This window comes from Euprymna scolopes, chromosome 12 (genome assembly GCF_053919585.1).
Source record: "Euprymna scolopes isolate OS-2025 chromosome 12, ASM5391958v1, whole genome shotgun sequence".
Taxonomy (NCBI): Eukaryota; Metazoa; Mollusca; class Cephalopoda; order Sepiida; family Sepiolidae; genus Euprymna; species Euprymna scolopes.
Genome location: NC_136493.1, coordinates 148,836,362 through 148,908,450, shown reverse-complemented (window position 1 = coordinate 148,908,450; position 72,089 = coordinate 148,836,362).

The window sequence follows — 72,089 nt, the reverse complement described above, 5'->3', positions numbered from 1 at the left end:
TTGTGGACCACGCGCGGGAACGCAGACCCCACAATTTTAATGAACCACCGTTCTGCCAGATCAAACAACCCCATTCCTGTGTCTCGATACATCTTTTATCATTATATGTAATCAGTTTTTTAAAACAGTCAACCATATAGGAGCCTATTCGTGACCAGACACACGCGCGTGCGCACACACACATTCAGCTTTATATATATATATATGTATATATATATATATATATATATATATATATATATATATATATATATATATATATATTAAATAAGATACGTATTATACACGTTTGAAGCCAGACCCAACGCATTATAACATAATGTTTATTTTGTTAGAAATTTATGTTAAGTCCATAAATATATTTCGACGGACACCTTCATATTCAGCATGTCGTTTTTTGTTTTGTTGTTGTTTTTTGCCATGTTGTTGTTGGAGCAAAGAATTACCCGTTTGTTGTTTCTACGGTAGCTTTTTAAATCTCGGAACGGTGCGTTTGGTCACGTGAGATTCACGTTAAGATTTTGGTTCTTAGAAACGCAGATTGAGTTTGATAAGATACGTATTATATACGTTTGAAGCCACACACACACACACACACACACACACACACATATACATATATATATATATATATATATATATATATATATATATATATATATATATATTATTTGTAAAGATAATAGTAAGTATAAAATAGTGTTTCAATATCAAGAAAAAAAAACATTGTATTATTGATAGAAACTTTTTTTAAGTTTCTTCTCCAGAATATTTGCTCATTAAAGGAGATTGATTTTTCAAATTAATATCTTTTCGTATCCATATATATGTGTGCGCTTTATCTTCATTACGAATCATGATTCCAATCCCAGTAACTATTCACTGTCAGGATCTGATATCCTAATCATCATCATCATCCTCATCATCATCGTCTCTCGTTCTCTCTTTCTCTTTCTTTCTCTCTCTCTCTCTATCCCCCCTCTCTCTCTCTCTCTCTCTCTCTCTCTCTTTCTTCTAAACAATTTAAATATATATTTAAAGAGAGACAGAGAGAAAGACCGACACACAGAGGGGATGATATATATATATATATATATATATATATATATATATATATATATATATATATATATATATATATATACATATATATATATATATATTAAAAAAATCAACGTTTCGTCCTTATTTCAGAGGACATCTTCAGGATAATTGAAATAAAAAATAAAAATGTAAGAAAAGAAAAAGTCATAGATCGTGCGAAAAAGACAGTTCTTGAATCCTACCCATGTCGGGAAGGACAAACATGTGTGCGTATGGGAAGGTTGGGTTGTTCGATGTCTATATATACACTTTTAAAAATGCGTTAAAATAAATATGTACATTTTTTTTTCTTCTGTAAACTTATTCATTTTGTTGAAATATTTAAGGAAAAACGGTTTAGCCAGGATCTGTTTTGATATTTTGTTCTTTGATTATTATTTTCCCTATGTTAGGGGTTAAATGGTAGAAGCCTTTTCTTTGCGTAATAGTATTAGTATTCAATATTAGTGCTGATTCTAAAAGTCTTCTTTTAGCTCTATCTATCACGTATTTAATAATTTTCGCTTGATCTAAATTAAATGAGTGATCGTGTTCTGCACAATGGCAAAAGAGTGCATTTAGGGCGTTTCCATTCCTTATATCTCTTCTGTGCTCGTTAAGTCTTGATTTCAATTTTCGCTGTGTTTCACCTATGTACGCTTGTTGACAGTTGTTACATGGGATGGAATATATATCGGCATCAGATGTGAGGGTTTTGGGAGAGTGCTTGGTAGTTTTTAATGTCTGTTTTATGGTTGAGGAAGTTGTTTGTAACAAGTGAAAACCAAGTCTATTAAGAGTGTCGTAGATTTTTGTATTTTTGGTGTGGGTGGGGATGAAAAGATTTCTGTTTAATAGTGAAGTATTTGTTTTATTTTTCTGTGTGTTTATGTTATAGTGTATTTTCGTAGCTTTTTTCTTTGCGTAAGAAATGAAATAGGATGGATACTGTAGTTTTCCTAAAACATTCGTAATATATTGAAATTCATCATTAAGATATTGGGGACTGCATATTCTAAAGGCACGCAAGAAAAAACCAATATATATATATATATATATATATATATATATATATATATATATATATGTATGTATATGTGTGTGTGTGTGTGTGTGTGTGTGTGTGTGTGTGTGTGTGTGTGTGTGTGTGTGTGTGTGTGTGTGTGTGTGTGTGTTTGTGTTTGCGATTTGAGTGACTACTTCATCATCTTGTTTCCGGTCGAATTTATTGCGGTATTCGAAGCCAGTAAGTCAAAATATGTCCTTTTTTAATGTCGGATTTATAAGCCCCCGTTATCTCTTTACTCTTAAAATATAAACTTGTCATGTTTCGACTTTAACCGTTTGAGTTTCAAAAAAAACATAATAATAATAATATGATTTCTATTAGTTTATTTGTCAATTTGACGTTCGTTCTTCGTTTTATTTGATTTATTCGCGGTGTTTATTTATTGCGTGATCGTTTTGCGTGCGGACAGATTGTTGTTTTGTTTTGTATTCGGTTTCATTCATAATGGCATTCGTTATAAAATCTCTGTTCCTTGGGTCTCTTAGCGCCACAATGATGGAAGAGATGGAGTGAGAGTGAGAGATGGAGAGAGAGAGAGAGAGAGAGAGAGAGAGACAGACATACAGATAGACAAACAGTAAGAAAAGAAGTGAAAGGAATAGGGAGAGTGGTGTGTGTGTGTGTGTGTGTGTGTGTGTGTGTGTGTGTGTGTGTGTGTGTGTGTGTGTGTGTGTGTGTGTGTGTGTTATAGAGTATTTATGAAAGAAAGAAAATACAAAAATTAAAGGAAAAAAAAGAAACAACTGATTGTGAAATAAATAAAAGAACTGTTGGAGAAAGAAATGCTACACAGAATGAACGAAGGCATACGTGCAATCGAAACGAGAACTGTAAAAAGAACCCCGAAATTGAGAAAGAAGTGTAAAAGGAAGAAATTAAAAAAAAAGATACTTGCAAAGGAAGATGTTCTAAAAATATCACGAGTAAAAGAAAAAAGTGCAAAAAGAAAAAACCATCAAAGAAAGAAGTAGAAAAGAAAAATGTGAATTTAAGAAAAAGAAAAATCAATCATTATGAAACGAAGAGTAAACGACACAAATAAAGATTGTAACAATCAACAAGAAACAAAATAATACAAATTAATGAAAGAAATACAAAACAGCAGAAAAAGACAAGAAAATAAAAAGAAAATAAAAAGAAAATAAAAAGAAAAGAAAAAGAAAAGAAAAAAGAAAAGAAAAAGAAAATAAAAATAAAATAAAAAGAAAGAAAATAAAGAGAAAATAAAAAGAAAATATAAAAGAAAAAAGAAAATATAAAGAAAATAAAAAGAAAGAAAATAAAGAGAAAATAAAAAGAAAATATAAAAGAAAATAAAAAAGAAAATAAAAAGAAAATAAAAAATAAAACAAGAAAATAAAAAGAAAAAGAAAGAAAAAAGAAAATAAAAAAGAAAATAAAATAAAATAAAAAGAAAAGAAAAAGAAAGAAAATAAAAAGAAAATAAAAAAAGAAAATAAAAAAGAAACCAAAAAAGAAAATGAAAATAAAATAAAAAAGAAAATAAATCAAGAAAATAAAACAATAAAATAAAAAAGAAAATAAAAAGAAAATAAAGAAAGTAAAACAGAAAATAAAACAAGAAAATATAAAGAAAATAAAAAGAAAAGAAAAAAGAAAATAAAACAATAAAATAAATCAAGACAATAAATAAGAAAAGAAAAAAGGAAAAAAGAAAAGAAAAAAGAAAACAAGAAAAGAAAAAAGAAAATAAAAAGAATAAAAAGAAAATAAAACAATAAAATAAAACAATAAAATAAAATAAAAAAATAAAAATAAAAAGAAAATTAAAATGAAATAAAAAGAAAATAAAAGAAAATAAAAGAAAAGAAAAAGAAAATAAAAAGAAAATAAAAAGAAAATAAAAAGAAAATAAAAGAAAAAAGAAAAAGAAAATAACAAAGAAAATAAAAGAAAATCAAAAGAAAATAAAAATTAAAATTAAAAAGAAAATAAAAAAGGCAAATTTAACCAAAAATCTAAGATTATAATTATATTATATTGAAGCAAATATATAGTAATGATTTAAAAAGTTGTTTTTTTTTAATAACTCGTATGCCATTACTGCAAATCGAAACCAAAATGTTTAGCTTACTTTTTCCTTTGATATTAATGCCGGAGATATAAATATATGTTCGCTGCCAGGCTAGCGATTAAAACATGAAACAATAGCTATTACGTTATGCATACATATTTGTAATGCGGTCGTTCTGTTACAAGGAAAGCCTGTCCCCTTTCCATCTAAATAATAAGAACATTAGATAAGTGAAAATGAGATTAGGATAAGCCGAGACTCGAACTTTGTAAGCAATGTTAAGAAATAGAATGTTAGAAATCGGAATGTTAAAAAACGTCTATTGTTAAATCCTATAAGAAAATAGTTAAGTATTGTTTATATTGTGAAAAGAATTGATTGTTCATTCTTTTATGAAGCTGAATATTAAAAACGTCTATTGTTAAATTCTATCATAAAATAGTTAGATATTGTTTATATTGTAAAAAGAATTGATTGTTAAAAATGTCAGCTAAAAGAATGAACAATACAAATTAAAAATATACTGTTAAAAAATAGGTTAGGTTAAAAAATAGATTAGTTGAGAATTCTTTGTTGTGTGTAAGGAAAACGTGTGCGTAACCACGTGAATGGGTCACGTTTTTGAACCACACTTCTGACGTCATAGCAAAAACGTGATTCTCAATATAGGAGCTAGAGTTAGTCAGATCAAGACAGTTGAGCAGTTGAAGCAGAACAGTTGAGTCTTCTAGTCAGAGAGAGAGAGAGAGAGAGAGAGAGAGAGAGAGAGAGTTGGAGTCAGGGTCCTTTAGAAGCGAAGGAAAGAACATTAAACTATGTAGATCCCAAATGTGAATTCTTGATGTCATCAGCATTCGACCGGTCCAATGAATAAAGAATCATCTTTGTGTTGTAGTAAACTGTTGTCATGTTTCGTAATTCCGCAAATTGAAGGTAATGTGCTAAACATCTTATTACGAACTTTGTGTAACCCTTTGAAGAGTATTATCTCTTCTCCTCTCTACATGTGCTACAAGAAATATAAGAACTGTGCAGCTATCACCCTATCTAAGAAGAAACATCTCAGAACTGTAATATGTAAGAATTCCCCCCTCATCATTGTTATATATATGCCCCAGCGTCTCTATATAATATTAATCCCCCGTCATACCTCTTTAATATATAACCCTATGCAACAGTTCGACTATCACCTAGCAAATTTAATTTCTTTAATTTTCAAACTTTTGCACCGATTTTCTCCGGCCAAACCTCAAATCTAAAGTTTCGTATAGGTTCGAATATCCTATATATTAAGTTTCATGTCTGTAGACAAAAAACTGACCGAGGAGTTTGGTAGGCAAAATATTTTAACAAATATATATACGCATACATATATATATATATATATATATATATATATATATATATATATATATATATATATATATATATATATAGAAAGGTTTATGTTTACTATAACATTTATGCGCAAATATTACGCAGGTATAAATCATGTAGAATATCTGCATGAATATAATTACATTTAATAGTTAACTAAAGATGATCATCCCATAAGAAAACCGAAAAAAAAAGTAATAGTGAATTAATTAAAATGAATATGCAAATTAACTAGATCTTTTGCTTGATTGGTTGTTGTCTTGTTTTACGGCATATCAACCCTTTTCAGGTTATTTAATGCTGAATCGAAAGATTTTGAAGAAAAATTTTTTAATAGAATATATTTGTTGCTTTTAAGTCCGTTTCTATTTAACCCATAGTTGGGACCCTAACAGGTACTACCACTCCGGGTCAGAGTGGACCTGGGAGCAATGACAATTAAAGGGTGGCTCCACACTCCCCAAAGCCCGCAAGCTGGGGCCTCACCACTGGATATAGTTTAAGGTCATATCCAGGACTAAATCTTTTGCAGATGAATACAATTCCACGGCCTATATATAACAAAGTTGTATTTTCTTTTAAAATAAATAGAAAAAGAATTTTAATATGAATCTCAATACACACAAAAAAATTATAGGAGTAAAGATAGATTAGAAATTTATTAATCAATGCTTTTTTTGTTTTGTTTTTTAATTATTTTATTTTATTAATTTTTTTTTTTTTTTTTTTTTTTTTTTTGCTTTCAGAAAATCCAATGGTAGATAGTACTATAGCTAATGAAATGAAAAGACATGTGGTAATAGTGTCTATAAAAGCGAAATACAGCAATTTAAAAAAAGTCGTCAGATCTTTTGTTTGCAAAGTTAGAAAGAACCTAAATAAAAAGCAATTGTGATGAATTGGCCATGAGCAAAAGAAAAAAAATGGTGATGACTCACTCAGAACAACTGAGTTTTTGCAGAAGGGTGCTGCATGACATGATAGACGAATATCCTGGGACATCTTGCCAAATATCTTCAAGTGTCTTCAATGATAATAACGATTATTCATTAAAATCTTGGATACAAATCATACGTTCTCAAGCGAAGGTAAGTTCATCTCAACAAAAACTCAAGAGAATCATTTAATACGTGCAAAACATGTCTTAAACGAATTGAAGTATTTAGAAAACAGATATGTTTATGGTTTTTATACAATGAAAAAAAAACTTTGACCATGATCAAAAAGTCAATCGAAGAAATGAAGTTTCACCTGTTATGCGCACAAAGTTTCCATCAACATTGATGCTTTGATGCTTTGATGCTTTTCGGTGTTTTTAGCAGTGAATGACAAATCATGCATCCTCATTTTTTTTTTCACAAGAAAATTAGAATCAATGCAGATTCCGATGTCGAATCTCTTCAAACCATTGTTAAGCCTTGCATGGACAACGGAGCTAATGTAGGAGCTTATGTCTTCCAACAGAATTCGGCACTATCCCATAAAACGCTTAAAACCCAGGATTGGATGACCGAGAATATTCATGATCATATCACACCAAACTTATGGCCTCTTAATTCACCAGGTCTTAATTCTTTGGATTATTATGTGTGAGGTGTCGTTGAAAAGGAAGTTGATAAGCATGCTCATAACATCAAATCATCTCTGATGGAAGCAATAACCCGAGCACTGGAGGACATAAATAAAGACCATCTGATCACGTGATCAAAGCTTGCATTCATTTTCGAACTTGAATTGAGTGATAGAAGCCGAAATGTAGGTATTGGTTTTGTTACAAGAAAATGAAAATTTCAACAATTTAAGTTTCATTTTCTCCTAAAAGTTTTTAAGTATATCTTACGCACCCTGCATATACACAGGCGGCAAAAAGAAAGTCCTCACTTGTAATTTTTTCAAAAATTGCAAATTTAAGCTAAATTTAATATAACTATTTAAACAAACAATACCTCATTTGATTCGGCTTTTATTCTTCTGTAATTTTACCTGTTCATATTTGACTTTTAATTGAAATATTCTCGTCTTCATGTCAATTTAAAAAAAAATAACTTCAAATTGAGGAGGCAAAAAGAAAGTCCGCACAATGGAAAATTATTATTTAAATGTAACTTTAAGACATTAATGCAACACAAATACAACAGGTACACAATGAACTAGTTAACATTTAGTAGCACAGCCCTTCTACAATTTGACAGCCTGCAATCTTTTGGGAATTCCTTGAATTAGATTGCAGCCATACTCTGGGGAAAGGGCATCCCACTTTTCTTTAATTTTTATCCAAAGTTCTTCCAAATTTGAAATTTTATCATTGCGTAGCTGTTGCTTGATGTAATGACATACGTTTTCGATAGGATTGAGGTTTGGAGATTGCGCAGGCCAATCCAAACATGGAATATCATGCTCTTCCATGAACCTCTTGACATTGCCAGCTGTGTGAATGGAAGCATTATCCTGCATGAAGATGGGATTATCATTAAAATTCCAACCAAATTAGGGTAGAAAATGCTCAGTCAACATATTAATGTACTTGGTCGAATTAATTCGACCTTGCAAGCGAACTATAGGTCCTGGATCATTAGTACTTATAATGCCCCACACCAAAACTGGACCTCCACCACCTTCCAATGTTGAAACTAAGCTAGGATTAAATTCTTCGTCTTTCCTCCGACGGACGTACTGCCTACCATCACTGCCTAGCCTATTGAACTTGCTTTCGTCACTAATAAGCACTTTTGACCAATATGAAGAGTCATGGTCTTCATTGCATCTGACGAAGTCCAGACGGCGTTTTTTGTTATTTACAGAAATCATTGGCTTGCGTCCTCGCACATTTAATTCCTTTAATCTGTTCTTGACGGTATAAATAGAGCACTTTTTAACAAGATTTCACTGTTGTTGGATTTGGGGAGTCGTTTCAAATCTGTTTCTTAGTCTGCAGATCTTGATAATATTGTCTTTCCTGTTAGAAGTAACTCTAGTGCGACCAGATTTAGGGTCGTCACGAACACTCCCGGTGTTTTGGTGCTTTTGGATGAAAGCTGGATCTACTGCTATGACCCATAGATCAAGAGACAGAGTTCCCAGTGGAAGAAAGCCAGACAGAGCAAATCTACCCAGAAACTTATGATAACCTTTTTTTTTTTTCTTTTTTTTTTTTTGCCAGCACGGACATACACTTGGTTCCCACTGGAAAGACAGTCAACAAGCAATACTATGTTGAGGTTTTAAGGGAGTTCAGGAAGATATTCCGTCGGAAGAGGCCAGCACTCTTCAAATCGGGTCAGTGGCATTTCCACCATGACAATGCACCCGTCTACGACTCCATCAGTGTAACAGATAATTTGATCAAGATGGACATCAAGACTGTTCCTCACCCTACCTAATAGTCCAGACATTGCTCCCTAAGACTTTTGATTATTACCGAAACTCAAGGAAATCTCCGGTTTCATGTGTGTACTATCAATAAAAGTGTCATACGAAAAAAGTCTGGAAACTTATTGATACTAAGGGGGATAATCCAGTAGAGATTAAAGTAAAATCTAATAGCAATCAGCAACAGCTAAATGAAGTATAAGTATCTTTCATAAACAAGATGTTTTTAACGTAATTTTAATCATAAAAATCGCAAGTTGGGAAGCCATTAAAACTTTTTTGTTAAACGAGTATATTTTTCTTTTTCTTTGTTTCTTTCGTTCCATTTTCTTCTTTCTTGCTTATTCTTTTCTTATTCTATATTTTCTTGTTTTAATTTTTAGTATACATCTTCGTCCCCCGCCCCGCATTTTTATACTCTCTTCATCATTTTTATGCACCCCACCCCATTCTCTTGTTCTGTATTTGTTTCTATTTGTCTCCGTACTCCTGTTTCTTCCCCCTTCATTTCAACCTTTGGTTTTCAAATAATCTCTCAGTCGACAGAGCTCACTCAATGCTTTATTTTAATAGATTCTATGTTTTATTACACCCAGACACGCATATATATATATATATATATATATATATATATATATATATATATATATATATATATATATATATATAATTGTTCATATATTTTCAGTGAAACTATTGTATTAAAAAATATGTGAATATTTGAAAAAACACAAAACTTTTTAACATCTCTTTATTTATGCTAGGAACATCTCTCGCAGGTTTTAGCCATTCTCGAGACCCCCCGCCAACGCTTTGCTCAACTCCTGCCGGGCGACTAAACCAAACTTTAAACCGGATGCTGGGATCTTCGTCGCCATTTTTAAAAAGCACCAGCACACAATGCATGTGTCTCTTTCTCATCCACCGTTTGCTGTCGTGTCTCTGCGTTGCGTGCTAAGCGCGCACAGCGAAATATCTTTGAAAAACACGCCGGGGCCAATAAAGTCGCATTTGACAAATTAACGGTCGAGATGCGTCAGTGATTTTAAAACGGAAGCCTAGGGCGTTTAAAATAGAATAAGTGTATTTTGATTATTTAATCATAGAATAACTGAAGCAGTAGGAAAGTGGTGATGATTCAAAAAGTGAATTTTGTGGTTAGAATTATTTGAATAATTTCATAAATTCAGTCATATTTTACAGGCAGGGCTACCCAGTGTTGCCCGGAGCAAAAGTATGACATATATTAAAACTTCTATCTCTGTATGCCTCTCTCTATCTGTCTCTGTGCCTTTTTCTATCTTTCTTTTCCATGTTTTCGTCAACCCTCTCTCTACCCCTCTCTTTCTCTTGCATCCAATGCATTTATCTCTAGATATCTATCTAGCAATCTGTGTGTTATTATTTTTAATCCATTAAGTTTACAGTGTTCTGATGTTTTACATCGTCTCACCCCCCTCAAGAGCGGGCTCTGACACCAAAATTAGTAAGGATAGTCAAAGAATCAAGTAGATGGAAAGCATTTGGTTTAGAATGTTTGCTAGAACCAAGCAGAACTGACTTCTGGAGTACGGTGATGCTGTATCTGATTCCCAAGAAGTTCAACGTTTTCATAAGATCATCAGGAATTGAGCTAACCGCACTTATGATGATTGGCATGATGGAATTTTTCTTATTCCACAATCTAGCAATCTCCATCCTCAGTTTCTGATAGTTCCGTATTTTTTCATTCTTCTTGCCTGTTAAGTTGATGTCGTTTCGGCAAACCAATCAATAAATTGGCATTCATTGGTCTTTTTGTTCAAAACTACAATATCCGGTTTCCTGTGATTTATCTCTCGGTCACACTGGATCATAAAATGCCAGAGAATCTTAACGTCATCATTTTCCACTACTCCTTCTGGGTGATGTTGGTACTATTTGTCCATCACTTGGATTCCAAACTTTTGGCATAGACTCCATTATTATTATTATTATTATTATTATTATTATTATTATTATTATTATTATTATCATTATTATTATTATTATTATTATTATTATTATTATCATTATTATTATTATTATCATCATTATTATTATTATTATTATCATTATTATTATTATTATCATCATTATTATTATCATTATTATTATTATTATTATTGCTATTATTATTATCATTATTATTATTATTATTATTATTATTATTATTGCTATTATTATTATTATTATTGCTATTATTGCTATTATTATTATTATTATTATTATTATTATTATCATTATTATTATTATTATTGGCTTACAGGGTTCTTTCACATAGACAATAAAGGATTTCTCCTTGAGCACAACCTGTGGTGTTCTCTGGAAGCTGAGTGACAACATGTCTCTCCAGATTTCAAGTAATCTCCACCTCTTTCGATAAAATTCGCAAACGAATTTGCATTATCGCAACAGCCGCTTACCATTGATTTCTCGCTAGTAGCGGCCATTGGTCCTCACTGGATTTTGAATGGTAATAAGCCTCCCCAAGGTACAAGTTCTCTCCTTAGTCTTTCCATCCTCCTTGAGCCCTCTCGACAATTTGGCATCATTTTTTTTTGAGAGGGGGCGGTGATTGGGTAATGGGGACAGGGATGGAGAACTAATAGATATGCAGCTTCAATATTCTTGGTTCCATGTAACGTTTCGGGTTTTGTCTCTGCACTAGCTTGTCTGGCCCGTACATGTGTATTCGTCTCCACATTCATGGGGTTTCCTTAATATTTCAGCTGTTTTCATTATTGTTATTTGTTGTATCTTTCCAGCCATTCCTCTGATTCCAATTTCTCCCATTCTTTTTTCAAAGTTTCTAGTGCTCCTACTATGATAGGTATCATTTTTATTTTTTTCATCATCCATATCCCTTTCAGCTCTCTGGCTAGCTCTGTGTATTTGCTCTGTTTCTCTTTTTTATATTTATCCTGTGGTCAACTGGGACAGCAAAGTCGACGATTTGGCAGGACTTTTCTTCTTGTTAATTTTTACGACATCCGGTTTTCTTCCTTGGATGGGTGTATCCGTTTGTATGTCCATATTCCATAGGATTTTGTGATTCTTGTTTTCAATTACTGTTTCTGGCTTATGCTTGTACTATGTGTCTGTGCGTTGGAGATGCAGTTGTCTGCACAATTCCCCGTGTACTGCCTTCCCCACTTGGTTGTGCCAGTTTTTGTATTCCTTTTGGGCTAGTTTGCTACATTCACTTACTATATGGTTTATTGTTTCGTCTCTTTGTCCACAGAGTCTGCATTCGCTGTTTTCTTGTGTTTTGTCGATCTTTGCTTATCGAGTTATCTTCTGCTGCTGTGATTAGGGATTATTTTTTTCGGTTTACGGGTCCTTTTCGCATTCATGTCCAAGATTTTTCGTTAATCTTATCTTTTGTCATTCTTATGAATGTTCCGTGTGGTTGTTTCTCTTCCCATTTTTCTTTTCTTGTTTTATCCTTTGTCTCTGTCTTTTTGTTTTATTGATTTTTTTCAGTGTCTCTCGATGTTATGATTATCTTTTCGGTGTTTTGCATTATGTGTTTTTCCAGTTCTATTTTGGTATTATTTTTTTTTAATGAATCTACATTAAATTTTGCGTAAACATTTTCAGTATTTACTTCGACAGTGCTCGATGCGTAAGTAGAGTAAGGTATTAAGTTCTGAAAATATGACATTAAGTTATATATCATTTAGTTAGGCATTTCGGTATGCCCGTTTCGCATGTTATGTTTTATGTTAATTTGCCATGTCAAGTACTAAATTTCTTTAACAATACTCCGTTGTGGTCCGTTGTCACTTTTCTTAGGATCATCTCTAATATTTTACTGTTGATTTCAATTTCTATTCTGTTCTTAAAACAATATTGCTGTATTCTTGTTTTTCCTCCCATATATTATACCAGAAGTGTTTAGTTTCTGCTGGGTCCAGTTACATTGCCTTTATTGTTATATTGCTTACGTTTTGTTATAAGTAACTGTCATTATTCGCAAGTCTTGTTTAATTTGTATTGCTACGGTTTGTATCGTTATCTTATGGGACATTTTTCGTTCGTTTGTATCTTTCGCCCCATTTTGTCGTGTCTCTTGGACAACATTTCTTCTACTTTACTTGCTGCATTCGTCCTTTATCGTCGTTTTTTTTTTAAACTTTTCGGTTTCGTTCATGTTTTTAATTTCTCTTACTATTCGGTTATAAGCTAATTCTCCATCCAATTTGCTTCAATTATGGTCGTTCACTTCTCGCTGTCTATTTTAATTACTGCGTTTCTCCCTTTAGTCATCAACTCTGGTCTGTCCGTTTCATGCATACATAAGTTTTGTGTTACTCTTGTTTGCAGGGTAGTTAATTTTCTCCCATATATCGCCCCCAAAGTGTCTTGTTTTGGCCGATTTCAGTTGCCCTGCCTTTGTTTATATTCTGCTTTCGGTTTTTTTAAAACATAGCTCATTCTTCTTCTGTTCAGCTGTATCACATGTTCATATGTATAATATCTATTTCCAGTCAAAAAGATCAATACTTAAATGTCTACAACCATTTATTTTTTTCCATATAAAACATTTTGTCTTCTTTAAGGAAGAGCTCCGGAAGTCTCTCAGCCTCACCCGTGGATGCAAATCCTGTTCTAATATACAGGTTGTCCCAAAATGATCTAAGACATTAGTCGGCCAAAAAAATAAAACTAAATAATTAAATAAAGAAAAAATATTTTTTAATGTGCGTAGAATGCAATTTTATTTCACAATCTTAAATATTAAATCGGCCAATTGTTTGCCATCGTTGCTAACACACGATTGTAGACCACTTGATCATTTTGGGTGGAAGAGCAGCAATTTCATAACGAATAGTTCGCTTTAATTCTTCAAGATATCGAGGATGGTGGATAAATACTTTTGGCTTCAAATATTCCCACAAGAAAAAATCGAAGGCGTTTAGAATCAGGCGATCTTGCAAGCCAACCAATATCACCACGCAAAGAAATCAAGTGATTCGGGATCATTTCCTTTAGAATTCCTATTGCACGTCTAGAAGTATGCGATGTTGCACCGTTCTGTTGAAACCATACATTATTTCTATACTCAAGTTTATTTTTGTTTGTTTTTCAGAAAATTGTTTAGCATGAGACAATATCGCTCAGAAGTAACTGTCTTCGAAAAAGTACAAATGTGGAATATGTGCAAAAAAGCTGCATAAATACAGAAATATAAATGAATTTTGACCGAATTAAAATAAAATGGCATTCTACGTACGTTCAAAAGATTGAAAAACATTCTTTATTTAATTATTTTATTTTATTTGTTATTACTTAAAAATGTGTCAGATCATTTTAAGATACACACTCTCTCTCTCTCTCTTTCTCTCTCTCTCTCTCTCTCTCTCTCTCTACATATATATATATATATATATATATATATATATATGTATGTATATATAGTTTTTTTTTCACCCCAAACAAGGCACAGTGCCACTTTGATGTAGGGGGCTACTGTCAGGGACATAATTTGCAGGGGTATTATGAAGGGAGATGAGTAGCAAGATGTTTGTTCACATTACACTTGAACTTCTGCAAGTCAGTAGAATTGAGAAAGCAAAGTCCCGGAAGGGAGTTCCAAAGTCTAGCAGTTCTGAGCAAGAAAATATTGGAGTAGAAGGCTTTCTTACATCTAGGGATCTCTACAGTGTAGGATAGGATTTAGCTGCTTGTCGGGATTGTCGGGGGTATTTACGTTGAGGGGGTACAAGTGCTTGTAGTTCGTCAGAGCATTCACCATTAAAGTATTCTTTCTTATAATCTCTCAATATAACGCCATTTTCAACTCCAGCATCTAATTTTTCTATAATTTGACGTTTTTCGAGTAAAGTCAGTGTCACTTGTTTTCTTTTAGAGTTGCAAGCCATTGTGATGGGTTTATTATACTATAGCAATCTGAAAAAAAATTACAGTTAGTGTAAATTAATTATCAATAGCTAATCTACATTAATTACATAATACCAATATTAACATGTCTGCGCAATATCTGACTAAACCATGTAAACAGTTTTACTGCAACTCTGCATCAAATATGCTAATACCATTTCAATGACAAGACAGTTACCGTTTAGAGAAAGTCCAGGTTTAGAAGAAGTCCAAATGAGAGGAAGTCCCACTTTAGAGGAAGTTCAAATTAAAGGAGTTTTACTGTATATATATATATATATATATATATATATATATATATATATATATATATATATATATATATATACATACATATATATATGTTAGGTGAAAGGTTTGTTTTTTTTATTTATTTTTTTTTCACTGTTCTTCCAACTGAAACCAAATTCCCCTCTTCCCTCATTCGTTTCTTAGTTTTTAATTTATCATTCTGACATTTCCTCTTAGAGGGTCAGACGATAAGGCCTTAAGGAAATTTTAATAATTTCACCTGCCCGTTTCTTGTTTTTTGGTATTTTGGTATTTAAATTAAATTATGTTTCCTCTGAAATTTCTCCTTCCATTTTGCTGTACCAAGAATTTACTTACATATATATATATGTATGTATACATATATATATAACTACTTAATTTACTCACATAAAATTAATATACGAAAGTATAGATTTATGCGTAAACTTTAAGTATTTACTTCAAAAGTGCTCAATACGTAGGTAGAGCTAGTTGGTAAGTTATAAAAATATATCGCCCTATACATTTTATAACTTACTATATATATATATATATATATATATATATATATATATATATATATATATATATATATATATATATATATATATATGAGCTGTACCCCGCCACGCGTTGCTGTGGCTCAGTTTGTTAAAATGGAACACATTCCTCAAGAAAAATTGCATTTTGTTCGTTTATTTACTTTTATTATTTTTTGCAATTTTTTTTATCAATGAAAGTTGTTGTTTTTTCCCCCAAAAAAAGATTAATTTTTTACCATGAATTGTTAGGTGAAAGGTTTTTTTTTTTTCAGGAAACTTGCACTTTTTTTTTTAAAAGAAATTTTGCAGGAAACGTTTCTCTTTGAAAACGGAATTTTTATTATAAAAAGAACAGATGAATGTTTTACATGAACACTGTAAATAGTTAGGTGAAAGTAGAGAAAAGTTTGATTCTTTTTTTCAAGAGAATGTACAAATTATTTTTTTTAACAGATGTTCAGAAAATAAACAGAAAAATACTTCCATCATTAATTATGCAAAAAAAAATAAAATGTTGATTTAGTGTTTCAACATTATGCTTATAAATTACGATAAAACTTACTGAGTATGCGCTGTTTTACGGTTGTTGTAAAAATGGAACGGAAACTTAAATTTCGCTCCGTTTTAATCTTTCTTAATTTTTTAATTGTGCCCACCCAAACGAATATAATCAAAATAGTAGCATTCAACAATTGTACTTTATAAAACACAAAATATTTTTTTAAAAAATTTTTAAAAAGTTAATAACGAAAGGGAAATAATTCCATTTTTAAACGAAAAAGTCAGTTTGGTATATCTTTTTGTTATTTTTTACATAAGTCCAGCTTACAATTCACATAGGAAATATCAACATTTATAGGTTGTCGGGTACGTTTACAACGAATAAACACTCCAATCTACCCATGTTAAGAACGGCTTTCGGAATAGACACCCCTAACCTTGTCAGCATACCCGAAAAGCTATAAAAGTTGACGTGTCGAATGTGAACGATGAGTTGGACGTAATGTAAAAATGTACCGAATTTAAAAGGGAACGAAATTCAAATTTCCGTTCCATTTTTACAACGACCGTAAAGCAGAGCATTCTATGCAAATTTTACCTAACTTACTGTATTGGTGCTATTTTTTCAAGCAAAAAAAAAATATATAGGTTTGGCTATAAATTCCTAAACTCATTTCACCCTAAATAATTTAGGTGACTGAAATAGGAATCTAATTGAATCTTTAATTTCCTGATAGTATGTGAGAAATTTATTTTTCTTCGAGTTATATCGAATACATTAATACGGACTTTAGGGGCTTTTTTTGGAATGTTCGTGTAAAAATTATTTTTTATTGTTACAAATTACGATGCTTTATTTATATAAAAAAAGCAAAAATAAATTCTTGCGTTTTTTTATTTACTACTGAAAACCATAACTTTAGTAAAGGTATTTTTTGTTTAAACAAAATAAAACATTTTCACTAAGAGTTAAGTAAAAATAATTAATTCATGATATTCTGCGATCATTATTTGATAAATACTGAAATTTTCATTAAAATTGGTTAATTTCCTGATTTTTTGGTGAATTTTTAAGTAAAGGGAGGGATCAAAATGTTTATACACTTTGAGCGTCGGCACACATTTTGTCTGTAGCTACCATTTTTCGATGAATATTTGATAGGAAAGAGACCACGTGTGGTTAATTTAAATTAAATTTCAGCCACATGGTTACATTATCAATAATCATGTGATTAAACCCATTGAAAATTTACCGGTATTGTAAACGCATTCTGTTTACATTAAGCCTGTAGTGGTGAGACCAAAATATCCTTTTAGTGATATCACATGCAGTGTTGGCAACTGAGATTTTCAAAAAACCGCGAGATCAGGAGAAAGAAATCTCCAGAAAATCGCTAGATTTTTAACTTTTATCGTCTGAAATTTTAAAAAATCGCTAATTCACCTCCCACCCAAAATAAAACTCCATATTTTAACTTCCTAGCATAAAAAATTATAAATATAGTATATTCAATATATAAAATGTTCCGTGTTTTCTCACTATATGTTTCTGGAATTATATTGAAGCGGTTAGCTTTCCAGAAGGCTTACATATTTTATCAGCTAGTTTTACCTGTTTTTTCAGAGAGGGTATTTTTTTTTTTTGCAAGAAACAAATCATAAACTCAACTTTTTTATGATAAAAGTTAAATTGAAATATACTGCAAATTAAACATCACAATAATGGTGCAACATATTTTGAAATTAGAAAAATAAAAAAAAACTTTGTTTTAGCATGTTAAAAGTATTTAGATTGGTAGATAATTAAATTCTATTGTATTGGTAAGAGTTTTTTTTTTCTGTTGTTTCTTGCTTTTTACAATTTTCGACTAAATACTTCTAAATTAAGCGGGGTTGCTTAGATCGTATTTTAAACTAAACTTCGGAGGTTGGAATGCCCCCCACCTAAAATGTACTTGGAAAAATCGATTTTATAGCGAGATTTAAGAAGTGTGAGCCTAAAAAAAGGTGAAAAACAAAACAAATAATCAATAAATAATTGTTACCAAAGGCAATAAATGCTACTTTTTTTTACTTACATGAATGAGTTTATTTTATGTTTTAAAGTATTTTCAAGCGCTTTTCTTTATTTTTTAATCTAAAATTGCGGTTGTGTGGGTGCCAAATATCTCCAGATTTTCTAGAATTCCCCGCTAGATTGCAAACGAAATCTCTAGATCTAGCAGGAAAACCGCTGAATTGGAAACACTGGTCCCGTGACGGGAAGCGGTAATAAATAATTTTCCATAAATAAAAAAATGGCCTATCGGTACAAAGAAAACCACCTATTTATTATAGAAAAATTAAGTATAATGTTATAATTAAAAAGAAATATATAAAAACACACATGAGTATAGTAAACATATACCAAAACGTGGAAGCCAACCGTCCAGTGGTTCTTTAGACTATTAATTGCGAACCAAGAGTTACATTTATATATATATATATATATATATATATATATATATATATATATATATATATATATATATATATATATATATATATATATATATATATACATATTAATATATATATATATACATATTAATATATATATATATATATATATATATATATATATATATATATATATATATATATATATATATATATATATATATATGATTAGTTTTTGGGGGAAAAAAGAAATCCAGCAGAGTTCTCAATTAAAAGGAAAATCCGAAAAATAGGAGGATATATTGTATTTCGTGTACAGAAAGTTGTTAGATGAGATAAGTCATTGGTACCGTCGGTTTCAAGCCCGCTAATTAGGACCGTTTTAGATATCCATATCAAGCTCTCTTCAGCCAAGACTCATCTCATCTATATATATATATATATATATATATATATTGTATTTTGACCGTTTATATATAATATAAATTGTGTTTTGACGTTTTTAGGACCGTATATATTGTGTTTTGACGTTTTAGGACCGTTTTAGATATCCATATCAAGCTCTCTTCAGCCAACACTCATCTCATCTATATATATATATATATATATATATATATTGTATTTTGTGTACAGAAAGTTGTTAGATAAGATAAGTCATTGGTACCGTCGGTTTCAAGCCCGCTAATTAGGACCGTTTTAGATATCCATATCAAGCTCTCTTCAGCCAACACTCATCTCATGAGTGTTGGCTGAAGAGAGCTTGATATGGATATCTAAAACGGTCCTAATTAGCGGGCTTGAAACCGACGGTACCAATGACTTATCTTATCTAACAACTTTCTGTACACAAAATACAATATATATATATATATATATATATATATATATATATATATATATATATATATATATATATGAAATAAAATGGAGGTGGAAGGACCTGGATACTCAACGTTTCGCCCGATTTATGCGGGCTTCTTCAAGAGGGATGGTCAATGACCATCCCTCTTGAAGAAGCCCGCATAAATCGGGCGAAATTTTATCAGCTAGTTTTACCTATGACCATCCCTCTTTTATCAGCTAGTTTTACCAATGACCATCCCTCTTGAAGAAGCCCGCATAAATCGGGCGAAACGTTGAGTATCCAGGTCCTTCCACCTCCATTTTATTTCATATCGTCGGATTTAATCCAGCTCAACAATCATATATATATATATATAAGTAAAGAAGATATATATATATATATATATATATATATATATATATATATATATATATATAAGTAAAGAAGATAAAGTGTAAAGTTGCATAGGAATATCTCATATGCTCCCTCGATGTACATATCCCCGACAAATCCCCTTAGCAACAAAATCACACCCCTTAACTCTTGAGGTCCCTAAATGTCAGAAAGCTTTCTATTGTAATAGTTTATTCTCTAGACCAGCTAGACTTTGGAATTCCCTTCCTGCTACCTGCTTCCCTGACTGTACAGATATGCAGGAGTTTACATGTAATGTAAACCTTGTGAATCTTTCCTAGGCATGGTCCCAAATAGTAGCCCCTTACATTTGGTTAGGGGTGAACGTACGTTTTTGAAAGGAAAGCGTTTCCCAGATGATGCAGCTTTGATTTCTGAAGTCACATCGTGATTGGAGGACCAACTGTGGGTGTTCTACAAAAACGGTCTCCAGAGCTGCATCAAACGATGGGAGAAATGCATAACTCTGGGTGGTTCCTATGTAGAGAAAGTCTAATAACTGTGCCAAGTTTGGTTGCTCTACTGCTATGGGAAGTGGGTCAGTGGCATTACTTATTGAACGCCCCTCGTAATTTGAAACCAGGCCGTTATAAACGTTTAGAATTCTATTAAAATTTGAAACTGAACATTTTATTTTTTAAATTTGAAGTTAAAATTTGTTAAAGTTCAACTTTTTACATAATAAAGCTGGTCTGTTTTATATTTGAAATCCAATTATTTTTATTTGAAACTGAATTTCTTTATTTTATTTTTAAGTTTAACTTTTTTATTTGAAACTGGCCTTTTAATTTATAATTTGAAGCTTATATTTGAAGTTCAACACTGAACATTCGATGTTCATGCTTTTTAGATTTAAATCTGGACCTTTTTGAAATTTGGAGTACATTTTTGTTTTTACTTTGAAGTTCTCTTTTCTTAAATTTAAAGCAGAATGATTTTAATTTAAAATTCAAAGCTGAACTTCTTTTGTAAATTGAAGTTCTTTTTTATTTGAAGTTGTTTTTTTTTAATTTGTAATGCTCTTTTATAATTTGAAGCAGATATATTTCATTTGAAGTTCAGCTTTTTTTTTTTTTTTAATTGGAAGCTAAACTTTTATTAATTTGGAGTTGAAGGTAAAATGTCGTAATTTTCTATAACTTGCAAAGAAATAGAATAACTATTCTACGATTTAGTAACGTAGAAAGACATGGGATTTCCCCCAAAAAATATTGCATTTGTTATTTTTAACTTTTCCTCGATTGTTGATGTGTATTTTAAACAAAGCGACAAGAAAGGTGCAGTTTCGTTTTGCGTTATGACGTCAAAGTCAGACCCACCTCGCTCTTCAGCGAATCGCGTCACTGATGTAACACTCCCATCAAACGCCGAGGTTCCGCGACTTTCTATCTGCGTCATGAGATTCGTCGACATGACTGCTATGAAAGAATACACTTTCTTTTCTTTACTTAATACGCGTTTTGTTTTTGTATTCGTTAAGGCCAGATTCTCGAAATATACACATGTAATTACGGGAGGGGACAATCTCTCTTTCTTCAAAATCTATCCTTTTAAAAAAAATACACGGTATAAGCAAAAGGTACCGAACAGTGAACATTTAAGCTGACAAAAAAAAAAAAATGGCGCTAGTTCAAAATTCCTTCACTTTATAAAACACAAAGAAATATGTGTACGTAGTCGTGATGGAAAGAAAATATTTAACACTAAAAATCACGTAAAGTGATAAGTAATTTTATGCTTATGAAGAATACTATTTCTGAGCGATTTGGAGTTTTTCCAATGCCCCACTTTATACGGCATAACCACGTTGACACACCGGTTCCCGTCAGATTCCCGCAGTTAAGCAACGTTGAGCCTGGTTATTACTAAAATGGGTGACCAATTTGGGAATTCCAGACACTGTATGTAGGAGGACGTCGACACCTCCTTGCAAGAGTTGCAAAACCTCGTCCTCCCCTATTTGACAGGGAAGAAGTTGCGAGTCTATGTTCTATCATTATTTTCTCGGCAAGAGTCCAATTAACTTCAATCTATGCCCCCCGCCGCAAAGCATTCATAATAAACACTCAATTATCTTCAACCATTGTCAACAATTTCCCCTCATTCTCTGTGTCAAGTTCTAAACGCAAATTCCATTAAGAAATTTTCTTTCTTAGAATTGCCTGCCTGTACCACGAGTCTGCTTTCCAGCTGACTACAACAAGTTCAATGTAAACAAGTTCTTGTTGACATGCTTCATCACTCAATTTCAACCGCTATCGATTCTTGCATTATTGTCTGACTGACCACCTTACACGTATTAACCCTTATCCTCGATTGGCTTTTAGGCCTTGATAAGTGGTGACTCTTCTGCAATATATAAAAATTAGATGATTTGTTTGTTTGTTTGTTTGTTTTTTTAATAACTGTGTTTAAATTGGAGCATTCCATATTTTGACTTGCAGAGATTTTACAAACATTTTCAAAAAAATCAAATTCATTATTTTTTTTTTATGCGAATGTAGATGTCAAGATTAACTTTTGTGATTGTCGAAAATACTCAGCTAAATTATATGTAAATTTAATATTCCTTTGACATTTCCTCCTTCGGAGGAAGCCAATTCAACTCACCTCGGGTGAATATCATACAAAAAACTATTTTAAAAGTTAGATTAACGGACTAAATTCACTTAACATTTTACTGTAAAATAATAAATCGATTTCTGATAAGACATTGTTTGAATGATTTGAATTCATTCGAGTTAAATCTGAAAAGTAAAGTATTCGTTATTTGATTTTTTTGTGTGGCTGCATATGCAGTTGAAGCCATTAATAGGATTAAGAGAAAGATTTGAGGTTTCTGTTGCCACGTAAACTGAACGTTTGTGGTTGGTATAATTTTTTCAACCCCATAACAAAAAGCACAGAATCAGTCATATACATATACATATTGAAATACATATGAAGAAAGCGCAATTCTGAAATAAATGTTTCTGTTCCGACAGGTAATCCCTTTTGCAAAAAAGAAAAATATAATTTTTGAAGTAGAGTGGAATCTAGCTGAAGGTACTCAGCTGTAACTTTATCGACAAATTCAATGCTACAGTTCAAATATTCTTCAAAATCCTCTGGTACGCTGTTAACAATATCTAAATTATATATTTATTATTAGCGTGTTTTAATGCAACTGAATCACCCATGATTTCAATCGTACAGAAAATGTCTTTGTTTCACTGTTAAGAAAACAATATGAATTTATTTAAGAAAAGAAAGGCGCAAATATTTGGGAGTCAATATCTTCAATATAGCTCAGAGTTAATAGCTCCGATGTAGCTATTTAGTTTGTTTATATAGCATATCAATGAAGATTATGCTATATTTGGCATTTGTAGATGAAACTTTGTTTTCGGCGTTTTGTTCTCGAGGAATTGACGTTAAACAGTTGCTTTTGTCTGGCAAAAAACACACATCGATCGAAAACATTTACGCCAAGGTAAATTTAAGAATAAACGATTTAAGTTAAGATGCTGTGAAAATGCTGTTCTTATTACATGTTGTTTATAATAGACTAAAACGGGCAACTAATGGGCGCGTTGGCGGCCATGTATACTGTAAATGAATTCCTTCTGCTGTGTTCGCTAAATGCGAATTCTAGAATGTAGGCTTATGTCTGTATAGTCAATGAAATTGTCGTTTTAATCGGAAGTAAAGCGGAAAGGGGCTATTCACCATTTTCGCAGTAATTGAGTCGTAAGGAAAATGTAAAAACAAGTAATGAAAAACATTACGGTGAATCACGGTAAATATATACTATGAAATAGTTGCCCTGATCCTAACTAGGGTAGTCACAGTAGAAAATATTAAGTGGGTGGGATATCCTCCTACCACGGTTCGGTATGACTTGTTTTGAATAGTAATTCTCTTCGGAAATAATATAGCAATTTGTAATAGCGAATGAACTCGAACGATAATAGGCAGAAAACATGCATCGAGTACTGGTATGTAGTGTGACCTTTTTCGATTTATGTGTAGAGACAGCATTTGTGGAAGTATACTGTCGTTTTGTAAAGAGGGAAATGTTCCTATTATATCTATCTTTCTATCTATCTCTCTCGCTTACTCTCTATCTATCTATCTATCTATCTATATATATATATATATATATATATATATATATATATATATATATATATATATATATATATATACGAAAAACACCCGTCTAGCTGAAACCACTGTCAAACATTTTCCCCACTCTTTATCTATGCCTAAATCAAGACGTACATTCCATGCTTCTTTCTTAGAACTGCTCGCCTGCGGAACTCTGTTCCGTCTGCTTGCTTCCCACCTGACTACAACCTGGATGTCTTCAAGTCCAACGTAAACAAATTCCTGATTAACCGCCCCCTTAAGTAGACATTGTTATTAAACCCCCACACTAACGTACTGTACATGCAATAACCCTTATACTTGAGTGGCTTTCGGGCCTTGGTAAGTGGTGATCACCTTGTAAATAAAATAAATATATATATATATATATATATATATATATATATATATATATATATATATATATATATGCTATAAATTACACTTTATTATATACAGAGATCAATAAGGGATGAAGATAAGAAAAAGGGGAAGAGCCGCTTTAGGACATAGCATTTCGAAGCAAAATGCTTCTTATCAGAAGAGGCGAAATACGTGTGCTGTACAAATATAAGGAATATAAACAAAAACCGGCTTAAAACATTTACATTTGAAATAAAAATATATGGGAAAAATATACAGAAAAAAAATAATAATGAAAAAAAGTGTATATTAATAAAATAATAGGAAGTACTTAAGAAGAAAATAAGTTTTTCTAAAAATCAAAAATAGGGGGTTGCTGTATATGTCCTGGTGCAGATTTAATGTTCCTCGTGCCATATGCGCAAATTTGTGGCACGGAAATACGTATACGAAGAAGTAGAAGAGAAAAATATTTCAAATGAAAAGAAAGAAAGAAGGAAAGACGTTTATGGTAAAAACAAGAGAAAGAAAACAAAAAAAAAAGAATAAGTCCCAACTTTATAAATTGTTCATGTGATTTTCACACTATTGTTCCTTATTGATCTGACGTTACAATAAAGTTCTATGTAACTTTTAGTCCTCAGTTTTTAATTATATATATATATATATATATATATATATATATATTTCTTTTTCCAGAAGAAAACTAATCATATATATATATATATATATATATATATATATATATATATATATATATATATATATATATATATATATATATATATATGATTAGTTTTCTTCTGGAAAAAGAAATCCAGCAGAGTGCTCAATTAAAAGAGAAAAAGGAAATTATATGTATATTTCTTTAATCGATATGTAATAACATTCCCCCAAAACATTTATATTAAGAAAATTAGAAAAATCGGATTCTGTAATTGTATCGAAATCGCGAAATATATTTTAATCCTCCCTATCACTAATATATATATATATATATATGTATATATATATATATATATATATATATATATATATATATATATATATATATATATATATATTGATTTTTGTAGATTATTAAAGAGAGGTTCTGTCAAAAGATACTTACTCTGTCCTTTCGTTTTGGCCGTACCTATATATATATATATATATATATATATATATATATATATATATATATATATATATATATATATATATATATATATTTTGTGTACAGAAAGTTGTTAGTTGAGACAGGTCATTGGTACCGTCGGTTTCAAGCCCGATAATAAGGCCCGTTTAAGGTATCCTTATCAAGCTCTCTTCAGCCAATATTCGTCTCTTATTCGTCTAGAGACGAATATTGGCTGAAGAGAGCTTGATAAGGATACCTTAAACGGGCCTTATTATCGGGCTTGAAACCGACGGTACCAATGACCTGTCTCAACTAACAACTTTCTGTACACAAAATATAAGTACGCTCTTAAAATTTGGGTTTTCCTTTTAATTGAGCACTCTGCTGGAATTCTTTTTCCAAAAAAAACTAATCATATATATATATATATATATATATATATATATATATATATATATATATATATATATATATATATATAATTATTTTTTTTTACTATAATAATTAAATTATCGAGGAGGATCGGCGGGAAAACCCGTATATATAACGGATATATATATATATATATATATATATATATATATATATATCCGTTATATATACGGGTTTTCCCGCCGATCCTCTGCGGCTTCCATTTTCACTCAACTTAGGAGCAGTCGGCATTTCCGAAAAAAATGTGCCACTTGGTCACTAGTTTCAAAGCAAATCATTCACATCCGGTACAAATGCTCGTCGTTTTCCTCTTCTTGAAATTGCAATGCTTGCGGCCGGACGTTTCCATTTTAGTCATGGACAATTCATCAATAATGTCCAATTGTTGGCAGAACTCCTTGAATATGAATACAATCTGAAGTCGTCCGTTGGGAGGTTAATTTTTTTTGAAACTATTGTAGCTCTTGACGAAGATGAGGAGGATGATTAGGCTTTTACAGGTAACGATGATGCTTTTGATTCCGATGATGTATTATAATGACTATTGCAGATGATGCTAATAATGACAATGGTGATGATGAGATATAAAAAATATAACCGGTACCACAGACAGTGGTTGCGGAGAGTCTAAGAGGGTGTGGATTTAGATTAGGTATAGCACTTATTTTTCTAGTAAGCGTTATCATGAAAATACTTGTGTGAGAACTCCTGATATTATTATTATTGGCTCACAAGGAGATATTACACAGGTCATCAAAAATCCCATTGAATACAGCCTTTGGTGTTCCCTGGAAGCTGAGTGACAACAAGACTTCCAAGATTTTCCAGTACTCTCCACCGCTTTCGATAACATTTGCAAATAAATTTGCATTATCGCAACATCTCCTTGCCATTAATTTCTCGTTGGTAGAGACCATTGGTCTTTACTGGAATTTGGGTTCCAATCCTTCTTTGCACTAAGCCAGTGAAGATCTGGGTAGTGTTTTCTCTCTTTCCGTCCTTTTTGACCCATCATTATTTGGTGTAGTGTCTGTTTATGGTGACACTCACACAAAAAGGGGGTGCGGTATCTTACAATCATACCTTTTCAGATTTCGTGATTCCAAGTGATGTTCCTTTTTGTTTTGCATCTGTAGCCATTTTTTTGCGGTTTTAGTTTCCAGACGGATGGTGTGGCCATGGGTTCCCCATTGGGACTAGCGTTGGCTAATATCTTTGTGGGTTTTCATGAAGAGGGTCTATTGTCTGGTTTATGCAAACCAGACATTTATTTTCGTTACGTTGACGACACTTTCTGCTTATTTGACAACGAGACGAATGCGGATGCTTTTTTTGTGTCCCTTAATAACGTTTATCTAACCCTTGATTTTACGGTAGACAAGGAAACGAATTCTACTCTTCCGTTTTTGGATGTTTTTGTGTCCATCTGTTTATCGTAAACCAACTTTTACGGGTCTCTATACGCGTTGGGACTCTTTTTGCCCTATAAACCAAAAATATAATTTAATCAAAACTTTAGCACATAGGGCCTTGATGGTTTGTTCTGAAGTTAATTTGGATGACGAACTCAAATTTATCATTAAGACCCTTTGTAATAATGGTTACCCCTTAGATATTGTTGAAACTACTATTAATAAGAAAGTGTCTAATTTTCATAAACCCAAAAAAATTATAGCTAATAGATGTCCTGTGTACCTACGTCTACCTTGGCTAGGAAACATCAGTGACCGATTTGCTAAGCAAATTTCTTTGTCTGTGTAACTGTGTTATTTTGCATTGAACCCGCGTGTTGTTTTTTCAACCAGGTCTATCTTGCCGTCTATTCGCAAAGATGTTCTCCCCCCCCCCACAATAATAATTCTATTATTTATTTATTTAAATGTAGTTGCAGTGCGCACTATGTTGGGCGAACAACACAAAGATTAGATTTTTCGTTTGAAACAGCATGTGCCTTCAAAGATTCATTATGCAAATTTTTCACCCTCAGATGTTCTGAGTAATACGTATGGTTCTGCGATTTGCGACCATCTTATAAATAACCATGTGTGTGCCACGAATTTCAGTGCTGACATATTTACGATCCTTAGTAAGTAGCACTCTCCCTATCATTTGAAAATTTTACAGACTCTTTTTTTTAAGTCTTTGAGACCTTCTCTTTGCAAGCAAAAGAAAATCTTCTTGGACTTAATTTAGTCTCTATGTATTTTTTCCCCAGTTTATTTATTTATTTTTTTCCTACTCCCGCCATATTCATGATTTTTTTTTTTAACTCGTATTTTCCTCGATTTAGCGATAAGCGAGGAACGAAACATAATTAGCTAACCTTTAATTTCATTTTTTATTATTTAAATTCATTATGCTTTTTTGGTCTGTATTTAGCCGTTATAAAATTCTGTACACCCCCCGGAAGATTTTCACACACACACACACACACACACACACACACACACACACACACACACACACACATATATATATATATATATATATATATATATATATATATATATATATATATATATGAGCAAACAGTTCATAAAATATGTTAAAAAACACTTTGAAATGGGTTAAAAATATATTTAATCTGAAAAGGAAACACTAGATAAATGGATAGTCCTTAATCCGCGGAGTTTCGAAGAAATACTTTCCTTCTCATCAAAGAGTAGGAATTAGCAAAATGCGGGATCGGATTTTGCATGCAGAAGTATTTGATATTTACTTATATTTTACTATATGCATTTACTTTTTTTTTTTAATTTGCAGATACCGGCCATCCTATCTCCTTAAATAATTTTTATTTAGTTTCTTATTTTTATTTTATTTTATATTTTATATTTTATATTTTATTTTTATTCTTTATTTATTTATTTATTTATTTTTTATTTATTATTTATTTTCTATTTATTTATTGATTTATTGATTTATTTTCCATTTAGTTTCGTCTAACAACTCTTGCTGACATTTTTTTAAGTGATGACCTGTATATTTCAGTTGACCTATATTATTTTGCCCTATATATTTTTTTGCGCCTTTAACATTTCCTGTCTGGGTCATTTTGACTTTTGTTTCCCTTTATTTTATATTTTATATTTAACTTTATCATCATTTTTTTTCCTCTCTCTCTCTCTCTTCCCTAATCTTTCTTATTTATATTTATGTCTCGGAAGTAGAGTGAAAAGCATATCCTATTTTTCTTTTATTAATATTATTGGAATCTTTTCTTTTTTTCCTTGTACACATTTTTGTGAATTATTCCATAAATTTCTGCCTTTGGATTATTATGGACCATCTTCTTCCAATTACGGGATTTGCTTGGATTTTACTTGTGCAAATGGAAATTCTTTTAAATTTCTTGAAGTTTTACATTTGGATTTTACCGTCACTGGATTTTTTTATCTTTCACCAGACTATCCATTCATGTGTAATCACCTTTTTCTTCACCATATTCCCTCTGCTTCACTTTTTTTTTGTTTTCAAGTAAGATCTTTGACTTACTTGTTGTTTCATCAAATACTTCTGCATGCAAAATCCGATCCCGCATTTTGCTAATTACTACCCTCTGATGAGAAGGAAAGTATTTCTTCGAAACTCCGCGGATTAAGGACTATCCATTTATCTAGTGTTTCCTTTTCAGATTAAATATGTTTTTAACTCATTTCAAAGTGTTTTTTAATATATTTTATTAACTGCTTGCTCATATTATAAGCTCTATTTCCTACTTGGTTTTATCGAGCTTTTATATCTGGCTGAGATAATTTTATAAATATTAATTCTTTAATATTTATAATACACTTTAATTTTACCATCTTGGATCATTTTGGTAAATTTAATTGTAATTTTTATTCTATTTTATATATATATATATATATATATATATATATATATATATATATATATATATATATATATATATATATATATATACCGATGAAATATTTCATCCCTCTAGTTGTTCTACATGTATTTTAATGGTGGATGCTCCGATAAACTACAAGCCCTTGTAACCCCAACGTAAAAATAAACCTGACAAACCCGACAAGCAGCTACGTCCCACCTCTACATACTAGAGATCCCTTGATGGGAGAAAGCATTCTTCTCTAATAGTTTCATCCCCAGAACTGCTAAACTTTGGAATTCCCTTCCAGATTTCTGTTTCCCCAACTGTACTGACATGCAGAATTCAAGTGTAATGTGAAAAAACATCTTGCTGCGCAACTCTCTTCATAATATCTATTCTGGAAGCGTTGAAATTATTGAAGGCCGATTCGGCATCATCTCGGCTTTTGGAGCATTTTTCGCACAGGAAGTTGTCGAGATGGTTTAAAAAGTGATAATCGGTGGGCGAGAGGTCCGGTGAATATGACAGATGAGGCAGAGTCTTGTAGCTTAATCTGTTCAGCTTCTGCAGGGTCAGTTGAGCAACATGCAGGCGAACGTTGTCATGGAGGAGAATTCGTCCTTTCATGTTGATCAATCTCTGGCAAATACATTGGTACTTTCTTCAATTTATCGGCAGTACTTCTTCGCCGTAATCGTTTCGCCCGGATTCAAGAAGCTGTGATGGATGAGACCAGCCGCAGACCACCAAACAGTCACCATAACCTTTTTTGGTGCAGTTTCGGTTTCAGGAAGTGTTGTGGAGCTTCTTCGGCATCCAAGTACTGTGCCGAACGTCGCCGTTTGTCGTAGAGGATCTACTTCTCATCCCACCTAAATATTCGCTCGAGAAATGGGCCGTTTTTGTTGTGCAGAAGGAGCGTAGAAGACACCTCAAAATGACGATTTTATTTTTTTTTTTTATTGTTCAATTCATGCGGCACCCATTCATCCAACTTCTTGACATTTGCTTTAAATGGCGAACGACTGTTGAGTTGTCGACCCTGAGTCTAACAGCAACTTCTCATGTTGTTTTTCGAGGATTGGCTTCAATTAAGGCTTTCAAATGTTCGTTATCAACCGCAGTCGCCGGCCGCGACCGTCTTCATCTTCGAGGTTCTCGTCACCATTGCGAAATGTCTTGAACCTACGTTGTACCACACATTCGTTAGTGGTTCCTGGGCCAAACGCATCATTGATATCACGAGCTGTGCCGGCAGCTTTTTGGCCTAGTTTGAACTGGAACAAGAAAATCGTGCGGATTTGAATTTTGTCCATGCTGTCGAAAAGAAAGCAACAAAAATGAATGAAGACTTTGAGAACGGTAACGAATAACATGATTCGATAGAGCGACAAACGCGCTTCAAAATTATATATAACATGGCTATATATATATATATATATATATATATATATATATATATATATATATATATCAATGAATTAATTCAGAAACCAATTATAAAGTAACATATGTAAGAAAACGCTATTGTTTTTTTTTTTACCAACCTAATAAGCAACCGAAAAGGCAGGTGATAAGTTGTATAATACAGCAATTTTGTAAATAGCGCTTTTCTTTAGGAGGGGGGGGCAAAGACTAACGACTCAATTTAGGAAGACATTTTTTAATAACATAAATAGGTTTGCCAAATGAATTTGGAGCAAAAACTTGATCCAATATCCGAAATGTTTTTGCTGTAGATTTTAAGGGCGGTGTTGTACCAGCATTGATGTAATATATGTAATAAATCATGTTGTAACAGCATTGATGTAATATATGTAATAAATCATGTTGTAACAGTATTGATGTAATATATGTAATAAATCATGTTGTAACAGTATTGATGTAATATATGTAATAAATCATGCCGTAACAGCATTGATGTAATATATGTAATAAATCATGTTGTAACAGCATTGATGTAATATATGTAATAAATCATGATGTAACAGCATTGATGTAATATATGTAATAAATCATGTTGTAACAGTATTGATGTAATATATGTAATAAATCATGTTGTAACAGCATTGATGTAATATATGTAATAAATCATGTTGTAACAGCATTGATGTAATATATGTAATAAATCATGATGTAACAGTATTGATGTAATATATTTAATAAATCATGTTGTAACAGTATTGATGTAATATATGTAATAAATCATGATGTAACAGTATTGATGTAATATATGTAATAAATCATGTTGTAACAGCATTGATGTAATATATGTAATAAATCATGATGTAACAGCATTGATGTAATATATGTAATAAATCATGATGTAACAGTATTGATGTAATATATGTAATAAATCATGATGTAACAGTATTGATGTAATATATGTAATAAATCATGATGTAACAGCATTGATGTAATATATGTAATAAATCATGATGTAACAGTATTGATGTAATATATGTAATAAATCATGATGTAACAGTATTGATGTAATATATGTAATAAATCATGATGTAACAGCATTGATGTAATGTATGTAATAAATCATGATGTAACAGTATTGATGTAATATATGTAATAAATCATGATGTAACAGTATTGATGTAATATATGTAATAAATCATGATGCAACAGCATTGATGTAATATATGTAATAAATCATGATGTAACAGCATTGATGTAATATATGTAATAAATCATGATGTAACAGTATTGATGTAATATATGTAATAAATCATGATGTAACAGCATTGATGTAATATATGTAATAAATCATGATGTAACAGCATTGATGTAATATATGTAATAAATCATGTTGTAACAGTATTGATGTAATATATGTAATAAATCATGATGTAACAGTATTGATGTAATATATGTAATAAATCATGATGTAACAGTATTGATGTAATATATGTAATAAATCATGTTGTAACAGCATTGATGTAATATATGTAATAAATCATGATGTAACAGCATTGATGTAATATATGTAATAAATCATGATGTAACAGCATTGATGTAATATATGTAATAAATCATGATGTAACAGTATTGATGTAATATATGTAATAAATCATGTTGTAACAGCATTGATGTAATATATGTAATAAATCATGTTGTAACAGCATTGATGTAATATATGTAATAAATCATGATGTAACAGTATTGATGTAATATATTTAATAAATCATGTTGTAACAGTATTGATGTAATATATGTAATAAATCATGATGTAACAGTATTGATGTAATATATGTAATAAATCATGTTGTAACAGCATTGATGTAATATATGTAATAAATCATGATGTAACAGCATTGATGTAATATATGTAATAAATCATGTTGTAACAGTATTGATGTAATATATGTAATAAATCATGTTGTAACAGTATTGATGTAATATATGTAATAAATCATGATGTAACAGTATTGATGTAATATATGTAATAAATCATGATGTAACAGTATTGATGTAATATATGTAATAAATCATGTTGTAACAGTATTGATGTAATATATGTAATAAATCATGATGCAACAGTATTGATGTAATATATGTAATAAATCATGATGTAACAGTATTGATGTAATATATGTAATAAATCATGATGTAACAGCATTGATGTAATATATGTAATAAATCATGATGTAACAGTATTGATGTAATATATGTAATAAATCATGTTGTAACAGCATTGATGTAATATATGTAATAAATCATGATGTAACAGCATTGATGTAATATATGTAATAAATCATGATGTAACAGTATTGATGTAATATATGTAATAAATCATGATGTAACAGTATTGATGTAATATATGTAATAAATCATGATGTAACAGCATTGATGTAATATATGTAATAAATCATGATGTAACAGTATTGATGTAATATATGTAATAAATCATGATGTAACAGTATTGATGTAATATATGTAATAAATCATGATGTAACAGCATTGATGTAATGTATGTAATAAATCATGATGTAACAGTATTGATGTAATATATGTAATAAATCATGATGTAACAGTATTGATGTAATATATGTAATAAATCATGATGCAACAGCATTGATGTAATATATGTAATAAATCATGATGTAACAGCATTGATGTAATATATGTAATAAATCATGATGTAACAGTATTGATGTAATATATGTAATAAATCATGATGTAACAGCATTGATGTAATATATGTAATAAATCATGATGTAACAGCATTGATGTAATATATGTAATAAATCATGTTGTAACAGTATTGATGTAATATATGTAATAAATCATGATGTAACAGTATTGATGTAATATATGTAATAAATCATGATGTAACAGTATTGATGTAATATATGTAATAAATCATGTTGTAACAGCATTGATGTAATATATGTAATAAATCATGATGTAACAGCATTGATGTAATATATGTAATAAATCATGATGTAACAGCATTGATGTAATATATGTAATAAATCATGATGTAACAGTATTGATGTAATATATGTAATAAATCATGTTGTAACAGCATTGATGTAATATATGTAATAAATCATGATGTAACAGCATTGATGTAATATATGTAATAAATCATGATGTAACAGCATTGATGTAATATATGTAATAAATCATGATGTAACAGCATTGATGTAATAAATGTAATAAATCATGTTGTAACAGCATGTATGTAATATATGTAATAAATCATGTTGTAACAGCATTGATGTAATATATGTAATAAATCATGTTGTAACAGCACTGTTGGGGAAATCATGATGTAATATACTGTTTTATTTTTAAGTTCCCGAAACAGCTTTTTCGTAATGAAGTGATGATCGCTAGAATAATATCAGGACTTCTGTAAATTTTTGGAAACAAACTAATGCAGTGGTTGCAAGAGGTTAATTGAGTTACTAACAAAATAGTTTTCCAGTGAAGGTCAATTATATATATATATATATATATATATATATATATATATATATATATATATATATATATATTTATATTTATATATAACTACTTCATTTATTCGCATAAATTTAATATACGAAAGTATAGATTTATGCGTAAACTTTAAGTATTTACTTCAAAAGTGCTCAATACGTAGGTAGAGCTAGTTAGTAATTTATAAAATATATATGGCGATTAAGCTACACTGAATATTCTGCGTTTCATCCAACTATAGGATTCGTCAGGCTTATGCGCATAAGCCTGACGAATCCTATAGTTGGATGAAACGCAGAATATTCAGTGTAGCTTAATCGCCATATATATTTTATAAATTACTATATTTATATATATATATATATATATTGGAAGTTTCTTTAAAACCTTTAAAATGATTTTAAAAAATACCCTTCGTAAGAAAATAAGTTTGTCAGTAAATCAATTATTTCCCTGCATCGCTGAATAGTTTTACTTACATGAATAAACAATATACCAATGTTATTAAAGGGATCATCAGTTGTTTACCATGAAACACTGTTTCGTAGATATAAAAACAAAACTGTATATTACATGATAGCTCCCCAGCAGTGTTGATCAAGCACCACCTCCCTTCAAACTCTGGAACAAAAATATTATACACTGGATCTAGTTTTTTCCTCCAGATAAATAAGCTAACCAATTCATGTAATTTAAATAGTATTTCTTACCTTTCTCCATAAGTTAATGTGCCTATTATTATGTTTTTATATAGTGTTATAGTGAATCTGTTCTATTATTTATCATCTCCTTCTTTATATAGATATATATAATCCTCATTCTCGAGTTGCGTTCGGGCCTTGATAAATGGTGACTCCTTTGTAAAAAATTTCGATACGCATAATTGAAAATATTCAACTAGTTTGAATTTTATTCTATTAGTATTTATTTCTATTAGTATTAATTTCCTGTTTATGGGAGATAAACTGTAGAAGTCATTACGTTATTAAATGCTATTAGAAGTTATAGAATATTCCGGAAGTCTTCGGCGATATTTATTTTAAATGATTTACAATTACATAAAGCATTATTCTAGAATAAATGACTGGTATCAAATCCAAATGAGATTCTTATATCCATAACATAGAAACTTTTTTATAAAACATACAACAAAAAAACCCCAAAAATGAATTTTGTTGCTACCATTTCTCAGACGAATTCTCAGAAAGGGATGTCAGTCAATAGAACACACACACACACACACACACACACACACACACACACACTTCGGCGGTAGACAACCACCTGTTCGCAAAGAACAATCACAAACGGGACTTATCCTAGTGGACCTCTCATCATCTGTCTCTCACGGCAAGTCCATGCGGGATCTCCAAATTAATCTGCGCTATTTCAATAATGCCTCGCATTCTCTCGGGTCCAAGAAAACCTGACAACAATCTTCATATTCAAACAAAGAGCGATACGATCAGACTCAGCGTAAACTGATAAACACTTTTTTCTAATGTTTTTTGTTATACACATTTCAGCATGACAAGTAAGGAGTTTTCAGTTGTGACTAATATAAAATCTAAAGAAAGTCTAAGGTAAACAAATTTTTTATCTTGTATAAGTGAACTTTGGTCAAAAGTATTTCCCGAAAGTCCAACGTTTAAACTCTTCAGTCTGACATTCTCCAAAATCATAAAGTGGAGTAAGTACATAGAAGATGTTGCCAAGATTGCCGCAAAGAAGGTAGGTTCTCTCTACCGAGCTAGAAAACTTTTCGCGCCTACCACTATCCTGTATCTCTATAGAACTACCAATCGTCCATGAATGGAGTTTTGCTGGCATATCTAGGCCTCTCTGGTCTCTCCTTCTTGAACAGGGCTCAAAAAAGAATTTATAGTCTAATAGATCCCGAAGTGTCTACCAAGCTCCAACTCCTGTCACATCGCTGCAGTGTTTCAATAATTCTCTGCGTTCGCGTGGAATTAATGAGCTGACAAAGGCGACCTGGATTATTGACAGTTGTGTATGATATGATACACACTTACGGGCGACACAACATACGATTAATAAGGTTTCTCATTTAATGGCGGGTGACCAAAGAATTTTATACGGAATTTCGAGTACTACGAGGGGCTAAACGTCAAACAGCTCCAAAGACGGGAGTGGTACCATTAAACCGGACGACCTTTTGTGCTGCAGAATTTATTTTTCTACATAGTCACCACAAATTTTAATGCCAACCTCTTTTGATGTCGCGGTTGTGAAAGTCCGGAGCGTGCTTTGTCACTCATCTCTGTCGCCACTCTGAACTCGATGAACCCATCTCCTAATTGTACTTGCATCAACTACATCGGTTTCGTAAGTGTTCAACAGACGCCAGTAAATGTTGATCTTGTCAATTTTTTTTTCTGCGTGAAGGAATTCAATGACGCATTTCTATTTTTGACGCATGTCTATGACAGGGAATGCTTTCTGTCAATATCTACAACACAGAGATGAAACATTTAATTCATGAATGCATTAGTTCAGTCAACATAACAATGCAATTTGTAATTCCCACTGATCCAATCTTATGGAATACAAAATATGAGACATAACTTCTGGAACGTCGAGAAAGACGAACTTTAGGTGAACTTTTTATATACTCAAACGTTTACATATGCGGCTCCCCATTTGGGGGTACCAAATTGGTAAAAGGGGAAATTATTCCCAATTCGCATTTAAGTAAAAATGCACTTTCGTATAAATAATACCAAACTACTCCGTCAATTTTCAGTCTACAGACTCGAGATTTGACATAAGGGGTATTAAGATTTGGAAAAATTGATTTAATCGTTTTCGGCCAGAATTTGGATGTCAAGGGGTCAAAGTTCAACGATTTGATTTTGAAACACTCTACCAAACTCCTCAGCCAATTTTGGGTCTAAACACTTGAAATTTTAGATGTACGTTACTTGAACATGGATGTAAGTTGGTTTGAGCCCAAAACAATAAATGTTAAAGGGTCATAATAGGAATCAAAGTTCCTTTTTTAAATTGTCCTCTGCGGTCTCTACCAAATTACTCAGCCACATTTTGGTCTAAACATTTGAAATTTTACATAAAGTGTATTCAGACATAGGGCAAGCTTTTTAATCGGGTTTTGGCCGAAAATTTGGCTGCCAAGAGGTCAAACATTAAAAGATTTGACCTTTGCGGTCTCTCGCAAACTATTCAGCCAATGTTCTAAGGGTCTAAACATTTTAAATTTTACATAAAGGGTATTCAGACATGTAGCAAGCTTTTTAATCAGTTTATGGGCGAAATTATGGGCGAAATTTTGGCTTTCAAGAGGTCAAAGTTGAAAAAGTTGACCTTTGCAGGCTCTACTAAACTCCTCCGCCAATTTTGGGTCTAAACACTTGCAATTTTAAATGTAGGTTTCCTGGACATGAGTCAAACTTTAATATATATATATATATATATATATATATATATATATATATATATATATATATATAAAGTTATGAAAAGTATATAGGCCTCGAGCAAAGCCGGACTTAACTGCTAGTATATAATAATCAATAGAGGATTGATATATACATAATTTGCATAAATTAAAATATCATGGTTAAGTGTATTGTACGACCTGGCAACCCCGGGCGTTCAGCTAGTACAGTAATAATTGATTCTTATTTTATTCCTGTATGGTCTGTTTTTAAATTTAATAGAAAAACGCATATATATATATATATATATATATATATATATATATATATATATATATATATATATATATACAGAAAGAGGGAGAGATAGCAACGCTGCTAGGCATCATATGTTCACTCTTTATCTGTGCCTAAACCTCAACGTAGATTCCATGAACAAAGTTTCTTTCTAAGAACTGCACACCTTTGGAACTCTTTTCCGTTTACCTGCTTTCCAGCTTACAACAATATGGCCGTCTTCAAGTCCAATGTAAACAAGTTCTTGATGAGCCGTTCCCCTTAATTAATCCAATTTATCAAATTTACACTCCTAACGATTACTATGATATTGTCCTTTTGACCACTGTACATTCTTTAACCCTTATCCTCGAGTGGCCTCTATGCCTTGATAAATGTTGATTTCTGTGTAAAAAAAACAAACACTTATTACGTAAAAAAAAGACAAACTATCATAAATTTATTCTGGAACATTTTATATTCCATTTTATGAAATTTCAGTTACGTAAAACTGAATATCACAACGAAACTAATTATAGTTCAATAACTGGGTGTATAATAAGAGGGCTCGAGTTACGTCGAAATTCAACTTAGGGCGTGACGTCGGAACGGAATTCAGATTGTAAGTCGGGGACTTCCTGCATATTATTACGAATTAATAAAAAAAGAAAAAAGAAATTATTGACATCGACTAAAAAAAAAAATGAAATGAATATTCTTTCAAAATTACTACAAAAATATATCATTTGTAAATAATGAAAATTAGTAAATCAAAATTAAATGTGGAAAACAAAATGTCAGAATGGTTTCAGATACTTGAAGAAATACTTTCTCAGTCAGTTTTTGAAAAGTTCCAACAAAAAAGCTTGGCAAAATCGCATTGGGAATTGTGTTGACTATGTAGAAAAATAAAATCTATGTAGAAAAATAAATTCTATGTAGAAAAATAAATTCTATGTAGAAAAATAAATTCTTTGTAGAAAAATAAATTCTATGTAGAAAAATAAATTCTTTGTAGAAAAATAAATTCTATGTAGAAAAATAAATTCTATGTAGAAAAATAAATTCTTTGTAGAAAAATAAATTCTATGTAGAAAAATAAATTCTTTGTAGAAAAATAAATTCTATGTAGAAAAATAAATTCTGGGTAGAAAAATAAATTCTATGTAGAAAAATAAATTCTATGTAGAAAAATAAATTCTTTGTAGAAAAATAAATTCTTTGTAGAAAAATAAATTCTATGTAGAAAAATAAATTCTTTGTAGAAAAATAAATTCTATGTAGAAAAGTAAATTCTATGTAGAAAAATAAATTCTATGTAGAAAAATAAATTCTGGGGCAGAAAAATAAATTCTGGGGCAGAAAAGGTCGTCCGTTTTAATGATACCACTCCTGTGTTTGTAGCTCTTCAATGTTTGAGTTTTAGAATGAAAAAAAATGGGGTCTTTCTTTGGGAATGACCTCTGCACATACAATATTCCGAATTCATGGTGCATTTTTAAAAAGTTGTAGTTTCGTCACTTTAAAAACCGCCACTGATCATTTCTCCCCCGCATGGTGACTCTGTGCATTTCTCCCCCGCATGGGGACTCTGTAAAGACTATTAAAAAAAACATAATATTCGTTTCCGCACAATTCTGTAGATAATTTTATTCTAATGCGTTTGGTATAAATTATGTGCTTTGATTTTAATATTATGATTTACGAAATATTAATACGAAAACTGCGGAATTTATCATCAACAATTATGTTCTAAAATATCCTCAAATTAATTTTCTTTATACATATGTCATAAACAGAATAATATCATTAACATACTGGTTCTCGTAAGATCACGAAAATAAACAACGTTTAGCCTTGTCATTACCAGATGGGTGACTATTTGGGGATAATTAGTGCCGTATAAAGGAGGACATCGACATCTTTCTGCAAAAACTGCAAAAAACCTAACGTTATCATCTTCCTTGACGGGGCTATGCAAGCGACTAGGGACGGCTTGTGAATTCGATATTCCAATGAAACTTCTTTCAGAGAAAGATGGTTCATCCAACCTAAAGTTAGTGCCGTTTTATTTCGGTTATAGACTGCCTCCGATACAGTGTTGATGCAGTTTTCGGTTTTTGAGTGCGAGATATGCAATGAGATATTGTTCCAAGCGTTCAAGATTGGAAGTCAGCGGTCCCGGGCAAGCCCAGGTTCCCCAGCTAGTTAAGTATGACAAAGAAGAACATGCACACCTTATATTTTTTCAAGACCATAATTGCTGGCCATACACATTCGTTTCCGTTCAAGGAAGTCTAATTCTCAAACACTCATCACGCCATTTTTTTTTCTTTTGTCAAACATTTAAATAATCAGACATGTCCGCTCCATCTTGTGAGGGCAGCAAAATATGACAAGAAAAAAAAGGGGGGGAGCAAAAAGAAAGACGTGGTTGAGAATGGTGCATGGGTTGGGGTTGGTAGGTGCGGGTTGCCCACGTGACTGATCGGCTCATTCCCGCATCCGCCGCACGCTGTCAGCGCCCCCACGTGGCATTCACGATTCACACACGGTGGTTACACGCCCTTGGGGGGGTGTTGTATGTGTGTGTGTTGCTGAGACGCCCGTGCGGGTGAACAGACAAGCCAACGAAACAGGGGGCGGCGAAAATGAGTAAAGGCTACCGCCGCGTCCACAAAAACAAGAGAGAGAGAGAGAGAGAGAGAGAGAGAGAGAGAGAGAGAGAGAGAGAGAGAGAGAGAGGGTCTTTTGACAGACGTTAGTTTTCTTTGCGGAAAGGACGTAAAAATTAAAATTAAAAAGAAGGAATTTTGCTGAAAGAAAAACGAAAGGAAATTAAAAAATGGAGATAATCACAGAAAAGGGAAAAGGGGTGTAGGACCTAATACCTAACGATATATATATACATATATATATATATATATATATATATATATATATGTGTGTGTGTGTGTGTGTGTGTGTGTGTGTGTGTGTGTGTGTGTGTGTGTGTGTGCGGTGATCGTCACTTCTTGACAGAAGAAGACCATCTTTCCTTTGCTTTCTTGTTGGTTATTTATCTTTTTCAGTGTATTTTTTATATTTTTTGTTTTTGTATATCGTTATATATATGTTACATGGAAAAGGGCTGGCTATATATATATATATATATATATATATATATATATATATATATATATATATATATATATATATATGTGTGTGTGTGTGTGTGTGTGTGTGTGTGTGTGTGTGTGAGGTTATTGTTTCTCAGAGGTAAAGTAACCAATGAAGTTTAACAAGGTAAATACAAGAGTGCTCAATACCGAAGAAGAGCAGGGTATACTTTTCATTGGTTTTATATAAGCAGTAATAGGTTGCTACACAGTTATGAGCATGTTACGGTCAGCTGGTTACCAATAACTAGAGACCTCTTCAGGTGATACAGCTTATACGAAAACAAAGTTTGCAAACTCTAGTTACTAGTAACTAGCTGACTGAAACATGCTCATGAATGTGTAGCAACATACTACTGTTTAAGTAAAAACAAATAAAGAGTATATATATATATATATATATATATATATATATATATATATATATATATATATATATATATATATATATATAATTGTTCTAGGATGGGGAGAATTAATTCTCTGAACAGAACAGATTTTCACAAACTTACGAATATTAAAATTACAGTGTAACTCGGATATAAGAGACTTCTGCCCCGGGCCCTGTGGCTCTCATATATCCGGGTTATACTTATATCGGTATTTCTTATATCCGGGTTACAATGTACATTAACACAGGCTCTAATTTGGGACCAGAGAAAATCTCTCTTATATTCGTTTTTTTAATTTTTCTGGTATCTTATATCCGTGATGCACTGTAATATCTACTGACGCTAAACCTTAAATCTAGACTCCGTATTCCTATTTGGATGTTGATGCTAGAAAATGACTTAAACTTAAAAGATCTTCATAAGAAATTTCAGTTTTACTTAATTTGTATTTGAATGAAGATGGATCAATGCAAATCTGAAATAAATGTTCAAATAGGAGCTTGCGTCCATCTTATACTCACAATAAAAATCCTTACAAAATATTTCAAAGAAACTGAAAGTCGAGTAGAACTCTAGGGCTAGGACAACAGCATATTCTTTTCATTGTTTTGACTCTCGAGTATATATCCGACACGATTAGACACAATTAATCAACAAAGAACCACATCACTCTACATAAAAACTTATAAGATATCAATGGATATACACCTGAGAATCAAAACAAGGAAAAGAATATGCTGTTGTCATAATAATGTCTAATGCCTATTGGTCAAATTTCACCGAAAATTGGATCTGGTTTTAAGGAAGAGCTTTTGATCTCCTGAGCAACAAACTAAATTAAACTAAATATGCCCCACATTTGGATCACTCACTCGTTTCAAAATTCATAATAATCGGTTAAGTAGTTCAAGGGTGTATCCAGTATATTCAAATACGTATATAAACACACACACACACACACACGGACACACACACACACATATATATATATATATATATATATATATATATATATATATATATATATATATATATATATATATATACTACGGGAGGGGGCTTTGCCTAATCGTAAAATACGCTTAAATATGATATTTTAATTTCTCCAGATTTTGCATATATTATTATATTATTACAACGGCAACGTTACCAGCCTTGAATGCTACAGTTTTGAATTTTTTTTTTTGGGGGGGGGGGTTCTAGCTGATGGCACCTAAATACTTTTTTTTTTATTTTTGAAATCATTACCCTATAATAATATATACGAAATCTGGACATATTAAAGTATCATACTTAAGCGTATTTTATGCCCGGGCAAAGCCAGGCCCCTTCCCCCGCTAGTATATATATATATATATATATATATATATATATATATATATATATATATATATATATATATATATATATATATATATATATATATATAAAGAGAGACAGGCAGATCGAGCAGTATGTTGGCGTATTATAATTTTATTTTCGGAAAGGCATGAAAAAAAGAAAAAGAAAAAAAGGATGAAGAAATAAAGAAAAAGAAAATTTAAAGATAAGCACTCACACACTGAAAGGAGTCCTTGTGAGAAAGATGGGAATGGAGTGCGGAAATTAGAAAGAGGAACTCACAATCGCCAAGAAAATGTACAAAAAGTTTTAATTTTTTTAATGAAAATGAGAAGCGTTAGGTATAATTATTTCTTTTGCACCGTTTTTTTTTTTTTTTTTTTAATTATTATTTCAAAGAAAATGTGGGTATGGGACACCACCCCTCCACCTTCAATAAAAAGAGGATGCATTATTTTACCACATTTACCAGTGAAACCGTCCGCAAGCCTAGGTGCCTCCACTCTCTTTCATATATAAGCGCGGTGTGAGAACGAGGTTGTCGGTCACGTGGCTAAAGGTTGGTTCGCCAAAAACTTCTATCTCCCACCCAGCCCTGTTTTTTTTTCCAAAAAAATTCAACTTTTAGCGGGAAACATGAAACGACAAAAGCAAAAAGTTTTTTTCTTTTTTTATATTTTTATTCTTATTTTTTTTCTTTCTTGCATTTTTTTTCACCCTTTTCTGTTTTTTCTTTCTTTCCCTTGTAATTTTTGTTATTTTTCCTCCCTTTTTTCTTCTTTCTTTTCTGCTTTAATTTTTTCTTCTTTTATTTACTTTTTTATTTCGTTTAGTTTTTCCTCTTTTTCCTTTAAATTAAAATTTAAGAATGTTCTGCAACGCCCAAAAAATCTTCTTTTTTTTTTTTTTTACGAAACAACCAAACTAAACACCACGGATAAATATCTGAAGATATAAGGAATTTGGAACATAAAAGCTTTTACCAAAATGATTGAAACCGAAAAGTGTTTAAATGCCTTAAAACAAAACAACGATGAATAATATTTGAAAAAATAATTTCAAGCAGAAAAACTTTTTTCCTTTTTTTCATCAAAATTACTGGATATGGAATTAAATAACCCAAAAAAGATGGATATGCCGTAAAACAAAACGACCAATGTTTTCTTCACTTTTCTTTCCATTAACTTTTTTTCTTATTTTATTCTTTTTTTTTTTTTTCTTTCCTTGGTCTTTCTTTCATTCTTTTTCTTTCTTACATTCATTTCTTTTCTTTTATTATTTTTCATTCATTCTGTTATTCAGTTTATTATTCATTCATTCTGTTATTCATTCTGTTATTCAGTTTCCTTTCTCTCCTTTTTATTCTTTCTTCCATTTGTTGCTTTCTTTCATTTTTCTGCTTTCTTTCTCTATTTCTTTTTGTTTTTCCGTTTTTACTTGTTCCTTTCCTATTCCATTTTCTTCATTCGATTTTATTTTTTCATTTTGTTCATTGTAAACCCAACTTACTTAAAATAGTTAGCTACTTTAATTTCTAAGTTCATACTAAATTTACTATTTTCATCGTTTATTAGTGCACTTCGTATATAGTAATAGCAATTACTTCGTATATAGTAATAGCAATTACTTCGTATATAGTAATAGCAATTACTTCGTATATAGTAATAGCAATTACTTCGTATATAGTAATAGCAATTACTTCGTATATAGTAATAGCTAATTTTCCAACGAAATGATGCATACATGCAAATTATTCCAATAAACAAAACTAATATTGGCATTGAGTGCGGACGCGGTAGAAATCAATGTACTATTGTTATATTTACATAGTTAAACATAAAAATTATAATACGAAACTTGTTAGCACATGCTTCCCATGTCAAGATTAAAATATATCTCAAGTATAACGATACAGTTTTAATATAAGAGAACCGTAAGTTTCCCCGACGGAGGTGTTTCAAAAAGTCAGCCAACACTGTTCTCCTTTAGTTGGTCTAGATTTTGAGGATTATTTTTATACAATCCCCTGATGACAAATCCGGGGAACTTGGTAGCCATAAACCTTTGCTTATTGTTCTCTCTTCCTTAAATATGTCATAAACTCGTGTCATTGATATGTGAGACGTCTGTTATGTAACGCCATCTTGTTGGAAAAAGAATTGCATTTTGTCTTATGGTGTCAGTTGGTCAATAAGAGAAAGATGAGAGCCCAGGCTACTTTTAAGTGGACCCTTAATCTTAAAAACCTGATTAGAGAAAGATGTGAGAGATCAGACTATTTTAAAATAGGTCACCCTGTATATTTTAAATATAATAAATTATAATAAATCAAATAAATTGAAAAATAAATGAATGAATGTTTAACATGTTATATATATAGATTTCCCCTATATAATAAAATCATATAAACCATCTTAATGAAAGAAAATGTACATTTACCTAAATATAATTAAACTACATGATAAATACGAATCAGTTTAATTATATTGCCGAAAAAAATATTTCATTTTGCAGCGGCAAATAATTTCTAAAGGTAATTGTAATAGATTAAAAAAAAGAAACGTAAGATTGACAAAACAGCTCTCTTTACTTTCAACATATCAAAATTGTCCCATTTTTACAGCATCTGTTTCGTAACGCAGAAACAATCTAAAGCAGACGAAAAATGATTTTTTGTTTTCGCGTTCACTCACCGAAATTTTTAACTTTAAAATTGGGCATGCTCATATAAAGTGGAAAAAAATTTTGAGGAATTGTTGCACTGCATCGTATGTTATTGAAGTTTGATTTGATAGGAAAGCCATTCAATCCTTATTTTACGCATCGATACAAAGTTTCCATTTTGTTTTAATGAACACTAAACATTTAATATATTATAACTCATTTATTTTTATTAAAAAACTAATATTTATTATCTTAATTATGTTAACTACGATTAAATCTACAATGTTTTTATACGAAACTAAATCCTTATTTTAAAATCGTATTTACGTTTTTCTTAGTAAATTCTTTTTTTTTTTTTTTTTTTGTTTCGTATACCCCTAAGATATGATCGACTTTACTCTAATTATAACAATGAATAAATATTTATATTAGAAATATAATTATGTTCCGACACAAGTCTGTACTTGGCCTTCGGGTCGGGATCAAAGCCTGGCATCTGTCTTAGAGGCCGCCGGTTTTAAACCGGACTTTTGCAAGTGGATCTCCATAATGTATCGACAGCCCATGGCTGTCGTGCAAGTTAACGGAAAGCGCTCGAAACCCTTTGTTATCTCTCGGTCGGTTCGTCAGGGTTGTCCGCTGTCGCCCCTGCTTTATGTCCTGGCTTTGGAGCCTCTTCTCCGCAAGCTGAGACATGGGGAGGCAAATTCGGCCCTGCGCGGAATGGCTCTGCCTGGTGGCTCAGCTGCCAAGGTATCCGCATTCGCCGATGATGTCACGGTCTTCGTGTCGGGCTTCAGAGATATTGAGGTCGTGTCGGAGGCACTCACACAGTACGAAAGAATCACGGGGGGGCCAAGATAAACCGCAACAAGTCGGTAGGACTGCGGTTGGGAGCATGGAGTGGCAACGCAAACCTCCCTGCGCCCTTCAGCTGGACAGATGGCCCGGTCCAGATCCTCGGCGTGTGGTTCAGACCGGGTCTCCAGCTTGACAAGAATTGGTTGGAGGTACGGTCAAAGGTGGAGGCTGCAGTCAATTCATGGCTTCCTAGGAAACTTTCCTTAAAGGGTAGAGCTGAGGCGTGCGCCACTTACATCTTTCCTCTCATCCTTTACCGACTGGCCGTACTTCCCCTAAAAAAAGCTCTTGTCGAACTCTTGTCCTCGCTCTTTTGGGACAGAGGAAGACACTGGGTGAGCAGACAGGTCTGTATTCAACGTCTGTGTGAGGGAGGCTTGGGAATGCCGGACTTGAAGTGTCATCGAGATGCTGAGAGGCTGGCCTTCCTGAGCCACTATATGCAGGATGACCAACCGTGGCACCCCGTGGTTACTGCCGCCTTCCCCGACTTCGTTCTCAACCCTTCCATCGAGAGCCGTCGCAGGCCGCGGGGAGAATCTGCCTACATGAAAGAGTGCCGAGCCCCGCTAAAACAACTACCAAGGTCCAGTGACCTTGTGACTGCTACCCGTAGGGAACTCCACAGGTATCTAGTGAAGGGGGCCGCTGACGACCCGCTATGCGCGCGTTTGGGGTGGCAGCAGAGTGAGATCCGCTCCGCGTGGAGCTGGGCGCCAGGTTCGAGTCATCTGAACAATTCAGAGTTCTCTCTGACCTGGCGATTGGCTCGAAATGCACTTCCACTCAACAACATACAATGCAGTTCCGGGTTTTTGGAGTCGCCTGATTGTCCCCGTTGTGGGACAACGGCCGTAGAAACTTCGATTGCCGCGAACTCCACCAGTACTGGTCGTATGTCAGCGAAGTGACGGCTCGCATCGATCCTGAGCATCCTCGCCCAATTACTGTATCCAATGTTGTGGACAACGTGAGGCCACCGTGGGACCAGGAAAGACAAATGGTCTACGTTACGATCCTGGCCGTGGCGAGAATGGTGATTTGGACGTCGCGTCTGCAAGGTTGCCGGGGGGTGTTGTCTTTTTCTGATCAAGATCTGATCGCTTTCTTTAAACACTAACTACGGGTGAAGATCAGATGTGATAGAAGAAGGCTGCATCGCGCGGCATTTGACAGAAGATGGATACATGTGGCAAGTCTGTGTGTACGAAGAGGAGCCAAATTTGAATACGTGTTCCCCGCCTAGGTGTGGAACGCACAGTTCTGTAAAGTAAAATTAAACAAGTAGCCTCTCAGCTAGCTGAGTGTGTGTTCCATCCCTCTCCAATTAGGAAGCCTCCAAGATCCCCATCCCCTCTTACCTGCAATTTTTGTTTTCACCCCTTCCTCTAAATTTTACCCATCTTGGAGAAAAAGAAATACAAACTAACCTCCATCCCTTACCCACAAAAATTTTCTTTTCTCCATTCACCCCCATCTAGAGGGCATCCCCACCTAGTGGAACGGGCAGTCTATCAACTAGACGGGGTTGGGAGGGTCCTACTAATCACCTTTTGTTTTTTCTTCCCCCGCCCTCGACACAAATGAATTATTGTACCATTTTATTGTTATCTTTTTTGTTTTTACACGTCAATAAAAAATGTTTTAAAAATTGGGAGTTACTAGGACGTCCCCCAATATGAAAGGGTGAATGCGGTATTATGGTGAAAGAAGATACTAGCTGGGAGAAACTTTTGACTTTGTTTAGTTCTGGAGTGACAAGGATGACCAACGACCCCCACAATCCCCCCTTTTGAGTTGGCCATGTGCCTAAGTTTTTTGTTCATCGTTGATTTTGACTGTATTTTTTAACATGAATAAAAGATTTAATATCTCAAAGTGTAGTATCTGTTCCGGCAGATACTGCAAGCAAAGACCATATGTGGAGGAAACGCCACATATAAGACCTTGGTCAATGTAGGGGCAACCCTTCATACCAATTGTCACTATCCTACTACCCGGGGAGTTGGTCCCCATTTCTCCTTCACTCCTCACTTTAAAAATCGGCCTTGTGCCTAATTTGCTCAGTGGGGGAGCAAATAAATACCTCAAAGTGTAGTATCTGTTCCGAAAGCAAAGACCCTATGTGGGGGTGACCCCACATATAAGACCTTGGTCAATGTAGGGGAAACCCTTCATACCAATTGTCACTATCCAGCTCCCCTACTCCCCGGGGAGTTGGTCCCCATTTTCCCTTCACTCCTCACATTAAAAATTGGCCTTGTGTCTAATTTGCTCGGTGGGGGAGCAAATAAATGTCCTGGCCTTCGGGACAAGATCAAAGTGTAGTATCTGTTCTTCAGATGCTGCACTTCAATTTCTTGTTCTCTGTCAGTGGAGGAGAAATCCTTCACGACTGAGACGATTTTTATTTTTGTTCCTTTTCTCCACGTTAAAAAACGACTCTGGTGTCTAACTCTGTCCCTTGGGGAGGCATTGTAAATAGGAACAAAAGTCTACTGTTCGATATAATTCAGTTAGATTTAATTAAGTTTTTTTTATTTTTTTCGTATTAAAAGAGATTTCTTTATTTCTCAGCTATGTATGTTGCGAAGTCAGGATAGGGGGCGTAATTCAACGTTAGAAGTATACTGGATTACTCACATTAATTATTTCAATAAGTTAAATTAATTTATATTTTATGAATTTTAACTGGTAATTAAGGATTTATTTTGCACCAATTATGTTATTACATTAAATGTGGATTATTTAATTAGGTCATTCTAACTTAATTTTATTTAACTCGCCCTTCCAATTTTATATCAAATAAAACCCATTATATTTCCTTAATTTACATCAAGAAACCTAACCATGATATTTCCGGTATAGATAAGACCTATTTCTATGTAGATAAAGAGGAGATGTTCATCACTGTCAAAAGCAAAAGCTTATATCTCATATATATTAGGGCACTCCATGTGCAAGGTCACGCATTAACTGACTCATAAGGTCGTGGTTCAAAGCCGGACACTAAAAATACGGAATCCAATGAGAAAGAATGTTTAGTCGAATAGAATTTCCGATTGTTACATATCCCTAAATTCTTATTCGGATCCAACGAAAGAATTTCCGGTGTCAAATATGAATTGACTGAAGAGAAACAATAGACGCCTTGTTTTCTTTTTCTTTTTTCTTTTTTTCTTTCATTTTTTTTTTTTTTTTTTTTTTTTTTTTGCTATTTTTAAAATTTCGAATGAAAATGACGATTTTAAAGTTGGTCAAAAAGTACGACTATTATATGAGATTATGATGCGTTAGGGAATTTGTTGCATATTAATAACTGTTTATATTGAACCCCGTCGTTGATAATCAGATCAGTTATGCGGAGTTCAAATTAAATCGGATCTATCTATTGATCTATTTATTTATTATGCAACTAGTAGACACATCAAAATAAGAAAAGAAAATCCATAAAAATAATTAATTTTTTGACAACTTGTTAAGACAGCGAATAATAAAAAAAGGTTCTTAATGAATGTGAGTTCAGAATGTCCATAGAATGTTCTAGGTAAGGAAAAATCATTTTCTCTATAAAAAGAATTTGCATAGGCGTGTTCATTTCGGCTAGCATCGTGTAAGTCTGCGTTCATCAATGTGTTTAACTAGGAAAAGCAATAGTACAATAAGTTTCCAGACTTTTTGCAAAGACATTTAAAATTGTCGGGGACTCTTGAAAATTCAGTGTCATTGTTATACATCTTATGAGATGACTGGCCCATTTTTATGATTTCAGATTCAAATGAACAGCTACAGCAGAAATTGGAATACACCATACTAAAGCCTGATTGTCACAGCTGGTGAATTTCAAAAATGTAATCTGGACGTAAGGACACTTTAGAAAAATGATATGCAATAAAATCATGTTTTGAACTTGGACAAATTCTACATAAACGTATGGAATACTTCAGACCGCTTTTGGGCCATCTATCATGAATCTAACATCGGTTTTTGACTGACATAAAACATCCAAAGAAGGCAGGGAGTCTACGAGGGATGATGAGGGGTGTGGAAGGAGTATAAAGTCAGAAAACTAGAGGTGATTGGCCAAATAAAGAATTTCATGTGAAGGTCCGTCGAGTGTCTATAGAGACAGTAAATGCACAGTTTGATGTCAATGTGGGACTGTACACACAATTATTCGCGATAAACTAAAGATGCGGAAATTTGTGCGAAGTTTGCTTCAAGGGTGCTCAGAGAAGATCAGACTATTTGACCAAGATGAGCATCAAGACAGTTCCTCACTCTCTCTATAGTCCAAACCATGCTCCCCGTGATTTTTGGTTATTCCCTAAGCTCAAGGAAAACCTTAGAGGCTGTCGTTATGAGACAATTGAGGAGATGAAAGAAGCTGCGACGATGGTCATTGACATGCTCATACAAGACGACTCCCACGTGGCCTTCCAGAACTTGTTGGAATGGTACAAGTGCATTGTAGCCGGAGGAGATTACTTTGAAGGGGATTGTGTGCTATCAATAAAAGTTCCCATGCGATAAAAGTATGGAAACTTATTGAAGGCACTTTGTATGTGGGTATATTATGTTACCCCTGTTTTGTCGTAGATAGAGAATGTGGGTAGGTGGGTGAGCGGGTATGTGTGTGTAAATGAACTTGTATGTACGTGACTTCGATGCCGTGTGTGTAGATGCGGTCGCGGTGTTTAGTAATTCTTGTTACGTGTGTCGATACTTAAGCTGGATAATGACGAATGCGCATGTTTTGAGCCTGAAAGAAAAATATCAGAAAAGATGAAAAAAGCTATGTGTTTGGGCTTTTATAGTATGCGCAAATATTCGGGAGTTAATAATCTTGCATCTGCGATTGATCGAAAGAAACCGTTGAATTGAGATTTCGTGCAATCGATACTAGTGCTGCTTCCCAGAGGCTTATCTTTTTTTAATATATTATTTCATTGTCTTCCGTTGCCAATAATTCCTCTCAAACTATGTAAAATCACAAGTTACCTACCTAAATAGTCACTTTTCTTCAATTAATCGTCTAGTGTTAATCGTTGTGTTTCGGAATAAAGTGATCCCAAAAGGGCTGATATGCCGTAAAAGTAAACGAAACGAAACCTATTCAATTGTAATATATTAAATTGTTTTTTATTGTTTGGTTCTTTTTGTTTTTATTTATTTTTTTATTATTTTTATTTATGTATTTATTTTTAAAATTTTTATTTTTATTCATTTATTTATTTATCTATTTATTGCCATAGTAGTCCGGATGACAATCGAGAAGTTGTTTAAACTTATATAAATAAAAGACAGAAAACAGCTAATTCTAGGCGGGCAGTGATGAACAGATAATACGTATAATTTAATCAGTGTTGCGTACAAGCTTAGATTGTACTAAAATATCTCATGTCATTTTTCCTTTACTAGACTCTCAAGTCTTCGCTTGAAAATTAGTCTAAAAGTAGAACGTGTCACAAAAATAAACTCCTACCCAGGAAAAGACGTTGCTGTTCCTTCTTTCATTTTATCGTTTTTACATGGAAGACTTAACCAACAAGGTCAAAGTTGCCAGTGAAACAGCAGGACTCTTCTCCAACGTAAGCAAACAAAAGTAATGAAATTAACACATTCATGAAATGATGAAAACCTAATTGTGGAAAATTAAAATGTTGAAAACGTAGAAGATTTCAACTAGTTTTAACAAAGTAGATGACACCAAAGTAAAACGACGTATTGCAATAGCAAAGACAGCAATGATTGCGCTTACAAATATCCGGAAATACAGATCCATTTCACAACACACAAAGAAACGATTCCTGCAAGATTTGGTATTCTCAATAGCAACATATGGAGCAGAATGTTGGGTCTTTAAGAAAGTTGAAAAGAGGAAAATTGCTGCTTTTGAATTTTGGTGCTAGCGTGTAAGCTGGGAGGACAAACGTACAAACGAATAGGTTCTGGAGGAGATTGGACCATGCGAAAAACTGCTGAATAACATCAATGGCAGGAAATTGCGATTTTTTTTTATATGTGGCTAGAACAGATGGCCTAACAAAAGATTTGGTCTTCCACGTCCTCTTTTGCCAGGGGTTGAACCAAAGAGCAGATCTTTTCTTTTCTTTTTTTTTCATAGGAGTCACCTTGATAAGTGGTGACTCCTATGTAAAAAAAAAAAAAAAAAAAAAAAAGACCTGCTCTTTGGTTCAATCCCTGGCAAAAAAAGGACGTGAAAGACCAAAAACAAGAATACCAGACAGCGTGAAGGACATTGCGAACATTAGCACAGCAGAGTTGCTAAGAATGGTGCAGAATCGATTCGTGAAGAGTGCCACGGCTGGTCAGTAATCAGCATTCTGTCAAAGAGAGAGAGAGATACATGGAAGGTATTCGACTGAGCTCCAGTCTTTGGCTCTTACTCGCCAGACATTCACAACCAGCACTAGTCTTCCACAACAACAAAAAATATTTCCTTTAACCCTTCATGTACCTAACGCCATGAATTGCCATGAACCAGCCTTTCAGTTTGCGGATCACATTATCGTGAGACTGCTTCTTTGCTGATTACAATTTTGTCGTCTACAAATCAAATGTTAACGAATTCTTGTTACGAAACTTATAAACAATCAAATACAGTTAATACCTTTAATCGATGTTAGTACATCCATAGTGTTCTTCATCTTTCGGCTAGCAATCATTTTTGGAATTATTAACTCGTATTCTCGAGATGCACTTGGCCTTAATAAATGGTCATACTAACAGTAAAAAAGCAGAAACCTGATAGTTAGCCAAAGAACCATTCTGTCGGACAATGTTTACTGCACACTAGAGCGGAAAGATGGCCAATAATCTTGGTTTGGTCATTCGCGCTGTGGTAACATTTGATCCGATACAACTATTAGCCCCTTAAAAAGGTCTATGGTGTCTAACGCCTGGAAGACGACACAAGATGATCACGAAAATCCATCGGGGAGTTTATGTCTGTTAAATTCCAGGCGGACCTTTCGTCCCGCAATGCGCCTGGCCTATTGTTCAGCACGGCCGTCCTAATTTCAAATTCAAAATATTCATTCAAATTCTCAACTGCGGTCCCCGATCATCATCTGATTAAGCCCCTCAGTGCTCTGGGGGCCGCAGTTAGCAAACCAAAAGCCGATAAGATCGACTTCTCTTCACCCTCCAAATTATTCAAATCTTAAATAAAAAAAAATGTCTTATGGAGGCATGTTTTCTCATGAGAACAATATCTCATTTTCGGATTCAATTGCAAAATGTAAAAAAGGATTTAATAATAATAATAATAATAATAATAATAATAATAATAATAATAATGATAATAATAATAATAAGCAGAACCCGTGGAAATTCCACGGTAGTTGAAAACATCATCACATAAGAAAACAATAGAATGTCCTTCAATAGAATAATCAGTATAATATTAATTCCGATCAGACCATGAATTAAAAAATAAATATTTTTCTAACCAAATATGGACAACTGCTTGAAATATATTATTACTGCTTGAAATATATTATTACAAGAAATAGAACTATAGTAAGGCATCACTTATTTATGGAGATTAAAATTTAATCAAAATGACTCGTAAATCAGTTAATAATTATGTCACAATCTTTTCTGGATAATCTGATAATTTGGCATGTAAGTAATAAGAATTGATAAAACATGCAATTTTTTTTTATTTTGGTAAGAAAATGAAATGAATCAGTAAGGAGTTCGATTGGTGGGATTTGGTTAAACAAAAAATAAAAGTGTATGATGTTGGTAGATGATGTGGCAACTCTTGCAAATGTATATATTTTATGAGATAAATATTAATTCATTGTGAAATTGAATTTTTTAGATGAAGTAATGTAATTTTTAGATCGTAAATTTTTCAGACATTTTCGGGACTAACTCTTTAAAGCCCCCTCTCTTAAAATATATATGAAATAAAGTGATTTTTAGATCGTAAACTCCTTCAGCCATTTCTGTGACTGAATCCTAATGCCCCTCCGTTCGCTCCACCTGATTTCACAATCATATGAGGAGAAATAAGATACTTAGGTACTTGTAAATAATTCCACTTACACTTGTGCGCAAAAAAAAATGGGCCAAACAAATTTTATACATTATATTGCACTAAAAACTATATTGAACAAAGGATATTTGAACAAGGAAACTTAAACGAGACTAATAACACAGAACAAGACATTTACTTTAATAAATGCTTAGGAAAGAAATCGCATTCCTTTTTTATTTCGTCATAAGATCAATCCTTTTAGACATGCTCTCAACCAAAGTGGAACACTGTGAAGAGGAGATACTATTTCATTCGCTTTGCACAGCCTCCTAAATTTTGTTATTGTTCTCAAAAGTTCTTCCGGCCAATGCACGAGATATTATGGACCAAATATTCTCGATTGGGTTTAAATCGGGGCTTTGACCTGACCAAAATATCACATCAATTAAATTATCAGAAAAACATTTTTTGTGAGTTTAGTAGTGTGTGCAGGGGTAGTATCATGTTGAAAAATAATGTTCTGGGATATTCCCAGCTTCTGGATACTTAGTAACAGTCCTGTTTTTAACATTCGAATGTATTCCTTTGCATTGATTGACTTCTCACATCTAATAAGTTCCCCAACTCCTGCTGCAGTAAAAGTTCCTCATACCATTATCACTCCATTCCCATGTTTAACTGTTGTTTTTATGCAACTTAGCAAGAATCATGTTCCAGTTCTTTGATTGCACCGTTCAGAGCATCGGAACATCACTAACAAGAAAAAATCTTGATTCTATCTAACCGGAAAACATTCCTGAACCAGTCTGTATCTTTCTTGCCATAACCTGAGAAAAATCTCTTTCTATCATTGATATTCTTCTTAGATAAAAAAAAAATGGCTTCTTTGCACACCTTTTAGAGGAAAATCCCATTTCTTTCATTCGTCTAGATATTGTATATCTAGAAAGAGAATTTCCAGCCTCTGTTTTAAATTCTTAGCTATGTTCAACATAAGTTTTCTTTCGATCCTTCAAAAGTTAATTTAAGCCTGTGGTCGTCCTTCAAAGTGGATGCCCTAGCATTTATTTATTTTTATTTATAAAAATAAAATTGTACTAACAAACACGAAATAATTTAATTTTAAACGAAAAAATTCAATTTGGTATATCTTTTTGGTATTTTTTTTTAAGTCCAACTCAGCGTTCACATTGGAAATGTCGACATTTTCGATGAATATTTGACAGGAAAGCGACCACATGTGGTTAATTTAAATTAAATTTTAATCACATTATTACATTTTCAATAATCACGTGATTAAATGCTATCCATTTAAAATTTCCCCATGTTGTAAACACATTATGAAGCGAAACGAAAAGTTCCTTTTAGTGATGTCACGTGACGGCGGGCGGTGATTTACCCCAAATAAAAAAATGACCAGATCGTTACAAATGAAACCACCATATTTATTAAATAAAACTCAAGTATAATGTTATAATTAAAAAAGAAATATATAAAAACACGCACGAGTACACTGAAAATACTATACCAAAATGTCGAAGCAATCGGTTCGGTGTTGTTTTTTTTTTAGTCTTTCAAAAACTTACAAAAAAGCTACAGAGCAACATAAAGCGTGTACATGTTTGCCAAAGAATTTTAGATTGCGGCTTCAAATTAAATAAAGAGAAATTATTTATGGAAAACAATTCAATTTTTTTTTTTTTACATGGTGATCACCACTTATCAAGGCCCGGAAGCCACTCGGCGATAAGGGTTATTGCGTGTAAAGTAATCAATGGAGTAGTATCGTAGTAATCGTTAGTATTGGAGATTTGATAAAGTGTCTTACTTAAGGGGGCGATTCATCAGGAATTTGTTTACGTTGGACTTGAAGACATCCAAGTTGTAGTCAAGTGAGAACCAGGCAAACGGAAGAGAGTTCCACAGGCGTGCACTTCTAAGAAAGAAGCTTTGTTCATGGAATCTACGTTTTGATTTAGGCACAGATAAAGAGTGGGAAAATTATTGACAGTGGTTTCAACTAGACGGGTGTTTATCGTGAAAAATTGTCGAGGGGTAGGGAACCAGAGATTGGAGCTCAGATGAGCACTTGTCATGGAAATAACAATAAAACAAAGACAGGCTCGCAACGTCTCTTCTGTGGGGGAGAGGTTGCAGGGAAGAGAAAAGGGCATACCCCACTAAGCCACTAAGTCTATTTTGTACTCTGGAACAAATAATTAACAAGAATTGGAGAAGACCCGACCCAGATTGAGGCAGACACAATAAAGAAAATAAACATAGTAAATATATCGGCTTTTGCAAAGTTTGCTATGATTAGTGAATGACTAAAACCTATTTATCCTAAGTATGCCCAACTTTTTAACGAACAACTGAAAAAAGGGAAAGGCTAGATTTGTTCGACAGAATTCCAGGAGACATTTTAGAAAGTAAAGCGCATTCTTATGTTTGATTTATTTTTATCGCATTATGATCCAGGAAATCGTTGTCGTCTCCGGTGGAAGTTTTGTGGAGAATAATGGACGACGTGGCTTGTGTCGAATCGAATAACGATACTCAATTCAGTCCAATGAATTCAAAATGTTTTATCAGTCGTTTTTAGTAGAATTCCGCCATATTATGCGAGGAGCAGTGGTCAAAAAGAATGATTTGTCGAGACTTAGAAAAGCAGAGAAAGTTAAAAAGGCAAGGGTACTTTGATGGAGAAAACCATACAGGATTTTCTACAATGCATAGCATCGTCCTGAATAATAACTAGTAGAAAGTATGTTCTCAGCAGAAATCAAGTTGATTTTCGACAAATTGTTAATGCCTCATAAAAAACCGGAACGAAACCCCGATATCGAAACACAAGAACAATTACAAACATATTTTTACAAAAAAAAAAATATTTTACTGCTGGATTTGGCCCAACCCTTGGACTAGTGAGAACGAGGAATTCAAAGTGATTAAAAACAAGCAGAAAACTTTCCTAAATGCAGCACTTGGTATTCCCACACGATCACTCATTTAATACTAACTCGGTTCAACGTTGCTTAACTTCGGCGTGTGAACGTGATTATGTCGTATGTTCTGAGCAGGAAAGTGAAAGTAATTAAGTAGTTTATTAGATACGTCCACGTTGCTCTATAAGATCATCTGTGTGTCTGTCACGCTTAAATTTGGAATAACTATGTAACGCTCCGTCCTTCGCCCTGTCTTAAATAACATTCTTATCGTTTTATGCGCATGCGCAACAGATACTCATTAAAAATATCCGTTCTTGTGTTTCCGCTTGAGTGAGTAACGATACGACCCATCAACGAATCCAATTATATAAAAACATATCATTTTTTGTTTATTAATTTTTTTATGCTTTTACTTTTACGGTTTAAATAAAACTTCTTTTTCTTTCTTTTTTTAAACAGAATACCAAACAAAAGGGAAAAATCATAATTCAGCTTTTTTTCAGAGTTCTCACTTCCACTTAACTTGCCTGCATAAACGATCATAAATTGTATTTAAGAACAGATTTGCAAAGTCGGGGTCGAAGGTCGTAGTAGAGTCGAACTCGTAGTAATGCTAGAAGTTGGATTTTTGCATTATTCAAGATGAGAACAATATTGGAACAATCCAAATTATACATATTATAAATCTTCATCTAAAAAATATACGAAATATACGAGCACGAGTCGATTTTGTAAAATGTCCAAAATACTGCCGATATTGTCATCGAAATCGGTGAAACCGACAATTTTTCAATCAAATCGATTGATCACCTGTTCAGGAATCCGCTGCAGTGCACCGACCGGAAGGAAGCTTCACATGCCTTTCTGCAGTGACTTATTCCATAATACACTGTAGTCTACATTGCACTGTAGAGAATTTACTGTTAATTTTATAAAAATTATGTTTATATAATGGCTTGAACTAAAGTTAAAATGCAAAAGTCAAGTATCATGGTTCAATTGGGCTCTAAACAGAAACATTCATTTCGAACGCACTCATATTTTATCAAAAAAACCTACTGTTGATTTTATACGTCGTGCTTTTATTGCTTGTGCGGGGATATCTCAGCTGCAACTGTGATGTTAGAATATATAAGGGTGCTAACTTTGGTTAAAATCGAACTTCCTTCTTTAATGGATTTTTTTCGATTATAGATTTTTGATACTTATCAGAGACATTCCGATACAAAAACTCTCTAAGAACATTCCAGATATATAAAGTCAATGTATGCGAAAAAAAATGTAATCAGTCCAGCTGTTTTGGAGTCCATAGGGAATGAACTCACACACAAAGACCAAGTGTTTTGTATATATAAGTAGAGATTATATATATATATATATAATATAACCACTTATCAAGGCCAGAGACCGCTCGAGAATAAGGGTTAAAGAGTATACAGTAGTCAATTGGACAATATAGTAATCGTTAGTAATGGAAATTCGGTCAATTTGTTAACTTAAGTAGAACGGCTTATCAAGAATTTGTTTACGTTGGACTTGAAGACAATTATATTGTAGTCAGGTGGAAAGCAGGAAAACGGAAGACAATTCCACAGGCGTGCAGTTCTAAGAAAGAAGCTTTGTTCATGGAATCTACGTTTAGGTTTAGGCACAGATAAAGAGTGGGGAAAATTATTGATAGTGTTTTCAGCTAGACGAGTTATTCTTGTGAAAGTTTAGCGAATGGGGACCATAGATTGAAGCTCAGTCGAGCACTTGCCATGAAAATAACGATAAAGCAGAGACAAACTCGCAACATCTCTTCTGTAAGATAGAGGTTGCAGGGAAGAGAAAAGGACATCCCTCACAAGGCTACGAAGTCTATTTTGAACTCTATCAAAGCAGGACAAATCTTTTCTAGCAGTTCCTGCCCAGATGTGGCAACAGTACTCCATCCTCTGACGTGGGGGGGGGGGGCGTATGCGCATGTGTGAAGGATAGAGACTGTGTTATACATTTTTATAAATAAAAAGATAACTTGAAGTACGAATGGAATTTTTTCTATGCAGATAATATTTGAAACTCTCAAAACATAATTATCATTATATTTAATGTTTTTTTTTATATCATTCTTTACCAGCTATGCATTTAGACGCTTAGCACGACTGTCGAAAAGTTGCAACAATTCATCCACCTCTAAAATTTTAAACCGGTTTTATTTGCAATATAAGACACAACAGCACATAAATATACACAATGAGTTCAACAATTGACCGATATGTGCATGATAAAAAGGCAATTTTCCATAAACGGATGGACAACCTTATTATAAATTCAAGATGGCCACCATCACAATATACAAATTAGTAAAATTTTACAATTTCTTTTGATTATTTTACTTATATGCTACAAATATCATAAACATTGTTTTAGCATGCTGAAAAAGTTGAAGCTTACAGAGTCGCTTTAAAAATAGATGTAAAAATAATTTTTCTACAAAAACAAATTCAATGCCCAGAGGTTTTTTTTCATCCGCATATTCATGGTATCATCTAAATGTTAATGTGATCATTGAGATTTGATTATGGGTATAATAAAACGTATTTTGTTTTGGAAATGAATGGAAGTAAAATTACCTAAAAATCGATTTATGTTTTTTTTTTTAATCTACGTTAGTCCCATGGGGTGTTTTGTCATCCCAATTTTGCTGAAGTGCTCATGATTCCCAATAAGCAACTTTTTTTTCCTCCCTTCAAGTACTCTCCCGACTCAGTGAAGGTATAACACACGTGGTGTGACACAGTTGTATCTCAGTTTTCCTTGAAGTTAGATATCGCTTTGTCCTAACGTAGGTATGATTTTATGATTTATATATTTTTTGTATTTTTCCAGTGAGAATGAAAACTTGTAGATATGAGCGCATATTATGTATCATATTTGACAGTGAGAGTATAGTATATGTAGTATAGCGCAGTTGTATCTCAGTTTTCTTTGGAAATAAATATCGCTTTGTCCGGGGTATCCAGTCACCCCAGCTGACTAATGTAGGTATGATTATATGATTTAGATATTTTTGTATTTTATCAATAGGAATGAAAATTTGTAGATATAAGCATATATTATCTATCATTGGGCTACTCTGTAATATTTAATATGGAATTAATACGTTTCGGTATTTTATTTTTCATAAGTTTTCATGGAATTATTATTTCATTTACAATTTATTGCTTTTTCAGCCTTGTAACTATGAGCTTAGCTTATGTAATATTTTAATTTTTCCTTAGTTTTATAATTTATTTTATTGTATTATTTTATATTAATATCAACAAGTTTTATAATTTATTTTATTGTATTATTTTATATTAATATCAACAAGTTTTATAATTTATTTTATTGTATTATTTTATATTAATATCAACAAGTTTTATAATTTATTTTATTGTATTATTTTATATTAATATCAACAAGCTACAAGTGATTCAAACTGTTCAACAGAAACTGTAGATATATCATGAACCAGCAGAATAACTATATATTTTACAAAATAATAACACTATATACATTTTTGTATTGGGGTGTATAAACACCACATTGTACTAATCATGTTTGGAACACTCAAGTGATTAAATCAAGGTTAAATAAAACAATTAAATATTTGTTATTATAATTTATTCACATAAATAAATAAATATGAACGGCTTTTTTTTTTTTTCGTTTATAACACTTATATATTGGCTGTTTATCCGTCGGACCGGCGTGGACGATTTGAAAATTCTGAAGCGATGATGGCTGCTACGCATTGAATTGTGAAACACGAATTTCGAAATCCACACCCACTCCTCTCTTGAGTCAACACTACTTCGATTCAGTGGCAAGGAGAAGTCTAGAAGGATTGGAAACAATACAGAGATAAGCGCAGAATACTCGCAGCACCTGTTATTCCCAATAGTCACCCATTTTACTACTGGCCAGGGTGAAGGATGCTTAACTTCGGTAATCTGCCGGAAACTGGTGTACAAACGTGATTAGGTCGTATATCATTATGAAACATGGTATTTTAAAATACCGTATATGAATTAGACAGCAACAATCCAAACACTGTTATTTGTATGCCTAGTTTGCCTCAATATTTTAAACAGTTTATAACACAGTAAAAATTTGCTGCTGTTCATTTGTAATTCTATTGTTCTATTTTCCTAAATAGATGTAATATGCAATGTGAAGTTTGTCAATATTAACACTAATTATTTAAAATGATTGAATAAAAACGCATAAATTACCAAAACTTTTCTTTAAAAATGTTGTTTCAAGGAAAGTAATTTAAACAAATTAAAGTTATTTTAGCTTTTTTTTATGCAAGAGGAAAGCTTTAACAGATAAAATATAGTTTATCAATTTTCCACTAAAATCAAAGAAAAGCAAATAGTTGTATTCGTTGTCACCCAACAAATTATTGATACGTCTAATTAATAGGTAATTAATTTATTAAGGTTGAATATTTCTCTGGTTGTCAATGGATTTTTTGTAATAATTGGGTATTTATATTTTGGTTAAAAAAATATTTTTATTGTCTGGTTCAGCAAAACGCCCGATGTTGCTCAGTCGTAAGATACGCTTAAATATGATATTTTAATTCATGTGGATTACATGTTAAGTATTATATTATCTCTATTGATTATTATATCAAACCTAATATATAGTAGTTATATTAAAACTAAATATATGTGCGTGTGTGCGGGTGAATGCGCGTGCGCGTGTGTGTATGTACGTGTGTATGCGTGTGTGTGTGTGCGCGTGTGCATGTGCATTCGTGCGTGTGCATGTGTGTGCGTGTGTGTGTGTGTGTGTGTGTGTGTGTGTGTGTGTGTGTGTGTGTGTGTGTGTGTGTGTGTGGTCACGAATAGACTCCTATATGGTTGACTATTTTATAAAACTGATTATATATAATGATAGAAGATGTATCGAGACACAGGAATGGGTATGTTTGATCTGGCAGAACGGTGGTTCATAAGAATTGTGGGGTCTGCGTTCGCGCCTGGTCCACAAAGTATGGAAATAAAAAATAAATAAAAATAAAAAAAACGTTTACAAGTGTTTTTGATATATATGTACATAAGAATACTTTGATAAGTATGTTTTAACTTAAATAGGGATGGTATAATAAAATTGTGGGGTCAGCGTTCGCGCCTGGCCTCCATAGAATGGAAATAGGCATAATCTTTTATAAAGACTTTTCGCATCTATTTGCATAAGTATACTTTGATAATTATGTTTCAGTTTGAAGAAATATGGTATAATAAAATTATAGCCTGTTCGTTCGCACCTGACCTCCATAGAATGTAAATATGTCACAAAGTTTAACAAGGTTTTTTAATATAGATCCACAGAATATTGTGATAAGTGTTTCAGTATGAACGGGTATGGTATAATAAATTATGGGTTTTATCTATTTTATTTTTACTTTCATCATATTTTGCTTTGGTTTTGATACCCCCAAATTCGAAGCTATGTCTTTACAATCCTTCCTTTTTATGAAAATTCATCATACTTTCATAAATCAGAGTCCATTTTCTGAAGGCTGTTTTTGAACCCAGTCAACGACGGGTACTTTTGCTAGTATATATGTATATATATATATATATATATATATATATATATATATATATATATATATATATATATATATATATATATACCTACTTCATTTACTCACATAAAATCAATATACGAAAGTATAAGTTTATGCGTAAACTTACTTTAAGTATTTACTTCAAAAGTGCTCAATAACTAGGTAGAGCTAGTTAGTAATTTATAAAATATATATGGCGATTGCTACACTGAATATTCTGCGTTTCATCAACTCAAGGACTCTTCATGCTTATATATATATATATATATATATATATATATATATATATATATATATATATATATATATATATATATATATGAATATATCTTAATTTATTTTTATTTCGGACTATTATTCTCATCTTTATTAGTTGATGAAAATAAAAATAAATTAATATATATAATGCTCATCTCAAAAATGAATTCCAATTAAGGAATAATATATATATATATATATATATATATTTGTGTGTGTGTGTATACGCATATATATATGTATATATATGTATATATATGTATGTATATATATGTATATATATATGTATATATATATATGTGTATATATATGTATATGTACATATGTATATATATGTATATATATATATGTATATATAGTAATTTATAAAATATATATGGCGATTAAGCTACACTGAATATTCTGCGTTTCATCCAACTATAGGATTCGTCAGGCTTATGCGCGAATTCTGTCGTTGCTTCTTGTTTTTATATATGTTGAGGATTTCTAGTCGGCCAATCAGCTTTCTAGTATCCACCGCGCCCCTTCCTACCAGCCAATGGGCATGCATTTTATCAAACAAAGGATCTGTTTTAGAACTAGGTTAGTGGTTTTAGGTGGTCACATACATATACATATATATATATATAGATATATATATATATATATACATATATATACATATATGTATGTGATCGTTTATGTATATTCATGTTTATTTAATTTATTTATTTGTTTTTTTTCCTATTGTTATTGTTAGTTTTAAAGCTATTTTGTATCGCTATCCTAGAGTAAGTTTTATTTTGTGAACACAGTTGTTTGCTATTTCCCGCCTACAGTTTAATAGATTTTGAGGTTCTTTAAAGTACAGGATAGAAAATTTTTCATGGAGGCATAATTTACATGGGTCGTCTAAATGTCTGCATGTGGTAGCTTGTCTCATTATTTTCCATTCGACTACCGGCGAATGTCCGCTTTCTTTGAGTTCCCAGTATTTATTCGCTAGTGTTGTTTTTATGCGGTGTTTTTTATTTTTGAATGTGCTCTTGTGGTCATAGTATCGGGTTTTGAAATCTAAGGAAGTCATGCCTATGTAATATTTCTTGTTATTCGGGTTTTCTTTCGCAAATATTGTTGCTTGATAAACTACGCTTTTTGTTAGACATTTATTTTGGACTGGGCAAAGTGTGCGGTGTCTACAATTGCATTTATCTTGTTCGTTATTAGTATTTTTATATATGGTATGGTTGTTCTTGTCCGGGGTTGGTTTGTTATTATTATTATTATTATTATTATTATTATTATTATTATTATTATTATTATTATTATTATTATTATTTCTGCTAGTGTTGGTTTTATTTCTGTCATGGTGTCTACTTTTTTTATTGTTTTTTTTGTTGTTGTTTACATTGTTTTCATTTAGTATTTTGTTATTATGTGCCTTAATTATCATCTCTAAATTTTCGCAACAACTGTAAGATAACTTCAAGGTATTTTTATTGAAGATTTTGTGTAAGGGGTTGGTTGCGGGAAAGTGTTTTTCAATAAGATCTAGAAATTTCTTGCCAAGTTTTGTTTTTAACATTTGATTGTATGGGGCCGTATACCAAATTATAGTTCTTTTTCTTCTGTTTTTAATTTTATTATAGTTGTTGGTGTTTTGTTGCTTATATTTGATATCGATATTTTTGTATCCACTATTTTTTAGGGCTGTTTCGTAAATATTGGATGACCTGTTAAATGCATTTTCGTCGCTTGAGTTATTACTGAGTCTACTTACGATCGAGTTAGCAATATGTTTTATAATTGATGTTGGGTGGTTGGACTTAGGGTTTACGTAAATTGGAGTAGCGTTATCTTTTAAGTATGGTTCATATGTGTTTTATCTAAGTTTAACGTGACGTCCAGGAAGTTTGTTATTTTTATGTTAGCTGATATGTCCGCTTTTAGGCCTAATTTTTTCATTTCTTTGTGTATGATTTTCTTAAAGTTTTCTTCCTTGACTTTGTTGGAGTTTTTTATTATAGCTAGTCCGTCATCTCTATATAGGCCGATATCCGTAGTATTGAATATGCTTGTGAGGGTATATAGAATGAATAATCCCACAAGATCTGATGCCTCTGCAGAGTCTCTGGCACCCATCGCCAAATCGAATGAATTTTTCATTTTATTTTTTATCCATTGGTTATTGTTATTTATTAGAACTGATTTTCTACATTTTTTAATTATGTTGATTTCTTCTGAGGATATATCAGTGTATACCTCGGCAAATTCTTGGGCAATGTTAAAAAGTTCTTCGGATATCGAGGGATAAAAGTCTATGATGTCAAACTGTATGAACGTACCTTTATCTTTTTCTATATTTTTAAACCAGGTGATTGCTTCGGTAGTATTTGCCCACTGGTTTGATTTGTTTGTTTACTCTAGAAAGTATAGTTTTGCTAATTCTACCTATTTCTGGTTTAGTTGGGTTTATCAGGCGGGTGCTGGGATTATTATTAAAGTCCCATTTGTGGTCTTTAAGGAGAATGTATGACTCTCTAGGTTTCAATTTGCCAACTTTATCGCTAATTTTTAGTTTATCGGTAATTTGTTTACTTTCAGTATTTATTATATCTATGTAATCGCATTCGTTTGTGTCTAGTTTTTTGTAGTTTTTTGTAATGTTTTCTGTGATTAGTTTGTTATATTCTTGCTTATCTATTTTATAAAATTTTCTTGTTTTATCTGCTTTTACAAAGATTTTATTAGAGTTGTTTATGTTTCTAACGATTTTGTGTAGTTTCCGTTGGAAATTGTTAGGTTGATTGTGGAATTCTAGGTTTTTAATTACGTTTAAAAGGTCATTTTCAAAGTTTATCAAGAGGTCTACTGTTTTCGCATTTTTAAGGGTTTTAAAACCATAGGATTCTTTTTTGTTTACGTTTTCATTTTTAGGGAAGAAAAGCACATTCAAAAATAAAAAACACCGCATAAAAACAACACTAGCGAATAAATACTGGGAACTCAAAGAAAGCGGACATTCGCCGGTAGTCGAATGGAAAATAATGAGACAAGCTACCACATGCAGACATTTAGACGACCCATGTAAATTATGCCTCCATGAAAAATTTTCTATCCTGTACTTTAAAGAACCTCAAAATCTATTAAACTGTAGGCGGGAAATAGCAAACAACTGTGTTCACAAAATAAAACTTACTCTAGGATAGCGATACAAAATAGCTTTAAAACTAACAATAACAATAGGAAAAAAAATAAATAAATAAATTAAATAAACATGAATATATATATAAACGATCACATACATATATGTATATATATGTATATATATATATATGTATATATGTATGCGTATGTGCATTGTTGTGTGCACATAGGTATATTTATATGTATAAAAAAAAAGGAGAACGACCACCTAAAACCACTAACCTAGTTCTAAAACAGATCCTTTGTTTGATAAAATGCATGCCCATTGGCTGGTAGGAAGGGGCGCGGGGGATACTAGAAAGCTGATTGGCTAACTAGTAATCCTCAACATGTATAAAAACAAGAAGCAACGACAGAATTCGCGCATAAGCCTGACGAATCCTATAGTTGGATGAAACGCAGAATATTCAGTGTAGCTTAATCGCCATATATATTTTATAAATTACTAACTAGCTCTACCTACGTATTGAGCACTTTTGAAGTAAATACTTAAAGTTTACGCATAAATCTATACTTTCGTATATTAAATTTATGCGAATAAATGAAGTAGTTATATGTGTGTATATATATATATGTATATATATATATATATATATATATATATATATATATATATATATATATATATATATATATATATATATTCATTTGTCATCCCCTTTTTAAAAGATGGAACTGCCCGATCGGCGAACACAAGATGCAAGCAAGCAAACCAGGTTCACAACATTTAATAATCATATAATAAATTAGAGAGAATAGAGGGGTTGCCTGCTTTTCCACATCGCCCAGGGGTAGACCATTACTATCCAACGATTAATACACCACGTGATATGCGCAATTCCATTTATAAAGGACATTTTGGGGGAACCCGTTATCTAGATTGATTGGGAATTTCCTTGTAATTTAAAACGAAAATAGCGGAAAGACTTGACCGAGGCGAAGGCTACTCTCGCGACGGACCTGCACAACTTACCGCTCACTTTAGTACTGGTGTCTTCTGCGGGCGCCGCGAGTTAATTTGAAATCGACTCGTCTGCCGCCATTAACCTTTTTGTCAAAACGTTGGAAAGTCACAGCAATTTAAACTGTCAAATTATAAAATCCAAGAATTTTAGGCTGTGACTAATCGGCCTAATGGATACAATGGTTGATTATGGAATCGATCATTCTGAGTTCAAAAAATCTAATCGAAATACATTATGACCGATTTTTATAACTATTTTAGTAGAATCTCACAATAACCTGTGGCGCAACGAATAAAAGTAATAGTATAATATTTTCTAAGTAACAATCTTCTGCGTGTTGTAGAGTCAATCCTGAGCACGGAACATGCTAAAAATAAAATTACGAATTGCATAAGACTTCTATCACTTCCTTCCGTGGATTAAATAACGGGTTCCGTTCAAAATTTCCCAGTTCAACATAAAGATTCCCGAGTTCAACCAGACGCACCTGAAGAAGGTCGGAGGTTACGTTTACCGAAACGTTGTGAGAATAGCATCCAGTTTGAGAACAGTACATCGATTAATCTAATACAAAATAGTAGTAGTAGTAGTAGCAGTAAATAGAAGCAGCATTAATAGTAATGGTGGTGGTGGTGGTGGTGGTGGTGTGGCTATTAGTTTGTGTTTCATTTTTGACCTGATGGATATCGTCACAAACTTGGACTCGATACGTTCAAATCCTATTGGTTCTGTTGTTGTTATTTGCGAACTAATATTATTGTAAAAGATATGAATCGATACAGCCGTTTACCATTGATTTCTTGCTAGCAACGACCGTTAGTCTTCAGCAGAATTTGAGTGGCAACAAGCCTCCCCATGGTCTCAGTATTCTCCACATCATCCAGTGAAAGTCTGATTAGTGTTCTTCTTTGTCAGTCTTTAAAGCCTCCATGACCCTCCACAGCTATTTTGTATCAACTGACGTTGATGTTTTTGAGGGGGTCGGCACAGTTTATAAGATTTATTAGTTTCAGTTTCCATAGTTCTATGTTGTGTTTCTTATTTTTTGTTTTTATTTCTCTTACAATTTCCATGCAGCTGATCAGTGTTCGTTGTTTATGTGGATTGTTTGCGTATTCGAAGATTTTTTCTGAAGGTTTCAGCTATTTTCATTATTGTATAGTCGCAGACTTCCTTTTGATTCCAATTTCATCTCACCTTTTTCCCCATTTACTTGTATCGTGTTGACTTTCTTCTACATTCTTTTCAGTTCACTGGTAAGTTTTTTATTTTTATTTTATAACTTTAATCTTTGCTCTGTGACTGTTGGGTGTCAAAAGCTACAATTTGATAAATGTGACGTTGCATTTTTCTCTTTTTTAACACATATCATTTATTACCGTTTTTTATTTCGACTGATTAAAAAATCTCTCGCTGCTACATGTCCATCTAACCTAGCAGGTGTTTCTCTTTCTTCCGACCGCAAGCTGGCCACAGCCGGCCCATTCTCGTCTTCACTTTACTCGTCTTTCTCCTTCGGCGTTGACCTTTTTTCTCCCTGATCGCGTGGTGTCCTTTTTCGTTTTCTTCCAACGCAAATCCGAGCACACTTGCCAATTTGCATACGTGTTCAAACGCTGCTCCTGCTGCTAATACAATCGCTTGCCATCCATCCTTCCACTGCTACTGATATTTTCATATGTGCTCATATGCGCTCTGTTACACTAGTTTCTTTTCTTCTAAACTATAATGACGCTTCTCTTTGATTGGCTGAGTTCATCTGTTTTTACGACCATGCCTCAGAGGATTTTGTGGTTTTATTATTATTATTATTATTATTATTATTATTATTATTATTATTATTATTTCACTTAATAGGTGTGTTCGCACAGTTATAGTAGAGATCTGGATAGTGCTTTTTTTCTTCTCAGTGTTCCCATCCGCCTTAACCCTTGTAGACTATTTGGTGCGGTGCCAGTCGATGCCAGCACTACAATATTTTTAACGGGAGGGAATGTAGTCAACTTACAATCTTATAATTTTGCAGTTTCAGTTTTCTTGGTTCCATGTAGGGTTTCTCAATCATATTATCTTACTTCTGTTGCAGTTTCTATATGGCCATGTAGCGTTTATAGTTATGTGGTTTACTTTCCAAATTCAAGTGTTTTCCTTAACATTTAAGCTGCTTGCGTATTACCGACTGTGGTATAGTCTCAGTCTTCCCTTTGATTCCAATTTCTCCTAATCTTTTATCCATGTTATTTGGAACTGTTCCCAGTGTTCCTACAATTATTGGTATTATATTGATTTTCTTCGTGTTCGATATTCCTTTCAGTTCTCTGGCAAATTTCGCATATTTGTTTTTCTATCTCTTTGATTTTAATCCTGTGGTCTACTGGGACATCAAAATCTACAATCTGGCAGTTTTTTTTTTATTTCTTGTTAATTATTATCACATCTGATCTCCTAGCTTGAATAAGTCTATCTCTTTACACCTCCATGTCACAAAGGATTTTGTAGTTTTCGTTTTTCAGTACTGTCACCGGTGTTTGAACCATTTGTCTTCATGTTCGAAGTGCAGTCAGTTGCAGATCTCCCTCTTCGCTACCTTCCTCAAGCAATCGTGCCTGTTCTTATATTCTTTGTGCTAGTTTGTTGCATTCATTTATTATGTGTTTTACTGTTTCATCTCTTTGTCCACAGAGTCTACATTTATTGTTTTCTAGCGTTTTATCTTTTTTTTTAGCTTTGATATTATTAGTTCTAATCGTGTTGTTCTGTGCAGCTGTCAATAGAGATTCTGTTTCTGTGTTTATGCGACCTCTTCTTAGCCATGTCTAGTTTTTGTGATTTTCTTCTCTTATCATTCTTATGAATCATTATTACTGATGAGTAGTTTCCACACAGGCCATCATCAAATATTTACCTCCTTCACAATCTTTTTGTCTATGTATAGTAGATCATGTGTTCCTCTTTTTAGTTTCTTTTTTTTTAAGTAGACCATGATTATTAAGCGAGTGGTATTTTTGTTCTACCTGCTGTAAGGATTTTCCACGTTAAGTAAACATGATGCATATCAGTAGTTGCTGATGGGGTTCCGTTTTCTGTGTCTTTTTGTATCGTCATCGTTCTATATTTTGTCATCCATTCTAGCACGTCTGTTTCGTGAATGCGTCCAGATTTTGTCATTATTCTGTCATCAATGTCGTGAATTTTTTAACCAATATACGTGTATTCGTGACATGGTACTCTTCAGTTGACCATTTTTCATAGTATTGTCTTGAGGGTATCCTTGTTGATTCCATTCTTTATCGCTTTACCGATTTGCTGTAACTCTTTTTATCATGTCTTTCAGCCATTCGGCGTTTCTATTGTGATCTTTTCCATCTTCCCACATCTTATTCCCGTAGAGTTTTGTTTGTGTTTTTCCTTCATTCATATTTTGATAAAATTGGCTTCTACTGAGTTCAAAGATCCTGTTTTGCTTGCACTTCATTATTATTATTATTATTATTATTATTATTATTATTATTATTATTATTATTATTATCATCATTATTATTATTATTATTATTATTATCATCATCATCATTATTATTATTATTATCATTATTATTATTATCATCATTATTATTATTATTATCATTATTATTATCATTATTATTATAGCAGAAGTAGCTGATGAAAGATCATGGAAATGGCTTAGAGCTGAGTATCTGGCAAAGAGTACTGAAGCTTTTGTTTGTGCAGCACAAGAGCAGGCATTAGGAACACGATTGTTCAAAAAAGTGGTTCCAGGAGACGTTGCTGCAGAATGCCGATTTGTGGTAAGACCTCAGAGTCAATTGCGCACCTTGCAGCAGAAAGTAGTGGACTGGCCCAGAGAGAGTACCGCAAAAGACACGATCGCATGGGACTCCGATATATTGGGAGGTGTATAAGAAGGTTGGGGTGAAGTGTGCTGGAAAATGTTTTGAGGGGGTGCCTGATGAAGTGAGAACAAGTGAGGATGGCAAGCTAGAGGTATGGTGGGACAAAAGTGTCATAACGACTAAGCAATTGGAACATAATCGTCCCGATTTGGTCGTCATTGACAAAGTCTCAAAAAACTGGCAGATTGTAGACTTTTCAGTACCCTGGGACAGGAATGTGAGAGAGAAGGAGAACGAGAAGTGGAGCAATTATGCTCCATTGGCCTTGGAGATAAGGCGTATACACGGGGTTAAACACACAAATAATCCCGATCGTAGTAGGTACGCTAGGAGTAGTATCAAGTAGTGTGGAAGGATAATTGAGAAAACGACAAAATCCCGATGTTTTAGGCTTTCAGACCTCTGCT